The 72,089-nt window shown below is 44.1% G+C and overlaps 1 protein-coding gene across 1 annotated transcript; it reads left to right on the top strand.

Annotated features, from left to right (window-relative positions):
• Positions 1 to 14,644: 14,644 nt before the first annotated feature.
• On the top strand, positions 14,645 to 68,195 carry LOC124712112 (odorant receptor 43a-like). Its single transcript, XM_047242409.1, has 4 exons — positions 14,645 to 15,555; positions 21,217 to 21,316; positions 37,065 to 37,166; positions 68,010 to 68,195. The coding sequence occupies exons 1-4, from the start codon at positions 14,645 to 14,647 to the stop codon at positions 68,193 to 68,195; spliced, it is 1,299 nt and encodes a 432-aa protein (XP_047098365.1).
• The last annotated feature ends 3,894 nt before the right edge of the window (positions 68,196 to 72,089 follow it).

The following is a 72,089-nucleotide window of genomic DNA, read 5'->3' as shown; positions in this document are numbered from 1 at the left end:
AAATGTCCGTAGCTCGTGGTCTAGGGGCAGTGTTACCGCTTTCCGCGCACAGGGTTCCGGGTTCGATTCCTGTCGGGGTCGGGATTTTCTACCTCGAGATGACTGGGTGTTGTTGTGTCGTCTTCCTAATCATCATTCATCCTCATTACGGTCGGAGGAAGGCAATGGCAAACCACGTCCGCTAGGACCTTCCTAGTACAGCGGTGCAGGTCTCCCGCATCGCCCGCTACGCTCCTTGGAGTATGGGACCTCATCATCATCATCATCACCACCACCATTAATTCACCTATAGTGTTCAGACAAAGTCTACACTGATGTGTTTGTTCAGAATGGCAGCAAAGGTGGACACATCGCTGACTAGACAGAGAGCTTGTAGGCCAACACCAGTTAGTGTAAAACCTGTAATTGAATAGGGCAACAGTTTATGTACAACATATTTATAATGCCACCTTCGACCATAGATATTGGTAGACTGGTCATGACGTATATTTCGTGGCACCAACATCTCTACTGCTATACCACGTGACTATTGGCAAAACAATGGTGGTATCCTGTTGTGCTTATGGTTGTACCGAGCGTTTTGTGAAGGGAAGTAACATTAAATTTCACGTGTAAGTATTATTAGCATAATTTAGAGGCATTTCTTGAATACTGATAAACTATTGTGTGTATCATATCATTACCCAGAACGCCACAGTTACGTAAATTGGCGGTTTGAAGTCCTGTGTGTGTTTCCAGGCGCACATAGCAATCGTATATATTTCTTGAAATGGTAAGCTACAAAGCTGCTTTTTCTCTTTCGTATAGGCTTCCAACGGACGAAGGGCGCAGGCAGATGTGGATACAGGCAGTGAAACGAAAAGATTTCAAGCTTACTGCGCACACACGCATCTGTTCGAAGCACTTTCAAGAATATACACTCCTGGAAATGGAAAAAAGAACTCATTGACACCGGTGTGTCAGACCCACCATACTTGCTCCGGACACTGCGAGAGGGCTGTACAAGCAATGATCACACGCATGGCACAGCGGACACACCAGGAACCGCGGTGTTGGCCGTCGAATGGCGCTAGCTGCGCAGCATTTGTGCACCGCCGCCGTCAATGTCAGCCAGTTTTCCGTGGCATACGGAGCTCCATCGCAGTCTTTAACACTGGTAGCATGCCGCGACAGCGTGGACGTGAACCGTATGTGCAGTTGACGGACTTTGAGCGAGGGCGTATAGTGGGCATGCGGGAGGCCGGGTGGACGTACCGCCGAATTGCTCAACACGTGGGGCGTGAGGTCTCCACAGTACATCGATGTTATCGCCAGTGGTCGGCGGAAGGTGCACGTGCCCGTCGACCTGGGACCGGACCGCAGCGACGCACGGATGCACGCCAAGACCGTAGGATCCTACGCAGTGCCGTAGGGGACCGCACCGCCACTTCCCAGCAAATTAGGGACACTGTTGCTCCTGGGGTATCGGCGAGGACCATTCGCAACCGTCTCCATGAAGCTGGGCTACGGTCCCGCACACCGTTAGGCCGTCTTCCGCTCACGCCCCAACATCGTGCAGCCCGCCTCCAGTGGTGTCGCGACAGGCGTGAATGGAGGGACGAATGGAGACGTGTCGTCTTCAGCGATGAGAGTCGCTTCTGCCTTGGTGCCAATGATGGTCGTATGCGTGTTTGGCGCCGTGCAGGTGAGCGCCACAATGAGGACTGCATACGACCGAGACACACAGGGCCAATTCCCGGCATCATGGTGTGGGGAACGATCTCCTACACTGGCCGTACACCACTGGTGATCGTCGAGGGGACACTGAATAGTGCACGGTACATCCAAACCGTCATCGAACCCATCGTTCTACCATTCATAGACCGGCAATGGAACTTGCTGTTCCAACAGGACAATGCACGTCCGCATGTATCCCGTGCCACCCAACGTGCTCTAGAAGGTGTAAGTCAACTACCCTGGCCAGCAAGATCTCCGGATCTGTCCCCCATTGAGCATGTTTGGGACTGGATGAAGCGTCGTCTCACGCGGTCAGCACGTCCAGCACGAACGCTGGTCCAACTGAGGCGCCAGGTGGAAATGGCATGGCAAGCCGTTCCACAGGACTACATCCAGCATCTCTACGATCGTCTCCATGGGAGAATAGCAGCCTGCATTGCTGCGAAAGGTGGATATACACTGTACTAGTGCCGACATTGTGCATGCTCTGTTGCCTGTGTCTATGTGCCTGTGGTTCTGTCAGTGTGATCATGTGATGTATCTGACCCCAGGAATGTGTCAATAAAGTTTCCCCTTCTTGGGACAATGAAATCACGGTGTTCTTATTTCAATTTCCACGAGTATATATATATATATATATATATATATATATATATATATATACAAAGATGATGTGACTTACCAAACGAAAGCGCTGTCATGTCGATAGACACACAAACAAACACAAACATACACACAAAATTCAAGCTTTCGCAACCAACGGTTGTTTCGTCACGAAAGAGGGAAAGAGAGGAAAAGACGAAAGGATGTGGGTTTTAAGGGAGAGGGTAAGGAGTCATTTCAATCCCGGAAGCGGGAAGACTTACCTTAGGGGGGAAAAAAAGGCAGGCACACACACACACACACACACACACACACACACACACACATATCCATCCGCACATACACACATATATATATATATATATATTGTGTGTGTGTGAGAGAGAGAGAGAGAGAGATATTTATTACCAATAACCCTTCCCACTCCAAAAGCAATGGCAATGTGCATTGCTACTACATAAGAAGAAAGGATGATTTTTAGTATCCTGGATTATATCTGACTTTGGTACAAAAAGGGGTGAATTATGCTGGTATTATTTGAAAGAACAATTTGCAAAAACAAGTTAGGGGTTTGATTTCTCATCAGGGTTTAGTTTTATTTTGTACTTCCCAGTTCCAAAACTTACGAATATCAGAAACAAATACTGAATACCATTTGCAAAAAGGTAGTTGCATGGCCTATGTTAGTTTCCAGATAATAAGCTGTAATGTCTGGGATAAATAATATGCTGCTACAAAAATCGTTGGTCATTTACCAAAAAGCATTAAAAGCCTGACAGATAGCCAACCAGCATTTAAAATCAAACTAAAAGAATCTATGAATGACAGTTCCTACTCAGTAGACGATTTTTTAGGTATAAATAAGTGATTGGAAGAATTGTCATGTAATGATAGGTCTACCTTTCATTAAACTGACACATCATTGTGAAGTATCGTATTCATGATCTGTGGAACAAGTATTCATGTAAGTAGGTACTGATTTTGTAGATATCTTATTTGATACATCTACGAAACAAACTGTTTAAACCAAAAAAGAGCTTTCAAATGTAACTGCTTTACGTTTTGTGGGTGAACGACACAATTGAGTTCGTTACATTCGATGTGAACACGTGTGTTTATGTTACAGGTTTCGTTGTTTATGCCGATTTATGAAGTCTATAACACTTTCTACAACCAAGGCACCAAAACACACACACGCAATATTTACATTTTATGCAGTGCATAACGCGTATTGTTAGTAGAGAATGCATCTCATAATTGGTAACACTGAAATATTCGCGGCGAATATATTGCCGAACATCGAAAGTGTTTCAGCAGTTCACAAAGTTCATTGAGAAATAATGGCTGTAAAACTAAATTTGTGCAGTGGTTACGCAATAATTTATCACTTCTAGCTGTGTTTACATAAGCTACATTTAATGTGGCGAAGTTATCAGGAAATCCACTGAGAAATACTGGAAGTGAAATCAGGAATCAGAATGCTGCCTTGAACTCCCACCGACGTTCTGCCAACAGTCACGTGATTCTATGTTGCAGCCACGCCAGATGTATAGCCGCTGCACTGCTTGCCCAGTCTATTAGTATCTATGGTCGAAGAATGCCACGCATAAGCCAGTAAGCTGGATGAACTTAAATACTGTCCTAGTAGTAGAGTGTTTATATGTGACATAACTTACATTTCGCTACTCAGTATAAATTACGCAGCTTCACAGGATACACTGAGGTGACAGAAGACATGGGATACCTGCTAATACCGTGCCGGATATCCGTTTCCCCGGCGTAGTTGGAAGTCCATTGCAGAAATACTGAGCCATGGTACCTCTATAGCCGTCCATAATTTCCGGTGCTGGATTTTGTGCACGAAGTGTCCTCTCCATTATGCCCCGTAAATGTTCGATGGGATTCGTGTCGGATGATCTGGGTTGCCAAATCATTCGCTCGAATTATCCACGTGTTCTTCAAACCAATCGCGAACTATTGTGGCCCCGTACCATAATGCATTGTCATCTATAAGCATTCATCGTTTGGAAACATGAACCCCATGAATGGCTGCAAACGTCCTCCAAGTAGCCGAATATAACCTCTTCCTATCCAGGACCGGTTCAGTTGGACCATAGGACCCAGGCCAATGCACGTAAATATAGCCCACACCATTATGAAGCCACCACCAGCTTGCACGGTCCCTTGTTGACACTTACGGTCCACGGCTTCGTGAGGTCTGGCCGCACTATAACCCTACAATCGGCTCTTACCAACTGATGTCGGCTGTCATCTGACCAGGCCGTGGGTTTCGATTCGTCTATTGCTGTTAGCAAAGGCTCTCGTATCGTTGCCTGCTATCATAGCCCACTAACGCAAAATTTCGGCACACAGTCCTAAACATGCATTTTTAGTAATCTCAGCATTGATGTCAGCGGTTATTTCAAGCATTGTTGCTTGAATGTTAGCACTGACAACTATACGCAAACACCGCTGCTCTCGGTAGTTAAATGAAGGCTGTCGCACATTGTGTTGTCTGTGTTGAGGGGTAATAGCTAAAACTTGGTATTCTCTGCATACTCTTGACACTGTGGATCTTGGAATATGCAATTCCCTAATGACTTCCGGAATGGAGTGTCTCATGCATCTAGCTCCAACCACCATTACGCGTTCAAAATCTGTTACTTCCCGTCGTGCGGCCATGATCACGTCGGAAACAAAAAAAATGGTTCAAAAGGCTCTGAGCACTATGGGACTCAACATCTGAGGTTATCAGTCGCCTAGAACTTAAAAAGTGGTTCAAATGGCTCTGAGCATTATGGGACTCAAGCTGAGAGGTCATGTCCCCTAGAACTTAAAAAGTGGTTCAAGTGGCTCTGAGGATTATGGGACTCAACATCTGAGGTCATGTCCCCTAGAACTTAAAAAGTGGTTCAAATGGCTCTGAGCACTATGGGACTCAACATCTGAGGTCATCAGTCCCCTAGAACTTAAAAAGTGGTTCAAATGGCTCTGAGCACTATGGGACTCAACATCTGAGGTCATCAGTCCCCTATAACTTAGAACTACTTAAACCTAACTAACCTAAGGACATCACACACATCCTTGTCCGAGGCAGGATTCGAACCTGCGACCGTAGCGAACGCGCGGTTCCAGACTGAAGCGCCTAGAACCGCTCGAGCACACCGGCCGGCACGTCGGAAACATTTCCACATGAATCATCTGCTCATAAGTGACAGGTCCGCCAATGCACTGTCCTTTTATACACTGTGTATGCGATACTACCATCATTTGTATATGTGTGTATCACTACCTCATGACGTTTGTCACCTCAGTGTGGTCTCAAATTTTGTTTACTACAAGGTTTTTGCTTCGCAGATGCATAACGATCTCAATAGAAGGTAAAATTTCAACAAATTTGGAATAGCTCTTATTAAATCAGCTATCCACTTTTACACCGAGCAATCAGAACGTTCTGACCACCAACCTACCATCGAAATAAACCCGCCCAGACGATAGCAGCGTCACCTGGCAAGGAACAAATGCTAGCCAAACACACGCATGGTGCATGTGGTATCAATGAGCGTGCTGTCCGTGTGTAGAATGGGGAAGGTGCGCGATTTATCTGAGTCTGACCGTAGGCAGATTATGTCGGCCCAGATGGTTCAAATGGCTCTGACCACTATGGGACTTAACATCTGAGGTCATCAGTCTCCTAACCTAAGAACATCACAAACATCCAAAGGCCGTAGAACCGCTCGGCCACAAGGCCGGCGATGGCCCAGAGGCTCGGTACGGGCGTTTCAGAAACTGTATGGCTTCTTGGGTTTTCGAGGAGTGCTGAACCGACATCCAGACGTCGACCACCCCTCTTTACAGATGTCAGACTGTCGAAACACGACAGGTGGTGAAATGTGACGAAACTAACATCAAACCTCAATGCTGGGCAGAGTACAAGTGCGTCTGAGCACACAGCGCCTCGAACACTCCTAATAATGGGCCTCCGCAACCAATGGCCCATGCACTTGTCAATGTTAACACCACGTAATCGCAAATACTACTGAAACGGGCACGTGAACATCGGCACTGGACTTTTGGGCAGTGGCAGAGCGTTGCAAGGTCTGACGAATCCCGACACATTTTTCATCATGCCCGTGGGAGGGCGCGAATGCACCGTCCCCCACGAGAACAGCTCCTTGACACCTCTACCGCAGGAGGGAGGCAAGTTGGCGGTGGCTTCATTACGCTCTGGGGAACATTCACATGGGCGTACATGGGTCCAGTGGAGCTTCTGTAACTCACCATGACGGCCGAGGGATATCTTTCACTGTTTGTAGGTGACATACACCCCTTCATGACGATCATGTTTCGGCAGTGGCCTTCTTCGACAAGATACTGGGCTATGCCATAAGACCAGTAGTCTGATGGAGTGGTTCGAGGAACACAGTGGTGAATTCCAGTTGATGTGCTGGCCCTCTACTCGCCAGATCTGCACCTAACCAAACACATGTGTGATGTGATTGAAGGTGATCTAGAGCTGATCGCCCCCCTCCCCGGAATTAGGTGACTCGTGTGTGCAGATGTGGAGCCAACTCCCTTCAGCGACCTACCAACGCCTCACTGCTTCCTTGCCACGACGCGTCGCCACTGTTATCCATGCCAAAGGTCGACATACCGGCTGTTAGGTAAGTTTTCATAATGTTCTGGCTGTTCAAAGTAAGTCTGTTACTTCTGTAGTTTCATAATGATGATGTTTTAATAAAAATATTAGTTTTGTAGACCATTCCGATCGATAAAATTATTAACAAATTTAATTAGTGACCGTGTTAATACAGGCACCGCCAAAGACTTCTTGATTGAAAACAGGCGAGACCTGTTGTACATCTATTCACTATAATACAATATTTCTCTTTGTACAGGAGGGATAAAAATGTCAAGAGCCTCAGGGGTTTATTGTTGACATAAAAACATTACAAAAAGTTCATATGAACATGGGTCCAAAAATTCTTCATTAGGTGTTATGGAAGGATTTATTTTTCGTCGTACAAGAACGGAACATTTACCATCTACAAAACTTTCTCGAAGTGAACACCTCCTTTTTCCATGTATCCCCTAAGCCTGCATTCCACACTTTGCCGGTCGTTGTGGAAACTCCTGGCGTACTCCGTATTTGGTCAAAGCCATTTTTACACGTTCTCTGAACACATCGACATTAGATACGGGAGTTAGGTACATCGAGGATTTTAAATGTCCCGAAAGCAAAAAAAAAAACTCGATTACAATCTGACAGTCGGGGAGGCTATGCAATGGATCACCATCGACCGATTTACCTGTTCGAAAACTAGAGGTGGAACACTATAGTGCGTGAACAACATTCTCTGGATGACTTATGCCTGAGAAACTGTAGATACGTTCGTCCAGTAACACGCATTAATGATTGCACACCAGTAGTTGAAGCTGAACCTCTGTTGACGTCTGTCTTGTTGCATTTTGTGAGCGTTTTCGTACGTTCAGAAGTGATTTTTATGTTAATGGAAGATCCCATAGTGCGGGAAACCAGCCTCGTCAGTGAATAAGATTCACGTTAAGAGCAGCGGATACACAGTACGCTGCTGAAAGTCTGTCTTATTTAGCCCGTGCATCCGATTAATGTGATTCTGGTACAGAAGATATCGTGCAGAATGATCCAGATTCCCATATGATCAACGCCTTCCCTTCGTGCAATCCTCCCTGCACTAGTTGATGGAGCTTTATTCACAGCATGAAATATCCAGTCCTGAAGCTTAGGTTTTGACACATCACATGGTCTCCAACCTTCAGCGACTTGTTTCTGAAAAGAGTCTGTCTCTCTCAAGCTTTGTTGCATTCTTACAAACATTTTTTCCACAACTCCCAGATTAACTTTCAGCATTATTTTGACGCTCAACGTCGGCATTTCCATTTTCTAGGCCGTACATGGGGTACATAACCATCATTTCAGACACTGAAGGATCCTTTATTGTATGATTATATGATAGCGGAACAAACACTGGTAGTAAGTACTTCTATAAAATATCTGGGAGTATGCGTACGGAACGATTTGAAGTGGAATGATCATATAAAATTAATTGTTGGTAAGGCGCGTGCCGGGTTGAGATTCATTGGGAGAGTCCTTAGAAAATGTAGTCCATCAACAAAGGTCGTGGCTTACAAAACACTCGTTCGACTTATACTTGAGTATTGCTCATCAGTGTGGGATCCGTACCAGGTCGGGTTGACAGAGGAGATAGAGAAGCTCCAAAGAAGAGCGGTGCGTTTCGTCACAGGGTTATTTGGTAAGCGTGATAGCGTTACGGAGATGTTTAGCAAACTCAAGTGGCACACTCTGCAAGAGAGGCGCTCTGCATCACGGTGTAGCTTGCTGGCCAGGTTTCGAGAGGGTGCGTTTCTGGATGAGGTATCGAATATATTGCTTCCCCCTACTTATACCTCTCGAGGAGATCACGAAAGTAAAATTAGAGAGATTCGAGCGCGCACGGAGGCTTTCCGGCAGTCGTTCTTCCCGCGAACCATACGCGACTGGAACAGGAAAGGGAGGTAATGCAGTGGCACGTAAAGTGCCCTCCACCACACACCGTTGGATGGCTTGCGGAGTATAAATGTAGATGTAGATGAATACACTGTTGTGATGTGTTGTTCAAAAATTGCTCTGAGCACTATGGGATTTAACTTCAGAGGTCATCAATCCCCTAGGACCTAGAACTACTTAAACCGAACGAACCTAAGGACACCACACACATCCATACCCGAGGCAGGATTCGAACCTGTGACTGTAGCGGTCTCACGGTTCCAGAATGTAGCGCCTAAAACCGCTCGGCCACTACGGCCGACCGTGATGTGTTGTAATGGATGTTACGCTACGACAGGACAAACGACATTCAGACAAAACAAGGTAAATACTATGAACAATTATAAACAAAACAGTTAATAGAAATACACATTTAAGGCAAATTATGTAACCAGGAGACAGTACAAGAAATTTCTTTGAAACCTCCGTAACGAAGGATTTTCGGACATCATGGTCATACGAAATTCTTGCAATTTTTGAACATGAAGAACAAATCCAAAAATTCATGACCCATGTTTTCATGCAGGCTGCGTTGCCTACTTTCAAAAATACGTGTAACTTAGATTTCAAGGTAGCTGCAGCCGAAGTGTTTTATCTCTTGCAGAAAATCTTGCATAAACAAACGAATAATTACCACGAGACCCTGTTCATTAACATACATTCGAAATTTAAGCGTGATATTAGAAACTGTTTATTAGTTAAGCATACAACACTCAGGAAAATTTCCTCTTAATTAGAAACAGTGCTATCAGAGACTTTCGAAGGAAAATGAAGTTGAAATGCTGCTACGGCACAAACGTAAAACAATGTTCAGTAGAAGCATAGTTGCTCCAATGCTGTATCGAAAGGGATGGGCCTAAGTCAACAAGAGACAAAGACACAAATACACGTACACTCCGACGGCCATACACGAGGGAACAAGTGTATGCAGCACTTACTTCGCAGCAATCTTTTACGCAGAATTTCAGTTAAGTAAATGTTTGTGTTAACTTAGAGGACTGATTAGCTCTTTGACGTTCTTACTCCGCCGCTCATTTCATTCGGTAATTGACTTCTGTTAAATTGCGTCTGTTACGTCATTACCGCAGATCAATATTAGGCGTAGAAAGCTGAAACCCACGGCAGCTAAATGGGTCACTTCACGGAAGACTCATTCCGCTCCTGGCAATCACGCGACTCATTAATTATTCCTCGCTCGTTTGCCATTCCTTCAGTGCACCAAATTCTCCAGAGTGAATATTCAGTTAACTGGTAGCCGTTGTATGGATTCATCACAATTCTTATTAGGTAATCACCGTATCTTAAAACATCTGGTTAATGCACTTGAGCTAAAATCATAGAGTGCAGTGTAATATTCAATATTACGCAATGTACTGCATTCGTACGATGAAATTATGAATTTAGTGACATCAAATGGGTACCTGGTTCATATTTGGCAATCTAATCAGCAACACAATAGTTTGAAGCAGCTACGAAATAGCGTTGCAGTATGTGTTTTGTGGTATGCTGGACATAGTTATTCGACTGTTAGGCTTGATGCAATAACTGCTAAGGGTTCTTCATACTTACTGCTAGTATTTGCCTACCTCCCAGCAGGAAAAGGTGTAGAGAGGCGTTTTCTTTATGGATGGCGTGAAGAGTGGGTGTTCCACAGCAAAGGAAATCGTTTCAGGCCCTGAGGTAAGAAGTCATAGGGTTAGTGCGACACCATACACGTAATTCAAATGCGATAAATTATGTGCTTACATAGTCGGTAAACCAGCTGCAAATATTTAAGCAGCATTGCTAGGAATATGCTATAACATTAATGGAAGTAAACAGATTACAGAGACGAAATAAGACATTGCACACACACAATGTGATTTTCACATATTTATTCGGCATTCGACTGTTTCTAAAAGCTGTTTGAAATTAGATGGTAGCTCTCCTCCTCAGTCCATCTATGTAGTGCATGGAAATTTATTCTGTCCATACTTTTGTCTTTGGTTTGCATCTAAAGTAATATAAAAACCTGTAAAAGATCATTTAACATTCAGAACACCTTCCCAACATGTAGTAAGAGCACATACGTTAAATGTACAATTATAAGGAAACGCTTCATTTCTGCATTGGATTTCACTTTACGCAACTAACATTTTTCCACTCAGACGCAACGGGTGGGCTTATAACGCTTTCTTACAGATGATCCTATCAGTAAGAAGATGTGCCTGTTATTGTATGATGAAACGTGTATTTCAAATACGATGAAGCTAGTTCTTATTTCATTGTTAATATGTCAGTCGGATTTTAAATAACAGATTCCGTAAAAAAAATGTCTGGGGATAGGTGGAAGAATTACTTGGCATTCACGTTCCACAAACAGAAAACCGCATGGCAGTTATTCGCAAGTTCGAGTCTTTCGAAACCCGATAAAAAATAAAGGGAATCGAAATTTGTAATAAATTGGAAGTTGAGTTTGGTAGTAGGAAATCTATATGAGCATTACTTTTGTTGACTCCGTAGGAAGGAGATATAAATATTCTTCAGTGTGTATATTTCTACTCACAGTGTTAACAAAAGCAAGTGCTCATTTAGGCATCTCCAGCACAGAATCATCTTGTACTCTAATTTCAAATGATGTTTAAATTTTACATAAGCTCCGTTTGTTTTTACTCGGTGTTTCAATCATTCAGTTACTCCGTGATTCAAAGATTTTTAGCCTCAGGTGTTTAGAAAATTCAGATGTGTAAACTATGAACCTTACCAGATCTGCTGCCGTCAGTAGATTCTTCAGTTACAGATGTGTGCGTAGTTAATAGTTATTGTGTTGTTAGCAGTCTCGTTAATTTTGGTGTAATGATAGGATAGCCTAAGAAAATACGCAAATCAAGGGTACAACTAACTTCTAACCAACTAGTAGGATGCTTTCAGAGAAATTGTTGAATTTTCACGGGAATATGGTGGTAAATTGATTACTTCAATGTCAAATGTCGTCAACTATGGTCTTAAAATAAAAAAAATGTATCGGATTAGATACTAGAACATATTTTTACTCTATTTAATATCTAGTAACAGCAGCACAGTTCAGAACTAAAATAATTTATAACTGAGAACAGAGCAGAATCCTTTTCAGTGTACACATGGAGGACAAATAACTGTACACATCCAATTTGTACTGGAATAGAGTAACCCTTAGGTTTAATGTTGAATAAATATTGCGGAAAATCACAAAATACTGATTGTATTCAAGAATTAGCTCTAATAAAAAACGCTGTAATAAATTTCAAGGTTTGCAATACTAGTACATTATTCTGTCAATGTAACAGAGTTTTCTTAGATCGTCGAAGCTAATTCATTAATTTGGCGATATAACAGAAAGTAATTACGTAAGATGCCCTGACACTCTTAATCATACGCAAAATTGTTACAGCGAACATTAGTAAAATTTCCTGTTTCGTAGAAGCAAAATAAATAAAACATACCTACTGTGGATTAAAACTGAAGATATCATCGAAGTTCAGAAACTCTTATTGGTTCAAAGTGGTATACATTAGAGAACGATGTGTCTGCAGTAAGTGGATCGTAATACTACAACAGCTGCCTTCACGACATTGTCAAGAGGTGTAGTGATGGTGGCAGTCATGATCGTAATTACGATGATGATGATGATGAACGAAAATAATAAATACGGTGTTACCAACCCGAAAGAGTAAGGAGTCAATAAATAACAGTACAACATGCGTCAGATTACTTTGATTGCTATATAAATGAATTTCGGTTGATTAGGTTCTTTCTCCGGTCTTCTGGTCTGAAAGAAAATTAATGCAGTGTACCTTTCTTATTGTTTTTTAAAAACAGCAACAGTAGCATCACTAGGTTTAAAATTTAATTACACTGTACACATTTTTCATACTCTTTTAAATGATTGATGAAATCATTTCTCTGAGGATATGCCCGTAAATGTAACTTTAGTGAACGCGACAATAAGAAATAATCAAACCATTTTGAAGGTTGTCTCTATTACTGGACGTGACACATTCCTTATACTGTCACCGAATATACTGTCGACACTGTTTTAGTAATTAATCCTACTTCATAGTACATTCATTCTATGCAAAGAGGATAACAAACATCGAACAATAGGCGTACATCTTCTCTTACTGAACGTAAATTGGGTACAACAGCCAACGATAATGTTATTCATACTTCGAGCTGCCTCTAGTAGTAGATTATCCTTTTGTTACTCACGTTAAGTATTTACTACTGTTATGTGAAATAACGACACAAAGCTCAGCCAATAATTTTTAAGCATTTGTATTCAAATTAATTTGGCACTCGTGTAAAACGTTGTTGTAATTACTTTTTCTCATACTGCACTCCATTTCATGAGAGAGGTTTTGGAAATTCACAGAAACATTCCCCCGGTTCTCTGTATTACTTTGCGACTGCCTCCTTACACTTCTTGTCCTCTGCGAAACTGCTCCTATTCAGATTACTCCTTCAGCTTGGGAAACAAGTGAAATTACGTACTGTATCATGTGGACTTAACGATGACTTAATCAATCCGTCCCACCCGAATTGTATAACATTTCCCCGCGTGAACTTCAGTGATCGGACGTGTGAAGTCGTACGGTAAACAGTTTTTATGATAACGCTGCTCGTTTTGCCCAAGGGCCACTGCAGAAATTAATGTTTGAAACACTATAGCAAGAGAAAACTGCGACAAAAAGTGTTCCTTTCCGGTACTATAAAATGGGTGGTTGTAATGATTCTTTGGCGACAAATAAATGTTTCTGTGACGATGAATATATGTTGTATCACGTAATTGACTGACTTTCTTTTAAGAAGTGTGGTGAAGTTCTACCACTTGTAACAGTACAATATAAAAATAAGTTTCTCCGTTCTCCGTTCGCATGTGATGAAATATGCTACAGCTTTTCACGCCGTGCAAACAGAAAAAGTCGAATTCATCAACAGTACAGACACAAGAAGCCTGCTGTACCTTTATCTGAATCTTAAAGTTACGGGCAGCTTGTGTATTCTATGAAGACTGCATTTATTCTCATAGACAATAAACTTATACACGGCCTTGGGTCGCAAACACATTAAGTGCATTTTGGTGATGCTAAAGGGGACAGAACATTATTTTGCAATATCCTAATTCATCGACAATTATTTTTATATATTTATTTAAAAATCAGTATCTGCTTATAACAAATACTCTAGTTATTCTGATTATTAAGTTTTTCAACACAGTGGAAAACTGTCTTAATCTGTATATTTGTTTAATTACGGAGCTGCGTTGTCCATTCGCTTTTCTGTTTGAACATTTTGTGTGACAGATTCTAAAGATTACATTATCGGGTACCATTCGAGTTGACGTAATGAATTTGTAATGAGGTGGAACAAAGCGAAATGGAGCGTCAGAATTTCGAGTAGTAATGTGAACCTATCCCAATGCGTTTTCTATGGCATCGGAGTGAAACTCAATATAATATTCAAATTTATAAATCTGAAATGAAGCATGTACCGATAACTTGAACATCTGTTCCGTTACTAACTTTCCTATTTCGTGCTGATCTGCAATTCCCTTTATTCTATCTTCCTCCAGACTAGGCGAAATGGTACATTAACAGTAATGATTCGGCTGAGTGTTGCTTACGTAATGACGGACGAACTAGACCAGTACCGATCACTTGGTGAACGACAGGACTTTCGAGCGGACTACCTTCAGGTGGTATTCGAGCTGCTACTGCAGGAATGCAGCCTAAGAACTCTGTCTCCAAATCAGGAGGTGTAACTGTTAATTTCCGTTCAGCAGATGGTGTATCAAAGAATAAGGATGACCATTCCGCACAGTCCACTGAGTTTCAGGAGCCAATCGCGACGTGGAAGGGCACGTCGCAGTCCGTACTCAAATACAACGTGCGCTACCTCTGCCTCCTGGGGGTGTGGTCGCTCACACACTCGCACCTTTACCACCTTTTCAGCGGAACGGCTTTCCTGCTAGGGGTCATCCACATCGGGGTGGCCATCTTCGGTTCCTACCTCTCCAGAGATAATATCGAGGAGCTGACTCTGATGCTGGCCAACCTGTTCATAGTCTGCGGTGGCGTTACCAAACTGGTCTTCTTTCTCAAAGATCGAAGTATGTATCGACGGCTTGTGTTGGTGACAGATGAGATTACTACCAGACAGCGCTCGTACTGCGATCTTGATCCTGCTCTCAAATCTAGACTTACGATCTCGGAGAGACTAGTGTCCCGTCTGACCCTCTTCGTGCCAGCTTACATAGCGACAGTTTCCATCGTCTGGGTACCCATGCCCCTCATAGCTTACACCAACGAACGGAGACTGCCTTTCGTGCAACTCCCGATGGTGAACGAAGTAAGTTCCTCCACGTACGCACTACTGTACGTCATGCAGAGCGTCCCATCAGTACTTTTCTTCAACATTGGTTTTGGAGTAGACGTCTTCTTCGCGTGTGTCATGATCAATGCAGCCACTCAGCTGAGGCTTCTGTTCCATCGGATTAGAGACCTACGAATTGGAGGACGCGATGCTGTCAAATCAACTGGTTCTTTGTGCTCTGAGTTTACATTACGTAAGAATCATGAGAGAATGTATGAAGAACTATGCACCTGCATCCAAATTCATCAACAACTTGTAAGGTACGTCGGATTACAAACATCGGTGCTACCTGTACACGACAGATATGTCTCTGGTGTTCTGCTGTTTATGTCGGCTGTAGAATTTCATTGCCGCACCCATATCTGTAACAGACGTTTCTTTTCCCCATATGGGTGATATGTTAATGAAATTGACGGCAGTGATGAGTCGTAGTATCGGTTAACTATTCAATCATAGGGAGTAGAGTGACGTAGTCGACTCGAGATTGTCCGCATTTAGAACAAATTCCAAGTTTCTCAATTACGATTACGTTTGTAAAACAGATGCTCTAAACGGGTGCGGCTAGAATACGTCCTGTCATGGCTGAGTTTATTCTCAGACAGAGTTCGAGAGCAGAAATGAAATCATATAATCCGCGACAGTCAATTATCGAGGTTTCTGACTCAAACAGATAAGGGCATTAAAATGTCGCTTTGATGCTGGTGGGGGTTTGGTGCTCGGTTCCTTTTTTGAGCTGGGAACATGGGGTGAAATGTTTTTGGTTTAGACCGGACCAGCGGTCATTTGTATAGTCATTTGAAAATACGTACCTATGTTTAAGCATATTAAGCAAAGAATGAACGACGAACCGGAACTGGTATCCACGAAAATGGTGTGAATCGATTTTGCTTTTGGAAAGATTTTAACTGTGGTGAAAATAATGCTCAGTCCAGAACACTGTTTGTATGTCCACCGTTCAGATTTTGTGTGCAAAAATGTCATTCCCAAATAATTCTGGAATGGAGCGAGACTGATGGTTCAAAAAATGGCTCTGAGCACTATGGGACTTAACATCTGAGGTCATCAGTCCCCTAAAACTTAGAACTACTTAAACCTAACGAACCTAAGGACGTAACACACATCCAGGCCCGAGGCAGGATTCGAACCTGCGACCGTAGCGGTCCTGCGGTTCCAGAATGAAGCGCCTACAACCGCTCGGCCACCGAGACTGATGATTCAGACTTGATCCACCGGTGTATCGGACCTTGATATAAGGCAAATTTTAACCGTCTGAAAACATCTTGTTTCGTTTTGATCCTACGTACAAAAAATAAGTTTTTCAGGGAGGTGCTGATGTGCGCCATTCTAAACTTAAACTTGAACGAATCGGCTCAAACTTTACACGAAGGTAGATATATGGATCAAGTCGAAACGCAATTCTCTTCATGCAATAATTTTTATCCGTTGCCATGCGGGGTAGCTGTGCGGTCTAGGGCGTCTTGTCACGGTTCACTCGGCTTCCCCTGTCGAAGTTTCGAGTCCTCCCTTGGATATGGGTGTGTGTATTGTCCTTACCACAAGTTAGTCTAAGTTAGATTAAGTAGTGCGTCAGCCTAGGGACCGATGTCCTCTGCAGTTACGTCCCATAGTCCTTACCACCAACTTCCAAAAAAATTTTATCATTTGTCAAATTAACGATGGTTTAAATTAAAGCTAAATGATACGTGTAAAATTCTATTTCACGTGAACTGGATGCGTGGAAACGGTTTAGATTAAATAAAATAAATAAAACATGCATTCTTACTATAAAATTGAAAACTCGCTTTTAACAATCTACCTTCATTCAAATTTTATGTGCAAAACACACGTTTTCAATGAGTATCTTTTATGTGCGCCACTTCTATGTATCAAACTGGTGCGCATCGGTTCAATTTTTTCTAACACTGTAGACAAATACATGTAATTGATGGTCGTCCTATTGTTAGATGGAAGCTTGATCCTTTGCCATGATAAAAGCAACATGGCTCGAGAGACAGTAACAAAAACACTTATACCCGATCAGTCGTTGCCCGAACCAACAAAAATCTACTTCGGTTGCGAAGCTATTTTCAATATTATGGCAGAGTAAAAGTTGGGAAACAGGAGGAAAAATGCTCCTATCGTAGGGTAAAAAAAAGGCGAATAGGTTCCGGGTGAAAAAGGAGGGAACTAACTTTCTGATTTATCTAGCAGCTTCAAAGACGTTTAAATCAAAACATCTAGACATATTCGTGCTTTTTTACGAGTTAACCCTGCATCCCGAGCACAATGATCTCTCTTCGGCCCGTCCCCAGTCCCATGTATGTGCTTCTGGAGAGTGGAATCCCTCTATAATAGGAAACATCCGACAGTCGGGGTGAATATATAATAAGAGCTATTCCAGAGTGGACATATAAGCTTCCCAGACATTTATGAGACGTTGTGTCATATTGCACGACATTTCAAATGCCATGTTGGATGACATGATGGCACGTGTCATGTTATGCGGCATTGCGTCATCTATGTTGCTGCTTTACTTGACGAAGTGCATTATACACCGAAGCGCCAGAAAAACTGGTGTAGGCATGCGTATTCAAATACACAGATATGCAAACAGGCAGAATATGGCGCTGCGGTCGGAAACGCCTACGTAAAACAACAAGCGTCTGGCGCAGTTGTTAGATCGGTTACTGCTGCTACAATGGTAGGTTATCAAGAATTAAGTGAAATTTCCTGGCAGATTAAAACTGTGTGCCGGACCGAGACTCGAACTCGGGACCTTTGCCTTTCGCGGGCAAGTGCTCTACCAACTGAGCTACTCAAGCATGGCTCACGCCCCGTCCTCACAGCTTTACATCTGCCAGTACCTCGTCTCCTACCTTCCAAACTTTACAGAAGCTCTCCTGCGAATCCTGCAGAAATAGCACTCCTGAAGGAAAGGATATCTGCCAGGAAGTTTCATATCAGCGCACACTCCCCTGCAGAGTGAACATCTCAGGCTGTGGCTAAGCCATGTCTCCGCAGTATCCTTTCTTTGAGGAGTGCTAGTTCTACAAGGTTCGCAGGAGAGCTTCTGTAAAGTTTGGAAGGTAGGAGACGAGGTACTGGTAGACGTAAAGCTGTGAGGACGGGGCGTGAGTCGTGCTTGGGTAGCTCAGTTGGTAGAGCACTTGCCCGCGAAAGGCAAAGGTCCCGAGTTCGAGTCTCGGTCCGGCACACAGTTTTAATCTGCCAGGAAGTTTCATATCAGCGCATACTCTGCTGCAGAGTGAAAATCTCATTCAAGAATTAAGTGAGTTTGAACGTGGTGTTACAGTCTGCGCGCGAGCGATGGGACACAACTTCTCTGAGGTAGCGATGAAATGGGGATTTTCCCGTACGACCATTTCAGGAGTGTACCGTGAATACCACACATCAAAATCTTCGGCATCGCTATGACCGGAAAAAGTTCCTGCAAGAACGGCAGGAACGACGACAGAAGAGAATCGTTCAACGTGACAGAAGTGCAACCCCTCCGCAAACTGCTGCAGATTTCAGAGCTGGGCCATCAACAAGTGTCAGCATGCGAACCATTCAAGAAAACATCATCGATATGGGGTTTCGGAGCCGAAGCCCCACTCGTGTACCCTTGATGACTGCGCGACGCAAAGCTTTACGCCTCGCATGGGCCCGTCAACACCGACATTGGACTATTGATGACCGGAAGCATGTTGCCTGGTCAAACAGGTATATTTTCAAATTATATGGAGAGGATGGACATGTACGGGTATAGAGACCACCTCATGAATCCATGGACCCTACATGTCAGCAGCTTAGATAAAACCTTGAAGTGTCGACGATTCCTATCGCACGAAGATATGCAGCAGGCAATTACGGACTTCTCCATGCAGCAGGACACATTGTTTTACTAAACGGCTGTCTTTAACCTGTGGCGTCGATGGCATGATTGCCTAATCGCTCATGGCGATTTTGCCTGTCTGTCCTACTGATTCTCGACTTACGGCTTCCGAATGGAAACATTTTTATTGCCCATGATATTTTAGTTGGGTGATGTTTGTGAGCTGTTTGGTGGTCAGAAAATGTGCTATGGGAGCTGTTACTTCTCAGCTTTGAGGTTTTACTGAGTATCTCGTTTTAAAGTTCCTGGATTATTGCCCTATGTACACTGACTATCAAGTGTGGGTTGTGAAAGCATATATGCTTGTCTTGCTGAATTTATCTGCAGATGAACCGTATCCGAACTTTTTCTCTGTTTTGCGTCCTAAAACAGGTGAACATTATATCCAGTAATTTTATCTGCAAACACGAGCACTACAAGAGCAGCAATACCAAATGATGAAAAAAAATTTGGAAAATTGTTTATGTGCATGCAAAACATTAGTGGTTCTATAACAATTTCTTGGGCCACAGCCAAGGTTTCTTTCGTTCCTGTTGCAAATTTACCGAATAGTCTAACCCTCTCGGTCCTTCAGTCAAAGTCGAGCCACTAAAACATGTGAGATAACATTCGATATGTTTGTGTCCTGGTTGTTAGCCTACATTGTGGTACAGTATCGAGCAACTTTTGGAGCTCAAGGACCCAGGAACTGGCTGTGCACCTGCATCTAATGTTTGCAAGATACTACACTATGTTAGTGAAGTAAGATGTGTTGCAGATGCATCATGTTTTTTGAACCCGTGATGATTCTTTGAATGGAACATCATACTCTTAATATTCGAGCTTAATACATACTCTACGATTTTGAGACAGACGAACGTTGTGGATATCAAACTGTAATTCTGTGCACCGGTTCTTCTCCTTTTTTGGAAACATAATTGAGATGTGCTCTTTTTCAGTCGCCCAAGATTATTTGCCGTGCAAGAGTCTCAAGAAATTTGATTTGGTGACTCTTTACGATATTCAAGTTCGTGTAAATTTAAAATGGTGCGCACTAGCAAAAACAAAGAAACGAGTAAAAGGTTTATTGTCCAGAAAAAGATGCGGCGATCCGGCTCTGTTGATCCTGCATTAACTGACGAGAACTGAGTGCTATTGCGAATGGCGACAGAATAAGCTTCCGCCATATTTAAAAAATCATCTAACGTCCGTATGAAATACAGTGGTGCGTGAAATTCGAAATGTGCTTAATATGAGTGCTGCATTAAAGATTAGATAATGCACAGCTCTTTCATGAATACTGTGATGAATGCACGGAAATATAACACAGGAAAGATCTTCATCTGAGAAACTTTTATGATTATTGTAGCATCAAGAGAGAAAAATTTGACTTAAGTGACCTTTATACTAACGATAATATGTATTACAACTTATTAGAGATTACCTTTCGTGTAATGTATATGATCCGTGACTGTGAAAATTCGGAACGGTGTAAAGCAATCACTGGCTTCGGTCCGAGCCTGTAAATGTCGTATCGTGGAATTAATGAAAGGAAAAAAAAAGGAAGATTAATGTTTAACATATCTTGAGCAGCCTTTCACTACACAGTTTGAATTAGATTTCAACAGTTCACATTTGTTAGGATGCTGAAAGACCGTGTCTTACTTGGGTGTGAGTTTCATTCCCGTATTTACCCACATTACATACGGACTGCATTTTATCCTCTGAGTAAAGCTTTATAACAGCTGAATTTTATTGTTTTGTCCGGCCATTTTTAAATGTTCGTATTATACTGGTAACACATGTCTTTCATTAGCCTCTCAGTATGTTATTTTCTAATGTTCTATCTTTCCGTTTATGTCATTCAGACCACGTTCATGTTTAATGTTGTAATTTACGATTTCTGTCCGACAGTGTTATTTATCCTAATGAAATTATTGTTGTACTCCTTCCATCGGAGCTATTTTCCATAGTTATATGCAACCATGTATTCGATTCAGTGGACGAGTATAACTATATGTTACGAATATAGGAATTCTGTTTGCAGGTACCTCAAGTTCGTCGGGAAGGCGATGGATCCAATTGCCATGACGCAGGTTGTCTTCAGTGTCCTGATCGCTTGCGTCACACTGTTCCACGCCACATATGTAAGAGCCCTGTTTTTCATCTGTGTCCAATGTATATGCAAACTATCATTCTTTCAAGACAGTCACAGATAAAACAATACTACCCCGGTCACAATAATCTTAAGGAGGATTAATAGATGAACGCCCATGTCACTTCCTGGAATTACTAATGGCAATTAGTAAAACGAAAGAACCAAAATATTGCTTTTATTAGTTACATTAGCAACCAATGTTGATTTAACTGAATATCGAAATGTGACATAGCTGCAGAGGATGAAATGAAGTTAACCTTCTGGTGGCCTTGCGAAAATGTTCTGTAACTGATGGCATTCAAGCAGTAGTCACGACAATCATGGATTGTTCTTCCGCTTTAAAAACAAATACTGTAGTTCATTAAAAGCTTTTCCGGCATTAACAACTATCGATAAACGGACGGTAGTATCAGAATGGGAAGGAGACAAGCATTTGTGTATTTCACGAATTTTCCACTTATGTACCCGTAATTTGAAACTTTAGGTGTTCGTTGATTGTTTTACTGTTCCACAAACCTAAATATCATATGCATCTTTGCTAAGTTTTTCTCAGTTTCATTATGTGTGGCAGAAACAAACATTCTATTACGCAGCTCTCCAAAGGTAACATTTCTAGCTGAATAACATTTGTAACTGTAGCCACATTTCATAGTAAATGAATTCAGGGAACGCTTTCAGTATTTCTACAGCTAACTGAATGAACGGCCGTGCTATGCAAGAACAATCATCATGGATAAAATAATGTTTTATTTTTCCGTTTCATTTTCGATCTGACAGTAAAGCCTTCAGGATGTCAACGATGGGAACTATCTTTTAAAATAGGTAATTCAGCTTCTATAGCTTTGAGTCAGCATGGAGCAAACAGTATCATCTGCAACAAGAGAAATTCATCTCGTTATACGTTCCCACAGTCACATCTTCATTGGGTCTACGTTTACTCAGGTCTAGAACCAAACTGGTCATCAATACTAGATTTTTTACTACAGAGTAATCGGCGTTATCGTCATTTGTGGCTCCGTTCTTTCATTCTACTTTAAAAAGTTATTTATACGTTGAAGGACAAGTTACAATACACACCATAACTTGGTTAAGTCATTCAGATTGCACGAACAGAATCAGAAGATGAATCTGCCACAGTTTCCGCCAGTTGTTTTATTGAAATGTTACAAAAAACTTTAAGCAACCGTTCAACAACAAAGATAGCAAGCACAGCGCAACAGTCACCAAATAACTCTCACTAAGTCTCATTAAAACTCTGCATACATTTTGTATTAGTTGCTAGGTTTGCTGCACATTCCATTCATTGTTAAATACTTACATGTCCTCGTCTATGCTAATCCTCGTTTTACTATTCTCCAGACATGATGTACACATTCATGCCTGTGAGAGTGTGTAATTATTCTATTTCTAACGAAATATTGCTTACTGATTTCTGTCGTAGGTGGAAGAAACCGACAAGTATCAACACTGAATTTTTGGTAAAGCTTAAAATACGAACCCAAGGCACTTCATACAGATATGCAAATTCTAAGACGTTCGTAGAAATGTCAGTTATAAATCCTTAGGTGAAATTTTAAATACGAACTGAAATTTTGTTTCTGCGATGAATGAAGACCAAGGATTAAAGTAACAACATTGTTGCGTTTCATCCAAAAATAGAGGCTCAAAGAAGGATGCGATAATTTCTTAAAAGGGTCTGAAATAATTTCCATTTTCTCTTTCACGTACTATGCCACAAGTTTGTTGGTTCCGGAAGGCCTGCTCTTGTACCTTGACAACTGTACGACACAAAGCTTTACGCTTCGCCTGGGCCCGTCAAAACCGACATTGGTCTGTTGATGACGGGAAACATTTTGCTTGGTCGGATGAGTCTCGTTTCAAACTGCATCGAGCGGATGGACTTGTGTGGGTATGAAGATAACCTCTTGAATTTTGTAATGGTGTTGCGCGTGTGCAGTTGGAATAATATGGGGCCCCGGATCCTCTGACAGGTGACACGTACGTAAGCATCCAGTCTGATCACCTGCACCCATTCATGTCCATTGCGCATTCCGACGGAATTGGGCAATTTCAGCAGGACAATACGAAACACCACAAGTCCAGAAGTGCTACAGAGTGGCTGCACGAACACTCTTCTGAGTTTAAACACTTCCGCTGGCCACCAAGCTCCCCAGACATGAAAATTATTGAGCATATCCGGGATGCGTTGTCACGTGCTGCTCAGAAGAGATCTCAACCCCCTCGTACTCTTACGGATTTGTGGACAGCTCTGCAGGATTCGTGGTTTCGATTCCCTCAGCACTACTTCAGACATTAGTCTAGCCCGTGTTGCGTCGTGTTGTGGCGCTTCTGCGCGGGGACCCTAGACGCTATTTGGCAGGCGTACAAGTTTCTTTGCCTCTTCTGTGTATATTGTGCACTTAAATTGCCTTTGGCCTTTAACGGCGCCGCATGCGATGACGTATAATTTTCCTTTTATCTCGGAAATTCATGTTTTAATCACTGATGGCACAGAAATTTAGATTTTGGCAGTGAATTCATTTCCAATTTCACGTTATTTTATAAGTCTTTCACAATGTCTTAAATGTCTTACTTCTACACAGTGCATCTTTTGTTATTTCTATATTTACTGTTTCCAAGACTCATTTCCATACTCTGCAGTTACTACTTCTCATGTTTTATAACAATTGACTTTTGATTCGTAAAGCCTATTTTTCTCATCGTAGAAAATATCTGCTATTTTTGTGCTTTGTTGTAGGCATTGTTAATTTTGTTGTAAGATAATATCGCTTTACAATAGAAAGTTTCGACCTTAGCGTCACTACTTCGGTGTGGATAAAGAATATTTTAAAGCGGTTTGTTGACAGCGGCATTTAGACGCTGGTCAAGGACCTGAGGCTAAACTCGTTTCCCGCCACGTTATTGCTTTCCTGACAAGACACTAACGAAGGTTAATTTTGCACCTACTAATAATTACACAAAATCTGTACAACATTTCGCGAATAGCTATGTTAAACATTTCAAGATAACAGAAAAAGATGCCGATGACCAGTGTTGTGACATATGTAGCTTATTATCGGAACCATCTGTGTTTTTGTATTAAAACTGTCGCATAGAAGACGACGGGATCTCCAGGCGGTACGCTGTGGCAAGTGCTCGTGAAAAATGGCGAGCAAACGGACCAGTAGAGACTAGTCTTCGTGAACAGTGGCTTTATTAAGATTTGAGGACGAATGATACGTCTTCAGAAGAAGTAGTTTCTCAAGAAATCCCTTACAGAAAGAGTATTAAACAGCCAGGTCGCATCACCGAACAGACTATGGAAGTTGGTATGGTAGTTGGAGCTATACGCATAGAAAATTTCATTTCAGAAATCGGTAGCGAATTCAATATTCCAATATGCACTGTGTCAAGAGTGTTCTGAGACTATCAAGTTTCAGGCATTACTTATCACCCTCTCGCCACGGACAAGACAGTGGCCAACGGCCTTCACTTAATGACCGAGATCTACGGCGTTTGCTTAGCGGTGTCAGTTCTAACAGACAAGCAACACTGCGTGAAATAACCGCAGAAATCAATGTGGTTGGTATCACGAACGTATCCGTCAGTTCAGTGCGGCAAAATTTGACATTAAGGGGGGTAGGACGTCAAACGGGCCGACTTGGAGCAGGAGAGGCACCACAGCACATTTTAATTTCCACTGTCTATACTTTTACAAATAAACTAATAAAACTTTAATAGCATGACCAGGAAGGATTCAGGATTCATACTCACAGCAGTGGAAGTTCAAAAACGTACATGTGAAATTTCATCATTTTTTCACTTATTACTGGCTGAATTTATTGCTGTAGGTACACTTTTCTTCCTGAGTAACAGAGATTCTTCGATGAATTTTTCATAGCATACAAACAGTAGTTACAGGTGTATGAAACTCTATCCTCGATCCTTCCTGGTCATGGTGACAAAATTTTAAGAATTTATTTGTGAAAGTATTGACAGTAGAAATTAAAATGTCCTGTGGTGACTCTCCTGCTCCAAGTGAGCCCGTTTGACGTCCTACCCCCCCCCCCCTTAATGCACTATGGCAGCAACGACCGACGCGTGTGCCTTTACTAACAGCACCAGATTGGTTGCAGCGCCTCTCCTGGGCTCTTGATCATATCGGCTGGATCCTAGGCGCCGGGAAAATCGTAGTCTGGTCCGATGAGTCCCGATTATTATCGAAATTACGAGAGAGCACATTCCGGGAAGAGATGGGGGACATTTAGTCAGCGCGAGAGCGTTACGGAGATGCTGAACAAGCTCCAGTGGCGGACACTTCAAGAAAGGCGTTACGCAATACGGAGAGGTTTATTATCGAAATTACGAGAGAGCACATTCCGGGAAGAGATGGGCAACATATTACTACCGCCCACGTATATCTCGCGTAATGATCACAACGAAAAGATCCGACAAATTAGAGCAAATACGGAGACTTACAAGCAGTCGTTCTTCCCACGCACAATTCGTGAATGGAACAGGGAAGGGGGGATCAGATAGTGGTACAATAAGTACCCTCCGCCACACACCGTAAGGTGGCTCGCGGAGTATAGATGTAGATGTAGATGTAGATGTAGATTTCAGTTGGTTAGAGATAATGGAAGGATTTGAGGCTGGTGCAAACCCCAAGAAGCCATGGACGCAAGTCTTCAATAAGGCACTGCGCGAGCTAGTGGTGGCTCCATAATGCGGGTTGTGTTTACATGGAATGCAGTGGCTTCTCTAGACCAACTGAACTGTTCACTGACTGTAAATGTCTATGTTCGGCTACCTGGAGAACATCTGCATCCATTCATGTACTTCCTGTCCCCAAACAACGAAGAAATTTTTGCAGATAACAATGCGCCATGTCATCGGTCACATGTTCGCCATTGGTTTGAAGCACATTCTGGACAGTTCCAGCACATGATTTGTCCGCCCAAATCGCCCGCCATGAATTCCATCGAACATTTATGGGACGTAATCTAGCGGTCAGATCGTGAAAAAACCCAGCACCAGCAACACTTCCGCAATTACGGGCAGTTGTTCAGGCAGCAGAACTTAGTATTTCTTCAGAGGCATACAAAGACTTGGTGAGTCTATGCTGCATCGCCGGCCGCTGTGGCCGAGCGGTTCTAGGCATGTCAGTTCGGAACCGCGCTGCTGCTACGATCGCAGGTTCGAATCCTGCTTCCGGAATGGATGTGTGTGATGCCCTTAGGTTAGTTAGGTTTAAGTACTTCTAAGTCTAGGGGACTGATGACCGTAGATGTTAAGTCCCATAGTGTTCAGAGCCATTTGAACCATTTTGATGTTGCGTTCAGATGCTGCACTACGCGGGTGAAAGGAGGTCCGACAAAATATTATGACGATATCAGATGACCTTTGTCACTTCAGTGTAAATGTGATTGGTCCCTTATCAATATCAATTAGCCGCTATCTAAACAGCAGAGAGAAAGTGGATCACTTATGAAGCACATATACTAACGTAGATGATCACGAATAATTAAGTATATAATAAAGACATAATGACCATTAAAGGACAATATATTAAATAGTCCTCTGGGATAGTAATGTAGTCTACAACAGTCAGTTTAAAATTTGATTATACGTTTATTTAGATAAAAGCACACAACTAAATTCCAACGGTGGCCTCACGTCGATTGTTAATACAACACAACATTTATTTTGGGTAGAACAGAATTACTGATTTTTATGGCAAGCAAAGCATTGCCAGTTAGCAGCAAGTGCGGTCTAAATGCTTGGAGCCGAGAAAAAGAGAATCACTAAAACCAGTAGTGAAATTCCACAGTACAACAGCTGCATTCATGTCTTTAAATGGTAAAAGATTTACTGCAGTTGGGAAATATCTGTGATAACATTCTGAGTTCCAAATCATTACATTATGACCACTGACCACTTGTGGTGTTGCGGGCTCGTGACGCTGTAAGGAAAGAATGTAGACGGAAGCGAGACGAATGGGAAATCATTACAGCGAAGATACGGGTGGCAAATGTGGAAATTCACTGACGTAAGCGGTTTTGACAAAGGACACACTGTTATGGCCCTGAGACTGGATACGAGAATCTCAGAAACGACGAAGCTGGTCGCCTATTGCCTTTCTACTGTCATGAGCATCAATGAAAAGTGGTTGAAGTATGGTGAAGTAACGAGTAGGCCGTATGGTACTGGACGACCACCACTCATCACAAAACGTAGATATCAGATGATCCACCGCTGTCGAGTCCAGGGTAGGCAGAGATCTGTGAGAGGTCTGACAACAGAGTACTGGTGGAGGCACAAGTGTTTCGGAGCGCACCGTTAATAGGACATTGTTGAACATATCGCCTATGTGTTCCTGTGTCGATCTAACGACGTTGTCAGTTATGATTGCTGTAGGTACAGCATCAATGAGGTTTCAACGTGGTTCAATAGAGACGTGTCCGCCTGTCGAGTGAATCACATTTATCGTTGCACCGCGTTGATGGTTGAGTCCTTGAACGTCGTCATCCAGCCGAATGGCTGCAGAAAACATGCACCGAGCCATGGATGCAAGCTGGTAAGGGCAGATTTATGCTATGGCATGCATTCAGTTGGGATTCCATAGGATCTTTTTTGGTAATCGAATGACAGCAGTAAACTACGTGAACATTACTGCGGATCACATTCATCGCTTCATGCTTGAAGTCTGCTCCTGCGGCGATGATATCTTCCAACAGGATCATTGTCCGTTTTTCAGGGTCGGAGTCGTGCGACGGTGGTTTTTGGGGCACTAGAGCGAACTCACATTAATTTCTTGGCCAGCCAATGTGCCTGATCTGCTCCCACTGGAACACATATTGGGTACCAGCTGCGTGCCCGAAAACCACTATCCCGTAATTTATGGAAATTGCTTGACCTGTGCATAGGTATTTGGTGCCACATACTTCTAGAATCCTGCGAAGACCTTTTAGAATCCATGCCATGAAAAAAAAAAATCTGTTGTACTGTGTTTGAAAAATGGAACAAAATGCTATTAAACAGGTGGTCATGATGTATTGTTTCATCGCTATATAATCTGTCACGAACTGGTGGACACCGACGTAAGTCCGAAGTAGCACACGTAAGTCCAAGTCGCTGTGTGGTCGCACAATATCGTCAAAATACTTTACCAATCCAACTGTGCACCTAAAAATGCACCTACAAAAGTCATCTAATCCTCTCTCGCTTGCCTGTTCAAAACATCGGTCACATCATTTCAAGAGCTGCAGCCAAAGCTGGTCAATACAAAATATTTACACGCTTTGGTGTTAAAGTCCTACGTTAGTCAATTGACAAATGGTTCAAATGGCTCTGAGCACTATGGGACTCAACTGCTGTGGTCGTAAGTCCCCTAGAACTTTGAACTACTTAAACCTAACTAACCTAAGGACACCACACACATCCATGCCCGAGGCAGGATTCGAACCTGCGACCGTAGCGGTCGTGCAGTTCCAGACTGTAGCGCCTTTAACCGCTCAGCCACTCCGGCCGGCTCAATTGACAATATTACATATATAATGTTATCGATATATCACAGTGTCACCAAACTAATATTTATATTGTTGTTGTTGTTGTTGTGGTCTTCAGTCCTGGGACTGGTTTGATGCAGCTCTCCATGCTATTCTATCCTGTGCAAGCTTCTTCATCTCCCAGTACCTACTGCAGCCTACATCCTTCTGAATCTGCTTAGTGTATTCATCTCTTGGTCTCCCTCTACGATTTTTACCCTCCACGCTGCCCTCCAATACTAAATTGGTGATCCCTCGATGTCTCAGAACATGTCCTACCAACCGATCCCTTCTTCTAGTCAAGTTGTGCCACAAGCTCCTCTTCTCTCCAATTCTATTCAATACCTCCTCATTGGTTATCTGATCTACCCATCTAATCTTCAGCAGTCTTCTGTAGCACCACATTTCGAAAGCTTCTATTCTCTTCTTGTCTAAACTATTTATCGTCCATGTTTCACTTCCATACATGGCTACACTCCATACAAATACTTTCAGAAACGACTTCCTGACATTTAAATCTATAATCGATGTTAAAAAAATTTTCTGCTTCAGAAACGCTTTCCTTGCCATTGCCAGTCTACATTTTATATCCTCTCTACTTCGACCATCGTCAGTTATTTTGCTCCCCAAATAGCAAAACTCCTTTACTACTTTAAGTGTCTCATTTCCTAATCTAATTCCCTCAGCATCACCCGACTTAATTCACCTACATTCCATTATCCTCGTTTCGCTTTTGTTGATGTTCATCTTATATCCTCCTTTCAAGACACTGTCCATTCCGTTCAGCTGCTCTTCCAAGTCCTTTTCTGTCTCTGACAGAATTACAATGTCATCGGCGAACCTCAAAGTTTTTATTTCTTCTCCATGGGTTGCAATACGTACTCCGAACTTTTCTTTTGCTTCCTTTATTGCTTGCTCAATATACAGATTGAATAACAGCGGGGATAGGCTACAACCCTGTCTCACTCCCTTCCCAACCACTGCTTCCCTTTCAAGTCCCTCGACTCTTCTAACTGCCATCTGCTTTCTGTACAAATTGTAAATAGCCTTTCGCTGTCTGTATTTTACCCCTGCCACCTTTAGAATCTGAAAGAGAGTATTCCAACAACATTGTCAAAAGCTTTCTCTAAGTCTACAAATGCTAGAAACGTAGGTTTGCCTTTCCTTAATCTTTCTTCTAAGATAAGTCGTAGGGTTAGTATTGCCTCACGCGTTCCAACATTTCTACGGAATCCAAACTGATCTTCCCCGAGATCGGCTTCTATCACTTTTTCTATTCGTCTGTAAAGAATTCGCGTTAGTATTTTGAAGCTGTGACTTATTAAACTGATAGTTCGGTAATTTTCACATCTGTCAACACCTGCTTTCTTTGGGATTGGAATTATTATACTCTTCTTGAAGTCTGACGGTATTTCGCCTGTCTCATACATCTTGCTCACCAGATGGTAGAGTTTTGTCAGGACTGGCTCTCCCAAGGCTGTCAGTAGTTCTAATGGAATGTTGTCTACTCCGGGGCCCTTGTTTCGACTCAGGTCTTTCAGTGCTCTGTCAAGCTCTTTACGCAGTATCATATCTCCCAGTTTATCTTCATCTATATCCTCTTCCATTTCCATAATATTGTCCTCAAGTACGTCGCCTTTGTATAGACCCTCTATATACTCCTTCCACCTTTCTGCTTTCCCTTCTTTGCTTAGAACTGGGTTTCCATCAAAGTTCTTGATATTCATGCAAGTGGTTCTCCTTTCTCCAAAGGTCTCTTTAATTTTCCTGTAAGCAGTATCTATTTTACCCCTAGTGAGATAAGCCTCTACATCCTTACATTTGTCCTCTAGCCATCCCTGCATAGCCATTTCGCACTTCCTGTCGATCTCATTTCTGAGACGTTTGTATTCCTTTTTGCCTGCTTCATTTACTGCATTCTTATAATTTCTCCTTTCATCAATTAAATACAATATTTCTTCTGTTACCCAAGGGTTTCTACTAGCCCTCGTCTTTTTACCTATTTCATCCTCTGCTGCCTTCACTATTTCATCCCTCAATGCTACCCATTCTTTTTCTACTGTATTTCTTTTCCCCATTCCTGTCAATTGTTCCCTTATGCTCTCCCTGAAATTCCGTACATCCTATGGTTTAGTCAGTTTATCCACGTCCCATCTTCTTAAATTCCCACCTTTTTGCAGTTTCTTCAGTTTTAATCTACAGTTCATAACCAATAGATTGTGGTCAGAGTCCACATCTGCCCCGGAAATGTCTTACAATTTAAAACCTGGTTCCTAAATCTCTGTCTTACCATTATATTATCTATCTGATACCTTTCAGTATCTCCAGGGTTCTTCCATGTATACAACCTTCTTTCATGATTCTTGAACCGAGTGTTAGCTATGATTAAGTTATGCTCTGCACAAAATTCTACCAGACGGCCTCCTCCTTCATTTCTTAGCCGCAATCCATATTCACCTACTATGCTTCCTTCTCTCCCTTTTCCTACTGACGAATTCCAGTCACCCATGACTATTAAATTTTCGTCTCCCTTCACTATCTGAATAATTTCTTTTATCTCATCATACATTTCATCAATTTCTTCATCATCTGCAGAGCTAGTTGGCATATAAACTTGTACTACTGTAGTAGGAGTGGGCTTTGTGTCTATCTTGGCCACAATAATGCGTTCACTATGCTGTTTGTAGTAGCTTACCCGCACTCCAATTTTTTTATTCATTATTAAACCAACGCCTGCATTACCCCTATTTGCTTTTGTATTTATAACCCTGTATTTACCTGACCAAAAGTCTTGTTCCTCCTGCCACCGAACTTCACTAATTCCCACTATATCTAACTTCAACCTATCCATTTCCCTTTTTAAATTTTCTAACCTACCTGCCCGATTAAGGGATCTGACATTCCACGCTCCGATCCGTAGAACGCCAGTTTTCTTTCTCCTGATAACGACATCCTCTTGAGTAGTCCCCTCCCGGAGATCCGAATGGGGGACTATTTTACCTCCGGAATATTTAACCCAAGAGGACGCCATCATCATTTAATCATACAGTAAAGCTGCATGCCCTCGGGAAAAATTACGTTTGTAGTTTCCCCTTGCTTTCAGCCGTTCGCAGTACCAGAACAGCAAGGCCATTTTGGTTAGTGTTACAAGGCCAGATCAGTCAATCATCCAGACTGTTGCCCCTGCAACTACTGAAAAGGCTGCTGCCCCTCTTCAGGAACCACACATTTGTCTGGCCTCCCAAGAGATACCCCTCCATTGTGGTTGCACCTTAGGTACGGCTATCCGTATCGTTGAGGCACGCAAGCCTCCCCACCAACGGCAAGGTTCATGGTTCATGGGGGGAGATTGTATTGAAGTGGTTAATATGATGGGACTCTCATGCTGGTGATAATCGGTAGTGTACATATGGCTTAATCTTGTTTAACGCGCGTTTTGCTACCTTAAGACTCAATAGTTTATAACTACTTGTTTATTTGTTTAACAACAATAGAGACTTGTTAATTCAAGGCTTCAAAATGGCGTATCACATGCATACATTGCGTAATTGTATTATTAATTATAATATTTATAAACGGTTTTGGTTTCAAATAGGATGTATTCAGAAAAATAGCGAAATTTATGCAGTTTTTATTGGTTTGGATAAAGTTTTCGGCGGAGTACACTGGAATAAGCTGATGGATATTTCGTAAAGGAAAGGAGTGGATTGGAAGGAAAGGCGATTGGTACAGAATTTATATGTACGATGGAAACCAAGAATAAGGATCGGAAGTGACGGAAGAAAGCAGAATTGGTAGTGACGCTAGGAAAGGTTGTTGCTTTCCCCTTTATTGTTAAGCTTATACCTGGAAGAGATTATTAAAAAAAGCTTAGATGGAAAAAGAGTAATGTGCGTTGGAGGAAAGTGAATAGAAATTATAAGATTTACTGATCATACTGTATTAGTGGCGGAAAATTAACGAACTCTAAATAAAATGGTAGGAGATATGAATGAAGCTTGCGTGGATGTGGGATGAAAATCGCCACAGCCAAAACAAAGCATATGGTCACCGGCAACGGAAAGAGTGTGACAAATATTAAGATAGCAGAAGTTAATATTAACTGAGTTAGAGCATTTTAATACCTTCGAAGTACGATCACTGAAGACCTGAGATGACATTAGGAAGTGAAAACTCGCATTTTTATAGCGAAGGAGGCATTCAGTGGAAAGAGATGATTATTATGTGGCAAACTAGATAAAGGTCTGAGGAAAAGACTTTGGAAGTGTTTTGCCTGGAGTGTGGCATAGTGCATGGGGCATAAACGTAGACACAGAGATGAGAGGATAAAAATAACTACACTCCTGGAAATGGAAAAAAGAACACATTGACATCGGTGTGTCAGACCCACCATACTTGCTCCGGACACTGCGAGAGGGCTGTACAAGCAATGATCACACGCACGGCACAGCGGACACACCAGGAACCGCGGTGTTGGCCGTCGAATGGCGCTAGCTGCGCAGCATTTGTGCACCGCCGCCGTCAGTGTCAGCCAGTTTGCCGTGGCATACGGAGCTCCATCGCAGTCTTTAACACTGGTAGCATGCCGCGACAGCGTGGACGTGAACCGTATGTGCAGTTGACGGACTTTGAGCGAGGGCGTATAGTGGGCATGCGGGAGGCCGCCGGGTGGACGTACCGCCGAATTGCTCAACACGTGGGGCGTGAGGTCTCCACAGTACATCGATGTTGTCGCCAGTGGTCGGCGGAAGGTGCACGTGCCCGTCGACCTGGGACCGGACCGCAGCGACGCACGGATGCACGCCAAGACCGTAGGATCCTACGCAGTGCCGTAGGGGACCGCACCGCCACTTCCCAGCAAATTAGGGACACTGTTGCTCCTGGGGTATCGGCGAGGACCATTCGCAGCCGTCTCCATGAAGCTGGGCTACGGTCCCGCACACCGTTGGGCCGTCTTCCGCTCACGCCCCAACATCGTGCAGCCCGCCTCCAGTGGTGTCGCGACAGGCGTGAATGGAGGGACGAATGGAGACGTGTCGTCTTCAGCGATGAGAGTCGCTTCTGCCTTGGTGCCAATGATGGTCGTATGCGTGTTTGGCGCCGTGCAGGTGAGCGCCACAATCAGGACTGCATACGACCGAGGCACACAGGGCCAACACCCGGCATCATGGTGTGGGGAGCGATCTCCTACACTGGCCGTACACCACTGGTGATCGTCGAGGGGACACTGAATAGTGCACGGTACATCCAAACCGTCATCGAACCCATCGTTCTACCATTCCTAGACCGGCAAGGGAACTTGCTGTTCCAACAGGACAATGCACGTCCGCATGTATCCCGTGCCACCCAACGTGCTCTAGAAGGTGTAAGTCAACTACCCTGGCCAGCAAGATCTCCGGATCTGTCCCCCATTGAGCATGTTTGGGACTGGATGAAGCGTCGTCTCACGCGGTCTGCGCGTCCAGCACGAACGCTGGTCCAACTGAGGCGCCAGGTGGAAATGGCATGGCAAGCCGTTCCACAGGACTACATCCAGCATCTCTACGATCGTCTCCATGGGAGAATAGCAGCCTGCATTGCTGCGAAAGGTGGATATACACTGTACTTGTGCCGACATTGTGCATGCTCTGTTGCCTGTGTCTGTGTGCCTGTGGTTCTGTCAGTGTGATCATGTGATGTATCTGACCCCAGGAATGTGTCAATAAAGTTTCCCCTTCCTGGGACAATGAATTCACGGTGTTCTTATTTCAATTTCCAGGAGTGTATAAGATTTGGAGGTAGGTACGGGGAGCAGAGTGGTGAGGGTAAGCTGAAGGGAAAGAGCGACTAGTGAAAGAATGTTGTAAATAGTTCATGAGAGGAGAGAACATACCTGTAGGTTATAAGAAAAAGGAAGAATAACTTGATGAGACATTCGTCGAGATGGGAGCGCTTGCTAACAGACGGTTTGGAAAGTCAAGGTAGTGGGAGGATATTGATAGGACAGAGGACCTACAAGATGACAGATGACATCATAGGAAGCTGAAATGACACAGGATTGAAGAGGATGACAGAAGACAGGAGAGCATTGTGAGTTACCACGTGAAGACCTGACTATGGGCAGAACGCTGTTCCAGATGTTAACAACGTTGTTAGTAATAATTTCATAAACGTTGTTTATGGTTCTAGCTCACCTCATAGTGGCGAATGTGACACTGCGTTTAGATTTTACGTAGCAATGCTGAATGCAGGTTTGCTGCTTTCAGTGACTATGTCATGTTTCTATTGACAGTCTTTTGGCCAGTTTATTCCCTCAGAGGGCATGCAGCTTGAGTTCCCACACCCTCGGGATATCCGGATCGCTGTCTCACGGTTACTTACCCCCAGCACCTGAGCTATGCCATGACAGTCTGGCCGCTCTTCCCAGCCTCCAGTCTGACTCACCTTGTCCGGTCACACTACGCAACTTGCCAGCCACTGACCGCTCTACCAAACAATTTGCAAATGCATACAATATTTAGCACACTCGCTGTTCGTAATGTAACATCAGATTTCAAACTGTAAGGACAGAGCATTATACTTATATTGGTAGTTAAGTCGGCCAGAGTTTTGGCCCCGAAAGTCAGAGTTCTGAGATCGTTTGAAATGATGTTATTGAGCTGTGTGCGCCTCGCGTTGGTGCCGTTGCTAGGCTGTCATTGTGTAGTAGGGGTAGTGGCGTCTCGTTCTCTTCTTCTGTTTACTGACGCCACCACGACTGCTAGCGTTGTCTGTCCACGAGTTGCAGCAACAGCGTTTTTCGATATCTAGTACCCGTACTATCTTTGGAAGGACGTGATGTGTTTCCCGGGTCGGGTGTGTCGATAGTTCGGTTGGGACGGAGAAGCAGAGAGGTCCGGCAGCGCCAAGACATGCTGGGACAGCTGGAGGCACGCAAGCTTTGCCAGATCGAGGGGTTGTAGTTGCGAGGGCCACAACCTCGTTGTCCACCGGACCAAGGACGTTGAGTTAACTGAACATTAATCCAGTAGTGAAACCTCAACTATTTTGTGATCACGCCATCTGTTCGTGCGTTGCTCTTCGCTGGGTCGCCGTGAGACGACAGCAACAAGTGGAGGGTGTCGAGTTGGCGGAATCTGTTAGCCATCTTCTGCTGCCTGTTATCAGTTTTTTGAATTTTGTGTTATTATTAGTGAAGTGCAACCAGCGGTATATTACTGCCTAGTGGCCGCTAACACCCCAGTTTCCTGTCCTGGATGTTAGCGTATTTTTGCTGCATTGTACTTTTCCTCGTCTTGCCGATGCCGTCCGGCATGATGTGTAGTTCGACAGCCTCCTTGATTACGATGTGGATTGTGGTTTCTTTTGTCTACCTTGGTTGTAGTGGCTCCTGCTGCCTTTCGATGTTTTAAACACCCGATTCTGAAGACGTAGTGCTGTCTGTCACTTCGTCCTCGCTTGAATTATTCTGTTGTTGTACTGGTCATCACACGTTAGGTGGATTTCGTAAGCGCATTCATCGGCGTTTAAACTGTCCCTAGTTTGAGTTGCCATCGTGTTAGCTGAGCATAACTCCTGGCTGCCTGTCTCACCGCTTACACAGTTGTAGGGACTTTTCTCAGGTCGATCCTTGGAGCAGTGTTTGTGGATCACTCCTTTCTTTATTTGGTCTGATTCAGTCAACTGTCTAAAATATTCGTTTGTTTAAATTATTCCTATTGTTTGTGGCCTTCTGACGACAAATAATCTGAATTCTTCTTAATAAGGCCTTCAGCCGTCAGTGTAGCTTGTGGTACCGTCATTTTTTTAAATGATTCTTTTAAAATTTATTTTTGTGTTTTCAACGTGTAGGTGTCTTCCTCACTTGTAATTCAGGCCATTAGCCGCTAATTGTTCTGAGGTATTGCTTGTGGCCTTCAGCCGACAAATAATTTTGAATTCTTTCTTAATAAGGCCTTCAGCCGTCGGTGTAGCTTGTGCTACAGTCATTTTTTTTAAATGATTGTTTTAAAAAAATTATTTTCTTAAATAAAGTGTATGTGTTTGCTGTGCAACCAACGGTAACTGATTAGGCCCCGTTCGCACTTTTCCTGCTTTCCCTAAGTCCCACGTTTCAGTTATAGTTCGTGTTGTGTCCTGTGTTTCCTTACAACTGTCATGATGCTCGTTGCTACCTTCACATTCACTCTCTCTACTCTCGTCGTTTTGCAGAGTGCAGACAGCAACGCTGCCTTCAGATGTGTGGCATTCCTGCCAACACCGGGAGCTCAGGTTTTCTTGTACTGCTGGGGAGCTCACGATCTCATGGAGCAGGTAAGTGTTCGATCAAGGAGTCGCGTGAGAAAAAAATGATACTTTCCTCTATTAATATTAAAGAACTGTTTAGTCCTGATCATAACATTTTCAAACGTAAGTGGATCTAACTTCTGACTCTGGTAAAGCATGGTTATGTGAAACCGTTTGCTGACAGAGTATGGTGGAATGTATAACGCTACCGATTATATTCACGTTGGCATTCTCCCGTTAATTTTACTCATATTAAAGTAATTAAAGCTGACCGTCAACATGTGGTGATGTAAATGTTCAAAAAATGGCCCTGAGCGCTATGGGACCTAACTTCTGAGGTCATCAGTCCCCTAGAACTTAGAACTACTTAAACCTAACTAACCTAAGGTCATCACACACATCCATGCCCAAGGCAGGATTCGAACCTGCGACCGTAGCGGTCGAGCGGTTCCAGACTGTACCGCCTAGAACCACTCGGCCACTCCGGCCGGCTGATGTAAAGGAATCGGAGTAAGTTTTGTTAACAGAAAAACTCTGTTTTTATAGGGAGCCGCAATTAATTCAACAGTGATCTAATCAATGTAAATAAAAAGGCAAAGTAACATGGTATTCATGTAAATGAAACGGATCATCACAGATTAAAAGAAAGACGATCGGCAGCCTAATTAGACAAAGTGATCAAGAGTAAATATATTGTTAATCAAGAAAATTAACTGTTGCTTGTGACTTTACCTGGGACACAATGTGTTTACTACATTGAGCGAGAAACAATAGCATTCTAGTAAGTTTTTGTAAGAGAACTATCCATGAGCAACACAAGTAAAAGCTTTAAATCTTTTCGCCACAAACTGACTCCCACTAATGAACACTATCTGTTTTTGAGTAATAAAGGTAATGTTCACTACACAGTACCATTTAATAAAGGAGAAGCACAGGTAACTTGAACATAAGGTTGCTTCAGCCCCTTACTATAGAAATATAATAAAATAGAACTGATTGTTAAACTGTTATGCTAACTGATATGATTACTAACTGCTTTCATTTGGCTCCCATGCTTCATTGCGTTATGTAGAGCGTAAGTAAAACGTGGGAGCCCTAAATCTGTTATGGTTTTCTTACGTTGTAGCCAGCTATATTCATAAGAACACAAATTTGTTTAAAGACATTACTACACTTCATCAATAATTTCACGGGGATAATTATAGAACTACTGTTTAACATGAGGTGTGGGACCCAGATATGGTTCTATCTACTAACTGGGTACAGAACTCCTAATTCAAAGCAACTACAATAAAGACACATACATAAATGGAAACGCAAGGATAAAAGAACTATTACAAACCCGCAAAATGTGGAATAAATGAGTAGGGAATTCAACGCTAATGGTCATAAAATACTTCCTATAACCACAAATATAAGCTTTTCTGTTACTTTAACACTGATTGACAGGAATGAAAATTAAAGAAATAACTAGACCTTTCTTCTTCACTAGTTCTTTTGGGATACTATAACTATTCTCTTTTATCGGGCATTTGAAGCATTTCGTACCGAATACTAACGAAACACCCGAGAACTTTCTAGCCCCACAAAAGTTAATAAAACATTTCAACACCGTAATGATTCTATGGTTCATTAGTAATTTGATACTCGGATTTATTGCATCACTCGCAATACTGTCCAGCGAAGCGATTGGGAACGAATCAACGTTCTCGATACAAAGTTCGAATTATATCAGTTATTATTTACACTTTAAGTTACTTACGGGCCCATGCAAATAAATACAACACAAAGTTTTAGTTGTAGTAAATACGATGGCGGTGGTGTTCTTCTGTGGCATATCTATCTAGTCGTCATCCATGATCATGGTCCTTTATTTATAATTGCTCAATAAATTGCCCTTTTGGCACAGAAATTTTACGTTTCAGAGCAAAACAATAAATGACACGATCTGGTAACCAACGTACACCTTCTCTGAAGCACCAAAGAAACTGGTATAGGCACGTCTATTCAAATACAGACTTCTGTATCCGGACAGAGTACGGCGCTGCGGCCGGCAACGCCTTTATAAGACATCAATGTCCAGCCCAGTTGTTCGATCGGTTACTCCCTCTAAAATGCCAGGTTATCAAGATTTAAGTGAGTTTGAAAGAGATGCTATAGTCGCTGCACGAGCGATGGGAAATAGAATCTCCGAGGTAGCGATGGATTTTCCCGTACGACCATTTCACCAGTGTACCGTGAACATCGAGAATCCGGTAAAACATGAAATCTCCGACATCGCTGCGGCCGGAAAAAAGATCTTGCAAGAACGGGACCAAGACGACTGAAGTGGACCGTTCATTTTGACAGATGTGCAACCCGTCCGAAAAGTGCTGCAGATTTCAGTGAGGGGCAATCAACAAGTGTCAGTGTGCGAACCATTCAACGAAACATCATCGATATGGACTTTCGGAGCCGAAGGCCGACAAGTGTACCCTTGATGGCTGCACGACACAAAGCCTTATGCGTCGCCTGGGCCCGTCAACATGTTCATGACTGGAAACATGTTGCCTGGTCGGGCGAGTAACGCTTCAAATTCTATCGAGCGGATGAACGCGTACGGGCACGGAGACAACCTCATGAATCTTTGGACCCTGCTACATCTACATCTACATCTACATTTATACTCCGCAAGCCACCCAACGGTGTGTGGCGGAGGGCACTTTACGTGCCACTGTCATTACCTCCCTTTCCTGTTCCAGTCGCGTATGGTTCGCGGGAAGAACGACTGTCTGAAAGCCTCCGTGCGCGCTCCAATCTCTCTAATTTTACATTCGTGATCTCCTCGGGAGGTATAAGTAGGGGGAAGCAATATATTCGATACCTCATCCAGAAACGCACCCTCTCGAAACCTGGCGAGCAAGCTACACCGCGATGCAGAGCGCCTCTCTTGCAGAGTCTGCCACTTGAGTTTATTAAACATCTCCGTAACGCTATCACGGTTACCAAACAACCCTGTGACGAAACGCGCCGCTCTTCTTTGGATCTTCTCTATCTCCTCCGTCAGACCGATCTGGTACGGATCCCACACTGATGAGCAATACTCAAGTATAGGTCGAACGAGTGTTTTGTAAGCCACCTCCTTTGTTGATGGACTACATTTTCTAAGCACTCTCCCAATGAATCTCAACCTGGTACCCGCCTTACCAACAATTAATTTTATATGATCATTCCACTTCAAATCGTTCCGCACGCATACTCCCAGATATTTTACAGAAGTAACTGCTACCAGTGTTTGTTCCGCTATCATATAATCATACAGGAAAGGATCCTTCTTTCTATGTATTCGCAATACATTACATTTGCAAGTCAATAGAGGCCTGTTCAAACTGGTGGAGGCTCTATAATGGTGTGGGACGTGTGCAGTTCCAGTGACATGGGACCCCTGATATGTCTAGATACCTACTCTGACAGGCCACCCGTACGGAACATCCTTTTAGATCATTTGCATCAATTAATGTCCATGTTGCATTCCGACGGACTAGGGCAATTCCAGCAGGACAATGCGCACATCACACGTCCAGAATTGCTACAGAGTGGCTCGAGGAACACTCTCCTGAGTTTAGACACTTCCGCTGGCCAACAAACTCCCCAGACCAGAGCATAATTGAGAATATCTAGGATGCCTTGCAACTTGCTGTTCGGAATAGATCTGCCTCCCTCGCACTCTTTCATATTTACGGACAGCCCGGCAGGATTTATGGTGTCAATTCCCTCCAGCACTTACTTTAGACATTAGTCGTGTTCATACTACGTCATTTTGCGGCACTTCTGCGTGCTCGCGGGGACCCCACAGGACACTAGGCAGATGTACCAGTTTCTTTAGCTATTCCGCGTACAGCCGAGGCGTAAGTAATCTTGATAGTTTCCTTGCATCAGATTGCCCGCAAGATCATAATTGTTTTCAACCCGGCCGTCGACTCTCTCTCTCTCCTCTCTCTCTCTCTCTCTCTCACACACACACACACACACACAAAGCCTTCTTATAGTACTTACCTTCAGACATACGGAGTCTCATTGCGGAGAGACACCTCTCCAGGTTTTACAGCTGTATGAACCTACGTACCCTATGCATGAACCAATAGAACAGTTTAACGTATAATCACAGGAAAAGAACGCAGTATTGAAAATACATTGACAAACTAATTTTTGTTGAATAAATGCACTAAAACAGTAATTTACATGAAACTTCCTGGTAGATTAAAACTGTGTGCCCGACCGAGACTCGAACTCGGGACCTTTGCCTTTCGCGGGGCAAGTGCTCTAACAACTGAGCTACCGAAGCACGACTCACGCCCGGTACCCACAGCTTAACTTCTGCCAGTATCTCGTCTCCTACCTTCCAAACTTTACAGAAGTTCTCCTGCGAACCTTGCAGAACTAGCACTTCTGAAAGAAAGGATATAGCGGAGACATGGCTTAGCCACAGCCTGGGGGATGTTTCCAGAATGAGATTTTCACTCTGCAGCGGAGTGTGCGCTGATATGAAACTTCCTGGCAGATTAAAACTGTGTGCCCGACCGAGACTCGAACTCGGGACCTTTGCCTTTCGCGGGCAAGTGCTCTAACAACATCCCCCAGGCTGTGGCTAAGCCATGTCTCCGCTATATCCTTTCTTTCAGGAGTGCTAGTTCTGCAAGTTTCGCGGGAGAACTTCTGTAAAGTTTGGAAGGTAGGAGACGAGATACTGGCAGAAGTACAGCTGTGGGTACTGGGCGTGAGTCGTGCTTCGGTAGCTCAGTTGTTAGAGCACTTGCCCGCGAAAGGCAAAGGTCCCGAGTTCGAGTCTCGGTCGGGCACACAGTTTTAATCTGCCAGGAAGTTTCATATCAGCGCACACTCCGCTGCAGAGTGAAAATCTCATTCTAGTAATTTACATGTATGATGAATCAAAGATACACGGATATTATTATAAGCATAGGAAAGCACAGAAGGTACATAAGAGAAATACAATCGATACCGAACGGGTAACAAACGTTTCCGCTGCCTGTCTGGCAACGTTGTGAAACTATTCTCTTTCATAGGCATCTTCCTTTACGTAGTGGGAGTCTCTTTGCTACCCTTGACCGACGTCGCAGAAGACCCGCCAGAAAGCATGGAACTCGACCAGGGCCGCTAGGCAGAGGTCTTACCTCTGTGGGCGTTCATATCGCAATGTCGTAGCGTTGTTTCCTGCTCCACGACTCTCTCGCTGACCAATGAGTGTTCGCAGCAGTATAATACGTTCTGCCGCAGCGCGGTCCTACCACGTCCTTCTCGCCACGGGACTATAAGTCCCACCGCCACACCTTCACCTGCCCATGTTAGGCAAAATTTTTCTGCATGACTCATGTAGTACTATCACCGTCAGAGGGTGGTACGGGACTACAAGTCCCACCGCCACACCTCCAAAGTGAATTGCAGTGGCGCAGTCACTGCCCTGTGGAAATTTACTGCCTCACCAACACAGTTAGACCGCAATAGACCGGTGATGCTGTATTGTAACATATCACCCCGGACTACAAGTCCATTTAAAAAAAAAAAAAAAAAAAAAAAAAGCGGTCCTACATTTGGGAGTGTATTCGTCTCGCAGTCGTGTCGCTAGCTGCAAAGCAGCGTCCTTATTTTCATTATGTATTTGTTTTTTTCTTGGATTACTTGGCGAACGCGTTTCTTTGTAGTGTAACTTCCTCTGGCCTCTTTTTGTCGTTGTTGTCTTCTGTCCGTGCTCATTGTTCTCCTACTGACAGCGCCAGGTCAGGCGATCATCCTCAGCTTATTTCTTCAGTCGATCATGATTTTTGGGATATCCCAATCACAATAGTTTCCTTGGTGTAGAAACATGTGTTGTGTGCTCACAGAATATGGTGATGTATTTCTGCTATCGATGAAGATGACGGAAGAGAGAGAGAAAGACAGAGAGAGAGAAGAGTAAAACTTGTAGCGAACATCGTGCCTATTCCTCTAGAATACCGTCACTGCTACTGCCTAATTCATGACAGCCATACCATCGACAATGTCACACATTTCCACTCTGTGCAGCACTGTAGGTTATTACTAAGCATTGGTGCCAAGTAAGATGATCCTATGAAACGTATATTTGTCAACGCCTCTCAATCTTTTACCATCAAAATACTGCTGATATTTACCTTATGTTTCATCCGGAGTCTTACGTGTTATCTCTGGGCTAACCGTTAAACAGCGTCTGGCATTGTACGATTAGAAAGATTTTACGTGTACTGTTAGTTGCAGCTCCAGGAGCTTTACCTCACGTACTTCCTTTTAGATCTATATCTACATACTGAGTAATTATAATTAAATTGACGGTGTCCCGAGTGATGCAGTGTGGACTATATACATCACAGGACACTGAAAGCATCGTAGGTAGTTTCATTAATCGCTGCGGTCGCAGAGTATGACGGAAAAAAAATTGGCCTTCGTTCTCCCACCACGTGAAACTATGGCTCTTTAAGCAGTCAGAAGGTGATATGTTTCCTGATTTGATGTCAGTATGCTGTTTGGCACTTTGCGAAGCATGTTGAATTCCTTTGCGAAGTAGGTGTGGATGTCAAGAATTAAGAAGGTTGAAGTTGTCGATACCAAACTCTACGTCTACATCTACATTTATACTCCGCAAGCCACCCAACGGTGTGTGGCGGAGGGCACTTTACGTGCCACTGTCATTACCTCCCTTTCCTGTTCCAGTCGCGTATGGTTCGCGGGAAGAACGACTGTCTGAAAGCCTCCGTGCGCGCTCTAATCTCTCTAATTTTACATTCGTGATCTCCTCGGGAGGTATAAGTAGGGGGAAGCAATATATTCGATACCTCATCCAGAAACGCACCCTCTCGGAACCTGGCGAGCAAGCTACACCGCGATGCAGAGCGCCTCTCTTGCAGAGTCTGCCACTTGAGTTTATTAAACATATCCGTAACGCTATCACGGTTACCAAATAACCCTGTGACGAAACGCGCCGCTCTTCTTTGGATCTTCTCTATCTCCTCCGTCAGACCGATCTGGTACGGATCCCACACTGATGAGCAATACTCAAGTATAGGTCGAACGAGTGTTTTGTAAGCCACCTCCTTTGTTGATAGACTACATTTTCTAAGCACTCTCCCAATGAATCTCAACCTGGTACCCGCCTTACCAACAATTAATTTTATATGATCATTCCACTTCAAATCGTTCCGCATGCATACTCCCAGATATTTTACGGAAGTAACTGCTACCAGTGTTTGTTCCGCTATCATATAATCATACAGGAAAGGATCCTTCTTTCTATGTATTCGCATTACATTACATTTGTCTATGTTAAGGGTCAGTTGCCACTCTCTGCACTAAGTGCCTATCTGCTGCAGATCTTCCTGCATTTCGCTACAATTTTCTAATGCTGCAACCTCTCTGTATACTACAGCATCATCCGCGAAAAGCCGCATGGAACTTCCGACACTATCTACTAGGTCATTTATATATATTGTGAGAAGCAATGGTCCCATAACACTTCCCTGTGGCACGCCAGAGGTTACTTTAACGTCTGTAGACGTCTCTCCATTGAGAACAACATGCTGTGTTCTGTTTGCTAAAAACTCTTCAATCCAGCACACAGCTGGTCTGATATTCCGTAGGCTCTTACTTTGTTTATCAGGCGACAGTGCGGAACTGTATCGAACGCCCTCCGGAAGTCAAGAAAAATAGCATCTACCTGGGAGTCTGTATCTAATATTTTCTAGGTCTCATGAACAAATAAAGCGAGTTGGGTTTCACACGATCGCTGTTTCCGGAATCCATGTTGATTCCTACATAGTAGATTTTGGGTTTCCAAAAACGACATGATACTCGAGCAAGAAACATGTTCTAAAATTCTACAACAGATCGACGTCAGAGATATAGGTCTATAGTTTTGCGCATCTGCTCGACGACCCTTCTTGAAGACTGGGACTATCTGTGCTCTTTTCCAATCATTTGGAACAGTCCGTTCCTCTAGAGACTTGCGGTACACGGCTGTTAGAAGGGGGGCAAGTTCTTTCGCGTACTCTGTGTAGAATCGAATTGGTATCCCGTCAGGTCCAGTGGACTTTCCTCTGTTGAGTGATTCCAGTTGCTTTTCTATTCCTTGGACACTTATTTCGATGTCAGCCATTTTTTCGTTTGTGCGAGGATTTAGAGAAGGAACTGCAGTGCGGTCTTCCTCTGTGAAACAGCTTTGGAAAAAGGTGTTTAGTTTTTCAGCTTTACGCGTGTCATCCTTTGTTTCAATGCCATCATCATCCCGTAGTGTCTGGATATGCTGTTTCGAGCCACTTACTGATTGAATGTAAGACCAGAACTTCCTAGGATTTTCTGTCAAGTCGGTACATAGAATTTTACTTTCAAATTCACTGAACGCTTCACGCATAGCCCTCCTTACGCTAACTTAGACATCGTTTAGCTTCTGTTTGTCTGAGAGGTTTTGGCTGCGTTTAAACTTGGTGTGGAGCTCTCTTTGCTTTCGCAGTAGTTTCCTAACTTTGTTGTTGTACCACGGTGGGTTTTTCCCGTCCCTCACAGTTTTACTCGGCACGTACCTGTCTAAAACGCATTTTACGATTGCCTTGAACTTTTTCCATAAACACTCAACATTGTCAGTGTTGGAACAGAAATTTTCGTTTTGATCTGTTAGGTAGTCTGAAATCTGCCTTCTATTACTCTTGCTAAACAGATAAACCTTCCTCCTTTTTTTTATATTCCTATTAACTTCCATATTCAGGGATGCTGCAACGGCCTTATGATCACTGATTCCCTGTTCTGTACATACAGAGTCGAAAAGTTCGGGTCTGTTTGTTATCAGTAGGTCCAAGATGTTATCTCCACGAGTCGGTTCTCTGTTTAATTGCTTGAGGTAATTTTCGGATAGTGCACTCAGTATAATGTCACTCGATGCTCTGTCCCCACCACCCGTCCTAAACATTTGAGTGTCCCAGTCTATATCTGGTAAATTGAAATCTCCAACTAAGACTATAACATGCTGAGAAAATTTATGTGAAATGTATTCCAAATTTTCTCTCAGTTGTTCTGCCACTAATGGTGCTGAGTCGGGAGGTCGGTAAAAGGAGCCAATTATTAACCTAGTTCGGTTGTTGAGTGTAACCTCCACCCATAATAATTCACAGGAACTATCCACTTCTACTTCACTACAGGATAAACTACTACTAACAGCGACGAACACTCCACCACCGGTTTCATGCAATCTATCCTTTCTAAACACCGTCTGTACCTTTGTAAAAATTTCGGCAGAATTTATCTCAATGGCTATTGAGAAGAAAGACCGTGCACTACTGGTAAAGTTACGTTATCAGAATGGCATCAACAGCAGCGCTGCATGGCGGGAGTATTGCCAAAAGATACGGCTGCGAAGAGGCCCCATGTTAATAAATTTGCTTAAGAATAGGTCAAGAAATCTGAAGAAACCGGTGAATCAGGCGGTGGAGCAGGGAGACGTAGGACCCCGACTCCCATGGCAGTTATTGATGAAGTTGCTGTAGCTATAGTCAAACATGCAGGACATGCCTCTCACTCTGCAGCCACTGTTTGACCTACTCTATGTGATCAAAAGTATCCGGACTCCGGGCTGAAAATGACTTACAAGTTCGTGGCGCTCTCCATGGGTAATGCTGCCTTGATGACAGCTTCCTCTCTCGTAGGCATACGTTCAATTAGGTGCTGGAATGTTTCTTGGGTAACACATTCTTCACGGAGTGTTGCACTTACTAGGGAACCTCCCCATCGCACACCCCTCAGATTTAGTTATAAGTTGGCACAGTGGATAGGCCTTGAAAAACTGAACCCAGATCAATTGAGAAAACAGGAAGAAGTTGTGTGGAACTGTGAAAAAATAAGCAAAATATACAAACTGAGTAGTTCATGGGAAGATAGGCAATATCAAGGACATTGAGAACGCAGGGGCGTCGTGGTCGCGAGGTAACGTGAGCAGCTGCGGAACGAAAAGTCCTTGGTTCAAATCTTCCATCGAGTAAAAAGTTTAAATTTTTATTTTCAGTTTATGTGACAAACTCTTGTTTTCATCACTATTTTAGGAGTGATTATCACATCCACAAGAAAACCTAAATCGGGCAAGGTAGAAGAATCTTTTTACCCACTCGCCAAGTGTACAAGTTAGGTGGGTCGACAACATATTCCTGTCATGTGACGCACATGCCGTCACCAGTGTCGTATAGAATATATCAGATGTGTTTTCCTGTGGAGGAATCGGTTGACGTATGACCTTGCGATCAGTTTTCGGTTCCCATTGGAGAGGCACGTCCTTTCGTCTACTAATCGCACGGTTTTGCGATGCGGTCGCAAAACACAGACACTAAACTTATTACAGTGAACAGAGACGTCAATGAACGAACGGACAGATAATAACTACGCAAAAAGAAAGAAAGTAAAATTTTCACTTGAGGGAAGACTTGAACCAAGGTCCTCTCGTTTCGTAGCAGCTCACGCTACCACGTGACCACGCTGCTCCTGTGTTCAGATTGTCCATTATGTTGCCTATGTCGCCTATGGACTACTCAGTTTCTATATTTTGCTAATTTTTTCATAGTTCTACACAACTTCTTCCTGTTTTCTCAATTGATTTGTGTTCAGTTTATCAAGGCCTATCCACTGTGCCAACTTATAACTAAATCTGAGGGGGGGGGGGGGGATGGGGAGGTTCCCTTGTTAGGAGAGGTATCGATGACGGTCGGTGAGGCCTGGCACGAAGTCGGCATTCCAAAACACCCCAAAGGTGTTCTGTAGGATTCAGGTCAGGTTTCTGTGCAGGCCAGTCCATTGTCGTGTAAACACTCCGCCACAGGCCGTGCACTATGAACCGGTGCTCGATCCCTCTGAAAGATGCAGTAGCCATCCCCGAATTGTTCTTCAACAGTGGGAAGCTAAAACATCAGTGTAGCCCTGTGCTGTGATAGGTTCACGTGAAACAACAAGGGGTGCAAGCCCCATACATGAAAAACACGACCACGCCTTAACACCAGCCCTCCGAATTTTACTGTTGGCAATATACACGCTGGCAGGTGACGTACACCGGGCATTCGCCATACCAGCACCCTGACATCGGATCGCCACATTGTGTACCATGACTCATCACTCCACACAAAGTTTTTCCACTGTTCAATCGTCCAATGTTTACGATTCTTGCACCAAGCTACGCGTCGTTTGGCATTTACTGGCGTGATGTGTGGCTTATGAGCAGACACTCGACCACGAAATCCAAGTTTCCTCACCTCCTGCCTAACTATCATAGTACTTGCGGTGTATATTGATGCAACTTGGAATTCCTGTGGAGGGTCTGGATAGGTGTCTGCCTATTACACATTACGACCCTCTTCAACTGTTGGAAGTCTGTCAGTCAACAGACGACGTCGACCTGTGCTGTACGTGTCACTTCATGTTTCCACTTCACTATCACGTCGGAAACAGTGGACCTAAGGATGTTTAGGAGTGTGGGAATCACTCGTACAAACGTATGAAACAAGTGACACTCAATTCAGATGGTTCAAATGGCTCCGAGCACAATGGGACTTAACATCTGAGGTCATCTGTCTCCTAGAACTTAGAACTACTTAAACGTAACTAACCTAATGACATCACACACATCCATGCCCGAGGTAGTATTCGAACCTGCGACCGTAGCACTCGCGTGGTTCCGAACTGAAGCGCCTAGAACCGTTCGGCCACCGCGGCCGGCCCGACACTCAATTACCTGACCACTTTCGAAGTCCGTGAGTTTCGCGGAGCGCCCCATTCAGCTCTCTCACGATGTCTAATGGCTACTGAGGTCGCTGATATCGAGTACCTGGCGGTAGGTGGCATCACAATGCACCTAACATGAAAAACGTATGCTTTTTGGGGGTGTCCGGATACTTTTGATCACATAGTGTATGTACCACGATAATTCTGTTCCCTGACCAACAATTCAAAACATTTTGCTGTGAATTTTAAACTGGTATCACTACAAGATTCTAAATGTGCATCAAATGAAATCCCAAGATTGGCTGCGGCACTGTGATTTTGTCCTTAGTTTTTTTTTTCCTTTTTTTTTCCACGCATGGAAATGGGTGACGTGAGGCTGGGGAATATTTTTGAACAGACAAGGCACATTTTCCTCTACATGGTGCCTGAATCCACATAACAGTCGCATATGGAGACCTACTCCGCCACATGTTGTACACAAAAATTCACTGCACTCTGCTTATGGGACTCTTTCCCTCTTGGTACATTTTTCTTCAAGGCATGACACCTCGCAGGCGCGTTAGGACTATAGTGACATCTATACGCTATAACGACCTTCTCTGAACTCCTGTGCAAAAACACAGCTGTGTCCACACACCTATTTTCATGCGAGGTAGGCAACACCACATGTCTCTTGCGAGGTGAAAAACTTGCATTGAGGAAACTTCGCTATCGAAAAAATTGTCAATATACCTGTCTCAACATATGTGGCTTTCCCAATCCCTCAACCTAAATTCATGTAACTTGAAGTTGTGTGAATTTATGAAATAGATGTGTGTACACTCAAGAGGCAAGGAAAAAAGCACACCTGCCTGATCCGGTGTAGGGCCCCCGCGAGCACGCAGAAGTGCTGGAAAACGAAGTGGTGTGGACTCGACTAACGTCTGAAATAGGACTGGAGGCAACTGACACCATGAATCCTGCAGGACTGTCCATAAATCCGTAAGAGTACGATGGGATGGAGACCTCTTTGAACAGTAAGTAGCAAGGCGTCCCAGATATGCTCAATAATGTTCATGTCTGGGGAGTCTGGTGATCAGCGGAAGTGTTTACATTCTGAATAGTGCTCCTGGAGCCACTCTGCAGCAACTCTGGATGTTTGGGGTGTCGCATTGCCCTGCTGTAATGGCCCAAATGGTTCAAATGGCTCTGAGCACTGTGGGACTTAACATCTGGGGTCATCAGTCCCCTAGAACTTAGAACTAATTAAACCTAACTAACATAAAGACATCACACACATCCATGCCCGAGGCAGGATTCGAACCTGCGACCGTAGCAGTCACGTGGTTCCGGACTGAAGCGCCTAGAACCGCTCGGCTACCGCGGCCGGCGGAATGGCCCACATATGTCGGAATGCAGTATGGACATAAATGGATGCAGATGGTCTGACAAGACGCATACATACGTGTCACGTGTCAGAGTAGGTATCTAGACAATTCAGCGGTCCCATGTCACTGGAACTGCACATGCCCCACACCATTACAGAGTCTTCACCAGTTTGAACAGGCCTCTGCTGACATGCGGGGTCCATGGATTCATGAGGTTGTCTTCATACCAGCACACGTCTATCCGCTCGATACAATTTGAAACGAGGCTCGTCCGACCGGGCAACATGTTTGCAGTCATCACCAGTCCAACGTCGGTGTTGACGGGCCCAGGCGAGGAGTATAGCTTTGAGTCGTGCAGTCATCAACAGTACACGAGTGGGTCTTCGACTCCGAAAGCCCGTATCGATGATGTCTCGTTGAATGATTCACACGCTGATAGTTGTTGATGGGCCAGCACTGAAATCAACAGCAATTTGCAGAAGGGTTGCATTCTGTCACACTGAACGATTCTCTTCAGTCGTTGTTGGTCTATTCTTGTTCGATGTTTTACCGGCCTCAGAAATGTCGGAGATTTGACGTTTTACAGGATTCCTGATATTCACGGTACATTCGAGAAATGGTTGTACGGGAGCTCTTTTGCATCGCTCGTGCGCCGACTATAACACCACGTTGAAATTAACTTAAATCTCGATAACCTACCATTGTCACAGCAATAACTCATGTAACAACTGCACCCGATGCTTGTCCTATATAGGCGTTTCCGATAGCAGCGCCGTTATCTGTCTGTTTACAGATCTGTGTATTTGAACTAGCATTCCTATACTAGTGTCTTTGGGGCTTCAGTGTAGAATGGCATACGACAATATATATCTCTGATTATACCAAATATTCTGCGTGAAACTGTCGACCATGCCACCCTACAGATGCTACATGTTACTGAGTCGGGGGACCATATAGAACATACGTTGTAATTTGTGACCATATCATAATAAACGCGCTAGAACCACCGTTATCATGTGCTTGATCGTTCATCCGAGCGCAACGATTAATGAACATAGCTAGTACTTTTCAGCGGCCTCCGATGTATACTGCCCACACTACAGCACTCGAAACATCGTCAGTTTGACTATAACCATTTGGTACATATACTGCAAGCTACGGTATACTGGCAAATGTAGGAATACTACTGCTGCTAACAACATCATACTGTATACTGAGTTGACAAAAGTCATGGGATAGCGATACAACATATATAGGTAGGGGAGTATAGCGTACACAAAGTACATAAGAGCAAGGCATTGGCCAACCTGTCATTTGCAATCCGGTGACTATTGCGAAAAGGCGTACGACCTGATTATATCCACACCACAGGAGTTTATACAATTTGATCACGGAATTGTAGTTGGAGTTAGACGCATGGGAAATTTCATTTCGGAAATAGTTAAGGGATCCAATATCCTGAGATCCCGCAATGTCAAGAGTGTGCCTACACTCATGGTGGCCGACGGCTTAACGACCGAGAACCGCGTTTGCGTACAGTTGTCAGTGCTAATAACGAACAACAATGCGTGAAATAACCGCATGTGTGACGTACGAAGAACTCATAAGCTAGGACGGTGTGGCGAAATTTGGCATTAATGGGCTGTAGCAGCAGGCGACCATTGCTAACAGCAAAAAAGGTGGCTATGTTCGCCTAATTCGAGACCATTTGCTGCCATTCATCATTCATGGACTTCACGTTCCAAAACAAAGATGTAATTTTTGTGAATGACATTGTGGCTTGTCATCGAGCGATAATCGCTCACAGTTAGTTTGAAGAACAATATGAACTATTCGAGTGCATGATTTGGCTACTCAGATCGCTCGACATGAATCGCTATGGACATTTGTGGGACATAATCGAGAGGTCAGTTCATTCACAAATTCGTGCACTGGAAATTCCACTTTCACAATTATGGACGCCTATAAAGGCAGCATAGCTCATTATTTCTGCAGGGAACTTCCTACGACTTGACGACTTGTTGAGTCCATATCGAATTGCTGCACTTAATTTTTTTATTTTTTGAGTCTGCTGTCCGCCACAAATTTCTCTCCCGTGTCAATTTCTTCATCTCAGAGTAGTAATTGCAATCTACGTCCTCAGTTATTTGCTGGATCTATTCGAATCCCTGTCTCCCTCCACAGTCATTACCTACTTCAGCTCCCTCTCGTACCATGTAAATTATGCCCTAATGTTTTAGCGAAGGCTGCTGTGGCCGAGCGGTTCTAGGCGCTTCAGTCCGGAACCGCGCTGCTGCTGCTTCGCAGGTTCGAATCCTTCCTCGGGCATGGATGTGTGTGATGGTTCAAATGGCTCTGAGCACTATGGGACTTAACATCTATGGTCATCAGTCCCCTAGAACTTACAACTACTTAAACCTAACTAACCTAAGGACATCACACAACACCCAGTCATCACGAGGCAGAGAAAGATGTGTGTGTGATGTCCTTAGGTTGGTTAGGTTTGAGTAGTTCTAAGTTTAGGGGACTGATTACCTCAGATGTGAACTCCCATAGCGCTTAGAGACATTTGAACCATGTTTAGCGGATGTCTTACAATCTTGTCCCCTCATCTTGTTAATATTTTTCATGTATTTCTTTCCTCGTCGGGCAAGAGGATGTCCAACACGCTGCTTTTCGTTCCCGCTTTGTGGTTCTCTTCTTAATGTTGGGGACAGGAGTTATGTCGAATAGCGAAATTACATTTTTTGAAGTCCCTGGAGAACTTCCCGATCTTTCAATGGCTTCATCATCTGGCATGGTGAGAGAGGACGCCAATTGTGATGGAACCATACTTTTACTGTCTCGTGGTAGTACGTTTTCAGAGGTCCTATGAACATCTTATCTAGAGGCTGCTGTTTGTGGGTGCAATGTGGTGGAAGTGAGATGATACACATGTGGTGTTTTTTTTTGCCAAGTCAGTCACAACTGGACTTCTATAACGACCATCAAAGATGAGGAGAACAGGCCTTTGTTCAGTCGGACATGTTTTCTCAATCAAGTGAATGAACCATTCGGTGAAAAAATTGCTTGGAACCCATCCTGAAGGATAGGCTGTACCAACTGCACGAAGGGGCAGCCTCTCATTAGAGCTTGGGACATGTTGCTTCTAGGGAAAATTATCATTGGCGGGACATAATGTCCCTGAGCGCTCATGCATGCGATAACTGTGATTGTAGCCCCTCTTCCAGCAGACGCTAGAGCTGCAACTTGTTTCTTCCCTTTCATCCCTATCACTTTTGAAACTTTGCTTTGGACAATGGACAGGCCTGCCCCGTCCACGTCATACACTCGTTCTGCTGGATATGAGTGTTTGTTGAAAACGCCTGACAATAAATCAAAAATAATCATCACATTCTCTATATTGAAGCCCAGGGTTCTCCCATATGACGTTCAACAAGGTTTACGAATTGATAGGTCATCCTTGTGTTCCTCAAGAGACAGGGCAACCCAAGCTCGTCCTGCTTCTCCTCCTTTGGAAGGGGTTCTCAAACTATTTGTCTGAGCAAGTAAAAATGCCATTCTCTGATCTGCCAAAGTGCACCCGAAGAGTTTTGGCTCCATCTCAATGAAATTAGCTGTTTTTCGGGTTCTGCATTTAAAATAGGTTTCCTTCCAACCTTCATCTCTCGAACCTCTTCCTCAGGGGTTTTATCAAGTTTAAGAAATCACTGCAAAATGGCACTCACTAAACCTATGTCAAGTGTGAGATAGATAAATGCCGCTTTCTTGTCCCTAATGTGGAGTAGCCTGGTCATGATCTCAGTCCTTAAGGGATACGATGACCCAAACCACAGTGTGTTTTAACTGTTCAGCACCTTCCAGTCCCAAAAGATACTAGACAACTACAATCTGCGCGTCACCAACTTAATTATTGCAAGTTCATCCCACATGCCACAACCATAGCAGCACCGCTCCATCTGTTGCTGTTCAAAAATGTGAAGTGGTACTGGACTCTCATAGACGACGAAGCCTTCCAAGATCTCACGCAAAAGACATTCCTTATGGTGTATGATTCATTAAAATTTTTAATTATAACAACTGGTGCTTCTTAGTGCCAACTGGGCGCGGTGTTATCTCACGAAACATATGGTATGAAACGTTGTACTGCATATGTAACCAACACTTTAACGAAGACACAACGCAACTGCAGCCAAACACAAAACGAGGCACCAGCTATTGTCTTTGTACTCAAGAAATTCCAAGAATATGTGTATGGCCAACGTTTCACGTTATTAAATGTCGTTAGCCTCTTTCACCGTTACTGAAGGGAGACTCCAGTATTCCGACCAAATCAGCTCGTTGTCTCCAGTGGTGGGCATTGTTTTCGTCTACAGATACTCACACAACGTCAGCTCTGCGTTTCAACCCCGACATAGTATACAATTTACCATTGAGACAGGACACACAGTTCGGTTCAGAACAGAGTTCTGTTGCCACGTGGACAAAGAAGGCGACGATACTCTAGCTATCCTCCCCTTCCAATTAAGAATCTTTGCCCTCACTCCTTGGAGGACCCAGTTATCTGGGAGACATTCCATCTGGGGCGCAGAAGGTGGCTGACTGTCGGCAATAGTGGGTCGTCTGGAAATCCAAGCATTCTGGCCCAGGTGCCACGAGTTCTCCGCTATCATTGGCAGTCATCTTCTTGAAAAAAGAAAATGGTCATGAGCGTATTGTGATCCCATCTGCCCTGTAGCACCGCATCCTGTCCCTCCTACGTAAGTGCCATAAGGGAGTCGTGCTCACAAAGAGGCTTGCCTATCGACATATGTACTGGCGAGGGATCGGTCCAGATGTTGCCAATATGGTGGTGGCATGCGAGACGTGAAAGCAAACAGAGCAAACAGATACGTGCCTTGATCAGATGCTTCAGTGCACAGGTCGCGAGTCCTTTTAGACTCTGTAGGCCATTTCCTTGGCTATTCTATATCATAGCTAATGCAGGAACTGGAGTCCTTGATATTTCTCTAGTGTCTTCCACGTCCTCAGCGTATTTTATCCAGGTTCTGACATGGATTCCTCTTCAAGTAAGGGCTTGCAAAAACTGTGGTTACTGACAACTGGTCTCAGTTCACACCTTCCGAATTAACCACTTTTTCCTCTTCCAACTGCAACACCCTAGTGCTCACAACGCCTTTTATTCTGCATCCGATGGATTAGTGGGATATTTTGTTTGCACATTCAAGTCACAACTAGCAAATGTGAACCGCCCTCGTGATTTAAATGAAGCCTTCACTCTGCTTTTGGTGTCATATCGTGCCACTCCTCAGGGTGGCATCAGCCCCGCCGAAAATCTCCATTAACGGCAGCACCACCCCCAACTCACCATATTAAATCCTACGCGAACGGCACCTGCTCATCTGCAGTCTCAGCGCCACATTATTTCGTCAAAGATGACGTCTAGGAGTTGGTTTTCCCAGAAATTAGCCGCCAGTTGGCCCCAACAGTGGCCATCCATTTATTGGGACAGGTCATGTTTGAAGTACTACCGCACAATGGCTCCATTTATTGCAAAGAAACAGCGACGCCCACTTGCAATGAATTGTTACAATTTTTGATTCCAGAGTCTTACATCCCCTTCCTTCACAGCACGAGCTCAGCAGCCAATCCTCTGGTATCTGGTGAAGGTTGCCTCTCCCTCGTCCAATCACCAACCCGTTTGGACATAGGTCTCAGCATAGCAGGCTCACTTGTTACACGGGTAGTAAACGAAGAGGAACCAGTTTCCTTGGACATCAAGATGCAACAAATCCTCTCGACCTTTGAGTAGCCTAATCTCGAAGGGTTTTTCATGAGGAGACGACAGAGCTTCAATCATGCCCACTGCCTAGACCAGCAGGTGCTAAAGTGAGCGCCGCCAGAGATCGCAAGCCCCCTGGCCTTTTTGGCTCCATGGAACACGTGATTCTGATCGCTGATGGAGGGAGCTTCAGCATCACCAGGACTGGTCTTTTGAATTGGAAACGACCAGAACCTTAACATCGGCCTTTGACTTCCACTTCGTTATTTTGTACTACTTTTGAGTGAGTATTAAAACTTGACTGTTTCACCACTGTGTTCGAAATTGTGTAAATTCAGTGCTGATCACGAACTGTCCCAAAAGACTGTAGTGGCTAACTATCCTCCAAGGGTGGAGTATTTGTGTTCACGTACTTTTCAATAAATCTGTTCTACGTTTTTTGCCTGGGCATCATTCTCATTGCACCTCAACCAGTGCAAGCCTTAGCAGTCTATGAGGCCACTGTAAATGGCGGAGTGTCGCATACATTGGGAAGTGTGTTGTAATCGTAGTTTTCCAGGTGTGACCACGTGTACTCCAAAGTCAGCAGCATGCAAGCTGGTCATATTTATACTTGGCGTTTATAGCAGGCCCATGCACAGTGATACTCCACAGTCATCAATGGTATCTGTTCTTTCGAGAACAGTTACTATCTTCATATATATATACACTCCTGGAAATTGAAATAAGAACACCGTGAATTCATTGTCCCAGGAAGGGGAAACTTTATTGACACATTCCTGGGGTCAGATACATCACATGATCACACTGACAGAACCACAGGCACATAGACACAGGCAACAGAGCATGCACAATATCGGCACTAGTACAGTGTATATCCACCTTTCGCAGCAATGCAGGCTGCTATTCTCCCATGGAGACGATCGAAGAGGTGCTGGATGTAGTCCTGTGGAACGGCTTGCCATGCCATTTCCACCTGGCGCCTCAGTTGGACCAGCGTTCGTGCTGGACGTGCAGACCGCGTGAGACGACGCTTCATCCAGTCCCAAACATGCTCAATGGGGGACAGATACGGAGATCTTGCTGGCCAGGGTAGTTGACTTACACCTTCTAGAGCACGTTGGGTGGCACGGGATACATGCGGACGTGCATTGTCCTGTTGGAACAGCAAGTTCCCTTGCCGGTCTAGGAATGGTAGAACGATGGGTTCGATGACGGTTTGGATGTACCGTGCACTATTCAGTGTCCCCTCGACGATCACCAGTGGTGTACGGCCAGTGTAGGAGATCGCTCCCCACACCATGATGCCGGGTGTTGGCCCTGTGTGCCTCGGTCGTATGCAGTCCTGATTGTGGCGCTCACCTGTACGGCGCCAAACACGCATACGACCATCATTGGCACCAAGGCAGAAGCGACTCTCATCGCTGAAGACTACACGTCTCCATTCGTCCCTCCATTCACCCCTGTCGCAACACCACTGGAGGCGGGCTGCACGATGTTGGGGCGTGAGCGGAAGACGGCCCAACGGTGTGCGGGACCGTAGCCCAGCTTCATGGAGACGGTTGCGAATGGTCCTCGCCGATACTCCAGGAGCAACAGAGTCCCTAATTTGCTGGGAAGTGGCGGTGCGGTCCCCTACGGCACTGCGTAGGATCCTACGGTCTTGGCGTGCATCCGTGCGTCGCTGCGGTCCGGTCCCAGGTCGACGGGCACGTGCACCTTCCGCCGACCACTGGCGACAACTTCGATGTACTGTGGAGACCTCACGCCCCACGTGTTGAGCAATTCGGCGGTACGTCCACCCGGCCTCCCGCATGCCCACTATATGCCCTCGCTCAAAGTCCATCAACTGCACATACGGTTCACGTCCATGCTGTCGCGGCATGCTAACAGTGTTAAAGACTGCGATGGAGCTCCGTGTGCCACGGCAAACTGGCTGACACTGACGGCGGCGGTGCACAAATGCTGCGCAGCTAGCGCCATTCAACGGCCAACACCGCGGTTCCTGGTGTGTCCGCTGTGCCGTGCGTGTGATCATTGCTTGTACAGCCCTCTCGCAGTGTCCGGAGCAAGTATGGTGGGTCTGACACACCGGTGTCAATGTGTTCTTTTTTCCATTTCCAGGAGTGTAGTTAAAGACTACCCAGCCACTGTCCTTCGTCTGTGCGAATGCGCACAGGTTGCCCGGACTCTTACGGGAATCGTCACCTAGCAGCTTTACTTCTGCCAGTATCTCGTCTCCTACCTTTCAAACTTTACAGAAGCTATCCTGCGAACCTTGCAGAATTAGCATCCTGAACGAAACGATACTGCGGAGACATGGCTTAGACACAGCATGGGGGACGTTTCCCGAACGAGATTTTCACTCTGCAGTGGAGTGAGCGCTGTTATGAAACTTCCTGGCAGATTAAAACTGTGTGCCGGACCGAGATTCGAACTCGGGACCTTTGCCTTTCGCGGGCAAGTGCTCTACCAACTGAGCTAGCCAAGCACGTCTCACGCACCGTTCTCACAGCTTTACTTCTGCCGCATGTAGGCAGAATCTATTTTAATCGTTGAACACCACTGCACGCCATTCTATCTTCCCAGCGACCCTCTGACAACAGCAGTCGAACAGTGTACGTCGAAGCTGTGGCGTGACTGGAAAACGAGCTGCAGGTATGCGTGCCCGTCATTCCATTGTTAATAACCTGTTCGCAATGGTTCGTGTTGAAACGTAAGGGCTCTCAATCCCTCTTATCTGTGCTGTGGTAGCTGTACGATTTGCCGCTGCTGCCCTTGTATATACGGCGACTCCGGCAGGCTTCTGTGCTTCGTGGACGTACAGAATCTTGTTTACGCGTGTGTGAATGGTCACGTGACCACTGATACAAGCATCGTTGCAGAACTGACGCAGCAGTTCCAACTTTTATGGAAGTTCTCCGTAAGGACCATCGCGCCACTCGTAAGGCCATAATCTGACCTCTTTCAAACTTCCCCAGTTGGCTGTATGAAGCACGAGCGTGTCTCCGTCACTTAGTTACCTGCCTGCTCCACACGTTTGCAGCACACTGAGTATTCTGGCTGTGAGCATTCATTATTAAAAGGAAGACACAGATGGCGCTCTGGTGGCTATGCCACTGAGCCGTCTGTCGGCGGACGACGTTGAAACAATTATCAGCACACCTACTGTCCCCCAGGTGACATATGACGTCATCAGATCAAAATCAGCGTAGTCTTTCCAATTGTACTAATTTTTTAGGGCAGTGCATATAGCTCTGTTTGCAGTGTCTTCTTCCATAGCGCTGCCATTAGTGATGGAAGAAAATGAATTGCACTTGAGCTGGTAACAAAGTCATTTTGTATGCAGGTGGAATAACATGTTTCTAGATTTCTTGGAAACTTTCCATTGCTGTCAATAACTTTGAAGATCGATCTGAAGGTAGCTTGATAGAAATAAATTATTTGTGTAGATTATTCTGTATGAGTTAAGTTTTACAAAATATTTTTTTAGCCATTAGAGAACGAAAAAAGTTATTATGGGAGTAACTTTGTGACAGCACACATACCTGCATAAGCAAATTTAACTACTGAAACTGTTGAAAACATGTCACGTTAATGAAAATAGGGGGATTTGTGACTGGTGTAGTAGAAAAGATGAAGTTATAATATGCTTTATAACCTTGTCTTTAAATGTAGCATAAAGTTTCTCGGTATATTGTATTAAACGTGTCATGACTTCTCTCATATGTGAATTTGTAAGTAAGTTTATAACAACCGGAAGTAATTGTTTTGCTTCGACGATGTTGTGTTCAACGCAAGTATTGTCACCTTTCTTATTTCATACGGTTACACTGAACAGATGCGTAAACAAGAGCGTGAACATTTTTTAACTCCTTTACTAATGCAGTTTAGTTTTTTAATTATTTTTTCTATGAAACTGGAGAGCATTGTGAAAAATGCTTCTGTGTGTATCGATAAAATAAACTCGTAAAACTGGGAAAATCTGTAGGACGATATAACTGTGTGTCATAAAGAAACACCAAGCCACTCTATATTTCTGAAACAGTAATTTTCCTTGTCAGAAATCTCATGTCGCAATGTTGTCCTGAACTTTGGCTGTGAGAATTAATATTTTATGTTCCAAGTGCCTCGTCACACATAAAAACTGCGTTATTACCAAAATTAATCGATATCGTTGTTGTTGCTACGTCTTCAGTCGGAAGACCGGTTTGATGCACGTCTCCATGCTACTCTATTCTGTGAAAGCCTCTTCGTCTCCGAATACCTACTGCAACGTTCATCCTTCTTAATCTGCTTACCGTATTTATCTCTTGGGCTCCCTTTACGACTTTTGGCCCGCACAGTTCCGTGCAAAGCTAAACTGACTATCTCTTGAAATCTGAGAATCTGTCTTGTCAACCAGTCCACTCTTTTAGTGAAGTTCTATACAGTGCCTCCTCATTAGTTATGCAATCTACTCACCTAATCTTTTGCATTTTCCTGTAGCACCAAATAACAAATGCTCCTATTCTCTTCTTGTCTCAACTTTTTACTGTCCATCTTTCACCTACATACATCTGTACACTTCAGCAAATACTTTCAGAAAACACTTTCCAATACTTAAATCTATGTCCACTGCTAACAAATTTACCTCCTTCAGAAACGTTTTTCTTGCTATTGCCAATCTACATTTTATGCCTTCCCTAGCTTGGACTTATCATTGCCCAAACACCAAAATTATCTACCACTTTTAGTGTCTCGTATCCTAATCTAATTCCCTGAGCGTCACCTAGTTTAATTCGACTACATTCCATTACGCTTGCTTTCTTTTGTTGACGTTCATCTTATATCCTTCTTTCGAGACACCGTCGATTCCGTTCAACTGATCTCCTCATTCCATCCTTGTCTCTGACAGAATTACTATTTCATCAGCAAACCTTAACGATTTTATTTCTTTTCCTTGAATTTTATAAACTACTTCAAATTTTTCTTGGGATTCCTTTTCTGCTTTATCAATGTACAGAGTGAATAACATCGTGGATAGACTAAAATCCTTCCTCACTCGCTTGTCCACCAGTGCAGTCAGGTACTCTACAAATGCTACACTGAAAAAAAAAGCACAACTGCCTAATATCGTGTTCGCCCCAGCAAGCACGCGGAAGTGCTGCAACACGACATGGCATGGACTCCACAAATATCTGAAGTAGTGCTGGAGGGAACTGACACCACGAATCCTGCAGGACTGACCTTAAGTCCGTAAGAGTACGAGCGGGTGGAGATATCTTCTGAACAGCTCGTTGCAAGGCAACCCAGATGTGCTCAATAATGTTTATGTCCGGGTAGTTTGGTGGCTAGCGGAAGTGCTTAAACTCAGAAGAGAGTTCATGGAGCCACTCTGTAGCAATTACGGAAGTGTAGGGTGTCCCATTGTCCTCCTGTAATTCACCAAGTTCGTCTGAATGCACACTGCACATGAATGGATGCAGGTGATTAGGCAGGATGCTTACGTACCTGTCACCTGTCAGAGGCGTATCTAGAGTTATCCGGGGTCCCACATCACTCCAACTGCACACGACCCACACCATTACAGAGCCTCCACCAGCTTGAACAGTCCGCTGCTGACGTGCAGGGTCCATGGATTCATGAGGTTGTCTCCATATCCATACACGTCCATCATCGCGATACAATTTGAAACGAGACTTGTCCGACCAGGCAACATATTTCCAGTCATAAACAGTCCATTGCCGATTTCGACGGGTCCTGGCGAGGCGTAAGGCTTTGTGTCGTGCAGTCATCAAGGGTGCAAGAGTGCGCCTTCGGCTCCGAAAGCCCATTCTATGATGTTTCATTGAATGGTTTGCACGCTGACACTTGTTGATGACCCAGCATTGAAATCTGCAGCAGTTTGCGGAAGGATTGCACTTCCGTCAAGTTGAACGATTCTGTTTAGTCGTCGTTGGTTACGTTCTTGCAGGACATTTCTCCGGCCGCAGCGATGCTGGAGATTTAATGTTCAGCGGATTCTTGGTACACATGGTACACTCGTGAAATGGGCGTACGGGAAATCGCCACTTTATCGATACCTCCGAGATGTTGTGTCCCGTCGCTTGTGTGGTTACTATAACACCACTTTCAAACTCACTTAAATCATCATACGCTGGCATTGTATCAGCAGTAACCGTTCTGACAACTGCGCGTGACAATTTTTGTCTTATATATGCTTTGCCGACTGCAACGCCGTATGCTGCCTGTTTATATAGCTCTGTATTTGAATACGCATGCCTATAACAGTTCCTTTGACACTTCAGTGTATAAACATAGGTTTGCCTTTCGTTAAACTATCCTCTAAGAGAAGTCTTAGGGTCAGTATTTCCTCCCGTATTTGAACATTTCTCCGGTATCTAATCTGGTCTTCTCTATGGTCTGCTTCTACCGGTTTTTTAATTCTCCTGCAAGGAATTTGGGTTACTATTATGCATCCACGACTTATTAAACTGTTAGTTCGATAGTATGCGCAACTGGCGGCATCTGCTTCTTTTGGAGTTGGAAATATTACGTCCTTTCTTTAAGGTCGAGGGTATTTCACCTGTCTAGTTCGTCTTACACATCAGATGGAAAAATTCTATTATGACTGGTGCTCGAAAGGCTATCACTAGTTGTGACGGTATGTCGTCTACACCATGAGCCTTGTTTCAACTTAGTTCTTTCATTACTCCGTCAAATTTTTCTCACAGTATCATTCTCCCATCTCATCTTAATCTACGCCCTCTCCGTCCGGCCGTGTGGCTGATCGGATCTAGGCGCTTCCGTCTGGAACCGCGCGACCGCTACGGTCGGAGGTTCGAATCCTGCCTCGGGCATGGATGTGTGCGATGTCCCTAGTTGATGACCTCAGATTTTAAGTCCCATAGTGCTCAGAGCCATACGCTCTCCCCCTTGTGCAGACATCTTTATATTCTTTCCGCCCTCCCCTCTTTGCTTAGTACTGGTTTTCCAACTGATTGATACGTACATTTTTCCTCTAGCAATTCCTGCGTAGCCATTTTGCCCTTCTTGTCAGTCTCATTTTTAAGAAGTTTTTATTCCCTTGCCGGCCGAAGTGGCCGCGCGGTTCTGGCGCTGCAGTCTGGCACCGCGCGACCGCTACGGTCGCAGGTTCGAATCCTGCCTCGGGTATGGATGTGTGTGATGTCCTTAGGTTAGTTAGGTTTAACTAGTTCTAAGTTCTAGGGGACTAATGACCTCAGCAGTTGAGTCCCATAGTGCTCAGAGCCTGTTTTTTTTTTTTTTTATTCCCTTTCGCCCCTTCATTTGTTGTAATTTTAGTTTTTCTCCTTCCTACTGAAGGGTTTATTATGGGCTTTGTCTATTTACCTAGTTGTTCCTCTGCGTCCATTAGTAATTCATCCCTGAAAGATACCTATTGATCATCTACTGTATTCCTTTCGCCGGTTCTAATGAGTTGTTACCAAATGCTCTCTCTGAAATTCTCGAAGACCTCTCGTTCTTTCAACTTATCCAAGTCACACCTCCTTAGTTTCTTACCTTTTTGCAGTTTATTCAGTTTTAATCTATAGTTAATAATCAATAAATTGTGTTCAGAGTTCTCATCTGCCCCTATAAATGTCTTACAATTTAAAGTCCGTTTCCGAAATCTCTCTCTTGCCGTTATATAATCAGTCTGAAACTTACCGGAGTCTCCAGGTCTCTTCCATGTGTAGAAGCTTCTTTCATGATTCTGAAAGTAAGCGATATTGATGATTAAATTATGCTCTGTCCAATATTCTACCAGGCAGCTGCCTCCATCATTCCTTTGTAAATTTGTGATGAGGTCTTCTGGGACCAAATTGCTGAGGTCATCGGTCTCTACCATCATTCCTTTGCTTCAGTCCTTATTCACCTGCTATTTTCCATCTTTTTTTTCTACTATCGAATTTCATCCGCCAATCGCAGTTAACTATGTAAGTAATTTCTTTTCTATCATCATACATTTCTTCAGTCTCTACATCATCTGAACTGGTAGTTGGCATATAGCCGCGGTGGTTGTGGGCTTAGTGTGTCGTGGCTGCGATAATGCCTTCACTGTGCTGTTCATAGCAGCTTAACCGCATTCCTGTTTTCTTATTCGTTATTAAACATACTACAGCATTACTGCTATTTTATTTTGTATTTATAACCCTGTATTCACCTGACCATAAATCTTGTTTCTCCTGCCACGAAGCTTCACTGATTCCCATTATATATAACTTCAATATATTCATTTCCCTTTTGAAATTTTCTAACCAACCTACCTGATTAAGGGATCTGACATTCCGCGCTTCAGTCCATAGAATATCAGTTTTGTCTCTCCTGATGACAATATCTTCCCAAGTAGCCTCCGCCCGAAGATCCGAATGGAGGACTATTTTTACTTCCGATAAATTTTACTCAATTTATAGTCATGCAGTAGATCTGCATGCCTCCAGGAAAAATTATGGCTGTAGTTTTCCTTTGCCCATCGCAGTATCAGCGCAGGAAGGCCGTTTTGGCTAGTGTTATCAGGACGGAGCAGTCAATAAATTATCAAGACTGTTGCCCCCGCAACAACTGATATGCCTGTTGTTAGAAATTACACGTGTGTCTGGCTTCTGAAAAGATACCCTCCCTGGTGGTTGCACCAGCGGTACAGCTATCTATATCACTGAGTCACACAATCCACCCCACACATGGTTCATGGTGGGACAAAGGATATAAAATTTGGTATATGTGGAAATTTATATATGTGTATAAGGCCACGCTACAAGAAATCCTGAAAGTCAAAGTTCTGGGGTATGAGAAGAAATTCAGAATTATGCAAATCATTAAACTGATATTTTATCGACACACCTAAGCCTTTTACAAACTTATATGTCTATCATGGCACATAATTGTGAATATTTAAAATGAAATACTCGTATGATGGATCTGCTGCATTTGTTATAGTACACTACTGGCCATTAAAATTGCTACACCACGAAGATGACGTGCTACAGACGCGAAATTTAACCTACACGAAGAAGATGCTATGATATGCAAATGATTAGCTTTTCAGACCATTCACACAAAGTTGGTGCCGGTGGCGACATCAACAACGTACCGACATGAGGAACGTTTCCAACCGATTTCTCATACACAAACAGCAGTTGACCGGCGTTGCCGGGTAAAACGTTTTTGTGATGCCTCGTGTAAGGAGGAGAAATGCGTACCATCGCGTTTCCGACTTTGATAAAGGTCGGATTGTAGCCTATCGCGATTGCGGTTTATCGTATCGCGACACTGATGCTCGCGTTGGTCGAGTTCCAATGACTGTTAGCAGAATATGGAATCGGTGGATTCAGGAGGGAACGCCGTGCTGGATCCCAGCGGCCTCGTAACACTAGCAGTCGAGATGGCAGGCGTCTTATCCGCATGGCTGTAACGGATCGTGCAGCCACGTCTCGATCCCTGAGTCAACAGATGGGGACGTTTGCAAGACAACAACCATCTGCACGAACAGCTCGACGACGTTTGCAGCAGCATGGACTGTCAGCTCGAAGACCATGGCTGCAGCTATCCTTGACGCTGCATCACAGACAGGAACGCATGCGATGGTACACTCAACGACGAACCTAGGTTCACGAATGGCAAAACGTCGTTTTTTCGGATGAATCCAGGTTCTATTTACAGCATCATGATGGTCGCATCCGCGTTTGGCGACATCGCGGTGAACGCACATTGGAAGCGTGTATTCTTCATTGCCGTACTAGCGTATTACCCGGCGTGATGGTATGGGGTGCCATTGGTTACACGTCTGGTCACCTCTTGTTCGCATTGACGTCACATTGAACAGTGGATGTTACATTTCAGATGTGTTACGACCCGTGGCTCTACCCTTCATTCGATCCCTGCGAAACCCTACATTTCAGCAGGATAATGCACGACCGCATGTTGCAGGTCCTGTACGGGCCTTTCTGGATACAGAAAATGTTCGACTGCTGCCCTGACCGGCACATTCTCCAGATCTCTCACCAATTGAAAACGTCTGGTCAATGGTGGCCGAGCAACTGGCTCGCCACAATACGCCAGTCACTACTCTTGATGAACTGCGGTATCGTGTTGAAGCTGCATGGGCAGCTGTACCTGTACACGCCATCCAAGGTCTGTTTGACTCAATGCAGAGGCGTATCAAGACCGGTATTACGGCCAGAGGTGGTTGTTCTGGGTACTGATTTCTCAGGATCTATGCACCCAAATTGCGTGAAAATGTAATCACATGTCAGTTCTAGTATAATATATCTGTCCAATGAATACCCGTTTATCATCTGCATTTCTTTGGGTGTAGCAATTTTAATGGCCAGTGGTGTAGTAACCACGAACTATGAGACCACATTAAGTGGCGCCTTAACTTTACATACTTTCATACTAGCAGTTCTATGGGCCAATTCTTTGTAACAACGTTGGAGTTAAGCTAAAAGTGTTCATTTTACAGAATACTATAATTGCAACCACACAAGGTTTCGCACATGGACATCTTGTGTTTGTCTGTTTAAGTTTTGTGAATATTATAATTCTTTCGTGGTGAATATCTGATTTTTCCCGATATGTTCTAATATTTGAATATGATAGTAATGTTGACATAAAAATGCATGGCGATATAATATTGTAAGTTGAAGTTGGTTGGGGGGGGAGGGGCGGTAGGAAGGATAGGAAAGGGAAGGGACTACTAATATCAGCTGCATTTGGCCTTTACGCGGAATCAGCTGCGACGAGTGAAAATGTGCACTGGATCGGGATTCGAACCAACGAGCTCCTGCTTACTTGGCAGGTGCATTAACTACTGCGCCATCCATTACGCAGTGTTATCGCAGCTGCACGGACTATGTCGTGACTCCTCACGGCCAGTCCACGTTCCCACCGAGCGCCACCTAGGTGCAGTCCCTATTCATGTCCTCTATGCTCGCTACTCTGAGATTCCCGCAAGAGGTCGGACGTACTTGTGCATCCATATTGAAGAAAGTGGATCTATAGCGCGTCGAGGCGAATCAATTATATGACTGCGTGGTGTCTATTCTTTTGGACTTGAGGAACACACATGATGTGCAAGCCGCAGCTTCATACATACACGTAAATTGATGGTTTGGGGTGGGGGTGGTTTTTTGGGGAGGGGGCAAGAGAGAAACGATAGGAAAGGAAAGGGGTCGCTGATATCAGCCGCATCGAGACATTACGCGGAATCAGTAATCCCTTCCTTTCACTCACTTTCTCTTCCTGTTCACCTTCAGTTTACATAAAGTCATCACAGCTGGACGGGGGCTGCGCATAGGTTGCGCTCGGTCAGTGTGTGGTCCGGCCGTGGGGCGTGCCGGGGTAGTCCGTGCAATTGCGATGACACTGTGTCCAGGCATCTGCCTAGAAAGAAGGAGATGCTAGGTTCAAATCACGGTCCGGTACACATTTTTACTCGTCGCCGTCGATTCCGCGTAATGTCCAATTGCGGCCGACTTCAGTAACCAGTTGCCTTTCCTGTCTTCCCGCCCCCCTCCCCCTTCACCTACAATTTACATTTATGTATCACAGACGAGGATCCCACGTGGTCATGTCCGAAAGAACAGGTACCACTCATTCATACAATTTAATGTCGATTACAAGGAATTTATCTGCGAACTGAATACATGTTATGTAATTCTGCAGGCTTTCGTAGCCGTTGTCGCTGACGTTAAAATCTTCTGGGTTATTAGGCAGCGCCATATTTCTACTAAAATGACCGACGTTTCGACCTCTCTGCTGGGATCTTCCTCAGGATCATCTGGTGTCCACTACTGCTAGAACACTGCTAGAATACATATTAATGCACAAAATACAGTAATGTTTGCATATTTTGTAAATAAATTAGTATATGTTCTACTTAAATGATCCCTGTCCTCATAGTTTGTCTTGAACATTGTGTACGGAGTGTAGCTCAGTGATTGTGATTGTGACTGACAGAGCGAGTCGGTGGCGGAGGCGGCGTACAGCTGCGCCTGGGTAGAGGCCAGTGGGCGTTTCAAACGCGCGCTCTCCCTCCTCATGTGTCGCGCGCAGAGGTCGCTGGTGCTTACAGCAGGCGGCCTGCTCCAGATCAACCGGCCCACCTTCATCTCGGTCAGTACTGCAACATTACTATGTATTTAAAGTTGCTCTACATTAATATCAGAGACATTAACAGTAAAAAAGTTGTATGAGATGTGTTCAAAAAATAACGAAAAGTTTTAGTTTGTTGTACAGAATTTAATTAATTCTTCTGCATTAATGTTATCCTCTTCAACAACCTCCTATTAGATATTATACATTTCTGCCAGCGCTATTTCCGGTGTCCGAGATACCTCTGGAACACGATCTCAAGGATAGATTTTAGCTCTGTTGACGATGAGTTTTTAATCTCATCTTTAGTTGTAAAATGTCGCCCTTAGAACATTCCACCTTGTCGCTGAAACTCCTGGTGCAGTATCCCGCAGTAATCGAAGACCAGAAGAGCACAGTGGGCATTCGACCCCACTTGCCGAGCTCTATTCGGTCATAGATGTCTAGAATGCTTCCACTGGGGAGATAGAGCATTACTGTCGCCGTCACATCCGTAATTGCTCACCTGTAGAAAGAAATTTGTGTTTAGACGTTTCATACCCAAAATAAAAAGGATGAAAGAAAGAAGTACTAACATGAAGCACTTCATTTGCTACCGTATGATGGGAGTGCTCTTAATGTAACCCCCATTCGTTCATAATTATTTCTTCCGCATTTTTCACAATTTCATCAATTGATCATGTACTGTGGCATCCGTGATGCTCGTTATCATCACTCTTTCTACGGCCTTCTTCGAAACGATAATACCTCTCGTTAACCCTTATTCTGGTTATACTTCTATAACCAGTCGCAATAATTAAGAACTCTAAATCAGTACTGTACTTTATTCCATTCTTATAGCAACGTTTATTACAAATTCTCTGAACGAATTTTATACAAAATAAATAATCGTCGATGATGTTGTTTCCATGGCATGGTGTATATAGAAAGAAAAGATTCCCAAGTAAACAAGATACATTTTACTACGAATAGCGTAAATAAAGACAACGGAAGAGCCGTAGAACTAGCCATTTAATATACAAAAAGATCTTTTGAACGTAGTATGTACTGCTATGTCTGACAGTTTTGTTAATCGATGACACTTCTTGATTGTCCGTAATGAAGCACAGTCACTGTGATCTTTGTGCAGATGGGCCACAAGCCGAGCTGCTGTAAAGAATTCACAATAATAAAGTCTGTCATTGTTTGATACCAAGTGTAAGTTCTCATAGACCATGGTGAATGAGGCAAAGGCACTTCGTTGGTGAAATGACATCTCAGACGGACGGGGCTGGCGAAGACGAAGAACGAGTCCGAGGCTGGAGTCCTCAAGGACCATTGGTCGACGACGTGAAGGCTCGTTGCAAACGTGCTGGCTGTTCCTGAGGACGGCGCAGACGAAGTCGTCCTGGATCAGCAGCTGGATTGCATTTTGGTGTGGTTGCTCAGTCTGACAGATTTGGTGATTGGCACCGAACTGACTTGCTGTAGAATAGGGCTCTTTGGCTTGGGCCGAACAGGTTCTTTGGCTGGAAAGGAACAGCTGCTACTCGACTTGTCTGGTAGTGAAGACCAAATTGGTTTAGTGGCTGGCACCGAACTCATTTGTTGTGGCGGAGGAATGGAGGACTACTTGTGGCAATAGTATCTGGTGGACGCAAGAAGTGCTGTGAATGTCGCGCCTCCGACTGGCGATGAAAACGCCGTCTGTTAGTGACGCGGGCGCAGCTGGTCGTAGTGGCGGCTGACACAGTTTTCTGTGACGACAACCAATTGCAGTTCTTGTTATCCTGAACGTTGTGTTCAGTTTCAACTACGCAGTGCTGGGAGGTCCCCATTGTTGCTGTTGCCATCTAGACTGTCGTCTTTCTTCCTTGATGAAACGGCGCCAGTAGGTCAGTGATTCGGTAGCCCATAGAAACGGCCTGTATTTCTGGCGGATTGTCTTCCTGATACAGAATTTTTCCCCCTCACGGGAAAGACGGGGATCATCTTGGCTGTTTTGAGGCCATCTGAGTGGGCAGTGCACCTACTCCTCGCCCTCCCGTCCCAAGGAACAAATGGGCCACCATTTCAACGGCTTGGAATCCAATGAGTCTACAGCGACCATTGAGGGTAGTGTCCTGGAATCGTTCTCATCGTTGGCCAATGGTGTGGAAGCTACGAACGACAGTTGCTTCTCGACTGCCATGTGCCATCTAGTGCATGCAGAGCTACTGTGGCAGGGATTGCATCTACCTGCAGGCAGAAAAAAAATATTCACCTTAAGCTAATAGTGTCTTGGGATTGTTGCCTTGCAGTCAGAAGCCGTGGCACGAAACTATATGACCAGATTCCGCACTAAGCTGAGAAGGCCGGTCGGAAGACCAAGGTGTTGTGAGTGACATTCCGTCATGTGCGAATAAGCACGTTTTGGAACGTGTGACGTACGCTGGAGCACGATAATACAAAGGATTGGTAGAAGGAATGGGACTAATCTGCGTGGAGCACGAGATTGGACGCTGGGGTAGAGCCAGCAAGGAGTGGTGCAAGGGCAGATCTAGCGAAGTGTGGTGTGAAGGCAGAGACAGGAAGCGTTGGGCCTGTAATAATATTTATGAGGAGTAGCACTATCCAAATCACAGATGAGAAAATATAGGATCATAAGAGATGGGGGCACCAGAGGGAATGAGGGAGCCAGCACATTGTCACACAGCGCCCAGGCAGGTGGAGAGCACAAAGTGCCACGCCACCTCCACGAGCAAGGATGTGCATGGCTGCATCTCCTTGGTGAAGCTGTGAAGCAGTAGCGGCAGCGTCGAGAATTCCGGCGAATGGCACTGTCCAGGCGGGACAATGGAGGCATAGTACCATCGACTGAGTTCTGAAAACGACCTTCACAGCAAATTTTTGCCATGCGGTGTGTGATTATTAAAGAAATCGTGGTGTCAGCAACCACATGTCTTAGTAAACAAAAGTACACTACCACCGGAGGCTGATTCTGCGCTTAGAAGCACAAATATAAGAAGGTCCAGTCATGCATATCACTTGAGAGTACCTGTGCGCGGAAGTGCTGGTCCGAGCATTAGACTGGCTGCTCACAAGTTGGAAACTGCGACCACATCCTCGACTACCGTCCAACATTCACAATAAACTCTTTACAAGAGGCTATTGCGCCTTTTGACCTCTTGGAGATATTGTATGAGACGGATTTTAAATGGCACATAACGTTACTTTAGGAGCGAATATGCAACCTTGTGGACTGAAGGAATAAATACAAGAAATGAAAAAATGCACTTATTCAATCTCTTCTTTTTTAAAGCGTGGATAACTTTTGAACGTACCTCGTCTGACAGGTGAAGTACGTGCTTAATGGCTATTCCCTGCCTCACAATTCGCTCACTGATTTTAGTTGAAAACTAAATTGTTGACACTGACATTCAAACGTTTGTCATTCCTTTAATAGAGTGTACTACGTTTTCAGTTTGTCAGAATCTCTGTAAAAAGTTTCTTGAATCTAACCATGTGGTAGAGCACGGTATGAAGTACTGATTACTACTAAATTATTATGCGATGGCGAACAGTGGAAGCTATTCCATTTAAGTCTATATCGGAGACTTGGGTGTTAAATGCACTGCTTATGTACAGAAGCAGATTTTCGTTGTCTTTCTTGAGGAAAGGTGAACACGTTTCCAGGCAGAATCAGCCTCAAAATTCAGTGACGGTTACCGGAAGTGAACCCACGACACCCTAGAAAACAAATCAGTACCATTAACCATTGAACCACAGTTGGACCTCAGAGGCAGCTGGTAAATGGTTGTTGTATCATTACGTTTTCAATAAAAATAATTGGTTCACTGAGTCACATATCGTCAATGTCGAACTGTTTCGATTACCAAAGGTAAAGTTATACATCAAGCTACTACTTTTTTTTTTTCGTCTGACGTGCTCCAGGAGTGAAATTTAGATTCTAACACGTTATAAAAA

The sequence above is a fragment of the Schistocerca piceifrons genome, chromosome 8 (assembly GCF_021461385.2).
Source record: "Schistocerca piceifrons isolate TAMUIC-IGC-003096 chromosome 8, iqSchPice1.1, whole genome shotgun sequence".
NCBI classification, from domain to species: domain Eukaryota; kingdom Metazoa; phylum Arthropoda; class Insecta; order Orthoptera; family Acrididae; genus Schistocerca; species Schistocerca piceifrons.
Note: the sequence above shows the minus strand (reverse complement) of the source record. Positions and strands in the feature narration are given on the sequence as shown.

Coding starts and splice junctions, on each gene's coding strand:
- LOC124712112 (XM_047242409.1), top strand. CDS start 14,645: ATGCAGCCTAAGAACTCTGTCTCCAAATCAGGAGGTGTAACTGTTAAT. Junction 15,556..21,216: donor ATTCATCAACAACTTGTAAG/GTACGTCGGATT, acceptor TTCTGTTTGCAG/GTACCTCAAGTTCGTCGGGA. Junction 37,167..68,009: donor CTCACGATCTCATGGAGCAG/GTAAGTGTTCGA, acceptor TGTGACTGACAG/AGCGAGTCGGTGGCGGAGGC.